Source organism: Pantherophis guttatus, chromosome 1 (assembly GCF_059756535.1).
Source record: "Pantherophis guttatus breed Tessera chromosome 1, ASM5975653v1, whole genome shotgun sequence".
NCBI lineage: Eukaryota > Metazoa > Chordata > Lepidosauria > Squamata > Colubridae > Pantherophis > Pantherophis guttatus.
Window position 1 is genome coordinate 254,587,932 of NC_142063.1, and position 72,089 is coordinate 254,660,020.

Sequence of the window (72,089 nt, forward strand, 5' to 3'; positions counted from 1 at the left end):
GTATCCAACTCACGGGTCCTTCTAAGGATGCCTGCAGAGACATTCGAGGTTAAAAAGTTATTACATCTCTCCTAGGCCAGGGATCTCCAACCTTGGCAACTTTAAGCCTGGCGGACTTCAACTCCCAGAATTCCCCAGCCAGCAAAGCTGGCTGGGGAATTCTGGGAGTTGAAGTCCGCCAGGCTTAAAGTTGCCAAGGTTGGAGATCCCTGGCCTAGGCTGTATTTAAGAAAAGAAGGCTTTCGGTTCCTTCCCTCCCCCACCCCCCACCCCATTCCTTGGGGTCGCATCGCATAATAAAGGCTTCCCGCAAGCACGAGCGTCAGCTTTCCCCAGGGAGGGAGGAAGAAAGCTCGCGCCAAAAACCCTCCGCCTTCCCCGTTCCAGCGTCGCTCCGAGCCACTTATACATAGATATATATATATATAATGAAAAAAGCCTCTTCCTGGCTCCGCCTCCAACGCCTTTCCCCTCCCCCCGCATCCCCCGCACTCTTCCGCCACCTTCTCCTCCCTTTGCGTCCTGACGTCAGCTCGGGTTCAAACGTTTGCTCGCGTCCTCACGCAAACGGGGGGGGGGTGTTGGGAGGGGAGAGCAGGGAGCACGCGCGCGCGCGCGCGCGGCGGCGCAGTTTAATCACCGAGCGAGTGGCAGCAGCAGCAGCAGCAGGTTCGGAGGTATTGGCCGGAGTCTTGACGGGTGGGGGGGGGAGAGGAGAGGAGACCGTTGGGGGTGGGAGGGGGGAAGGAGGAGAGATGAGTGCGGGACTGATTAGTTGATGGCCGCCTTATACGGGGGGGGGGCAAAATTTCCGGGGGGGGGGGTGGACTCCGGCGAAGGCAACTACCGCTGTGGGGCAGCCGAGGCCTCCTTGAAAGGAAAGCCGCTTCTCGCTTCTGCCTTGCCCCCCAACCCCCTTTCCTGGTCCTTCCGGGCAGCGGCAGACAAGACTCAAACAAAGGCCCCGGCGTCGTCGTCCCGCTCCGCGCCCTGAGCCGAAAGGACCAGGCCCGCGCGAGTCTGCCCCGAGTGCCCACCTCTCCCCCCCCCCGCACCATCAGTTTGTGGGTCGCTGATTGGGAATCCAACCTGCCCTTCTGCTTCTACTGCATCCTTCCCTCCGGCCAAGCGAACCTGGACGGAAGGGCGGGCTCTTCCTCCGCCTCCAAGCGCTCTTTTCTGGACAGCGGTTGTTTTTTTCTCTCTCCCCCCCCCCCCCCGTCACTCTGCGCCCGTCTTAATTTTTGACTTTGCAGGGGTGAATGTGCAACTCTCGCAAATGTTTTTTCTCTCGGTGTTTTTTGGGGTGGGGTGGGGTGGGGGGTGGAAAGAAGAGTCGGATGGTGGGTAAAAGCTTTTGTTGAAGGTTGTATATAGATGGAGATAGGATAGGATAGGATAGGATAAGAAGATAGATAGATAGATAGATAGATAGATAGATAGATAGATAGATAGATGATAGATAGATAGATAGATAGATAGATAGATAGATAGATAGATAGATAGATGAAAGAAAGAGAGAGAGGGAGAGGAAGGAAGGCAAGATTGGCAACTTGGTAGGATGATTGACGGTATGCAATTTCATTGGGGAAGCTTTTACCTCCCGACCTTTTTCTCATTGTTGGTACATTAAAAAGAGATAAGGGGTGGTTCACCTGAATAGTGTATAGATGGTAGTGGTGGGGAATATGTCCTGATTCTCCTGTTATCCCTGGCACCACCTTAGTGAAACAGGATAGAACAAAGAACTGCATTACCGAGAATATTTGATATTCCACTTTTAAGATTGTATGTTCCCTTTAGAAAATGGTTTTATGGATTTGCTACAGTTGCATTTTTCTTTTAAGGCTAGAAAATATTTGCAATATGAAATAAATGCCGTCATGTATGTATGTATGTATTTGGAAACATCCCAAATTGAGAGAAACTGGACTGCATCTGTTAGTATTTGTATGAAATAAGTTGAGCTACGATTGAAAAGCTGTTTGAAACTTGAAGCAGTAAATATTAGGTAAAAGTAACAAAATACTTAACAGCATACTATAAATGCATTTTCTCCTAAGTGTCTAGAAGTTAAATGAAAGCATCATAGGGAGGGATGACTTGAAATATATATATAATAAGAATTCCCTCCCCCTCCCTTGCCTCCCTCCATGCAACAACATATTTGATTTTATATTTACATATACATTCGTTGAAGAAATCAAGCTACTCCATGACATGTGGTATCCTCCATATAATTGTCAAATAACCTCCCAGATTTCCCAATGAGTATGCATCAAAGTCGGACACTTTTGATATTGTAGTTGAGTAACTACCGTGTTTTCCCAAAAATAAGACCCTGTCTTATATATTTTTTAACCCTGAAATAAGTGCTTGGCCTTATTGCCATGCGCTCAAAAGCCCGATTGGGCTTATTATCAGGGGATGTCTTATTTTGGGGGGAAACAGGGTATGAAGGCTGGGGAAGAGTGCTATAACTTTAAATATGCATGGGTACAATGGACATGTAGACAGGATCCACACCCTGCCTAAACCATGGTTGTCCAACCTTTTGCCTAGCTTGCCTTGAGTGAAGAGAAATGGTCTTGGCCGAATATAAAATATAATTAATATATATAAATCACATAATATTAAAAGTTTACGATGTTGTGGGGAAACATTATTAGCTGTCCAGGGCCACATGGAAACCATGGATTGTACATGCCTGACCTAAACATAATCTGCTCTGGATTTAGTTTGGGGTGTTATGAACCCAGCCTCTCTGGTTTATAAATATTGTTTTAGGTTTAGGTATACATAGCCATTGTGGTTTATTCAGTAATAAAGATTGATATAAGATGAATTGGCTTATACCGTTTGCAAACCCAACCATGCTCCCATTGGTAATGAAAATAAGTGCTTAAGTATCAAATTAATTAAATAATAAATGGGGAGAATGTTATCATGTAGTCTGGAAGCTATTAAAATGATTTATTATCCACTGTAAGTACTGGCTGAAGACAAAAAAAAAAAAAATGGAAGTGCCTGGATCCATAATCATAGATTTGACCTATATGATTGAAGAAGCCTCTATTATGAGAGGTTTGTCTGTTTGAAAGGAAGGAAATGACCTTCATCTGTGTGGTTCCTCAGCTATGTAATATACTCCTTTGAGAGTTTTATTTGGTCCTCATCTATTGTTCAGGAGATCTATAAAGCTGCATTTCTTTCAACAGACTCTATCTTTTTATAAATGGTTATATAAAGCTATATATTCTAAGGCACTTGAGTGCTTACCAGAATTAAAATGCAGATTATTATCAACTAGATCAATAAAAATAGAAAGCATCTGCATGCCTACTGCAGACCTTAGCTGTAGAAAATATAGTTCATTCTTAGTATTCCATTTTCCTAGTTTATGCAGTACAGATATGCTAATAGAAATTCCATATTATTCCTGGATTACGAAGTGTAAATTAGTTCCAGTCCTTGATGGCCATATCCTTACAGAACTATGAAAATAGAATTTACAAGAACTACTAAATTTCCCCTTTAGTTTAATATTTCCAACTTTGTAACTTGGCTGTTGGCCTTATATTCTCTTATCTTTTTAAAAATATAGATAGGGTAATACTGAGTTAGAGTTAGTTACTAGAACCATTTGTTAGTAAGCATTACAACATTAAAATATCTCTACAGTAGTGTGAGGGAATAGGCGAGCTGTTCCAGGAAGAAAGTAATCCCATTTAGTGCCAATCTTTACTTCTAATCCTGTGGGCCCATCCTAGGGGCCAGGTTATTGGACTGCTGGGGCAAGTGGCCTCAAGATGTTGATGGTGAATACCAGATGTGTCTATAAAGTCACAGTTTGGATGAACTGGCAAATCTGGCATGTATTATCAAAATCTGATTGGGTTGGGGAGCCATTACTTAGAAATTTACATCATCATGTTTTGGGCCCTCCACTCTCCATACTGTGGCAGGGTAGAATGATGACATTGATAATTAGGGACCCTTTTCTGGGATCAACAATGCTCCTGAGGTATTAAAGTGAGAATGGGTCATAGGAAGAAGGTAAGGATCTTGCTGTTTGGATCTGGTTAAGCTTAGGAGTTTATGGCATGTATCACAATTGTGGACTTACATGGCCCCCAAACATGTAAGTGATCATATATTAGATCTCATATTAGCCTTAAGAGATGTTAAAATTATTTGGATATTAAGAAAATGTCCTTTGCTTTTGTTGTGGTCATCTCACATACTGATTCAAGTTAGTTTGCCTCCCATGACTTATATGGGGCAGGAGTGATATAATGGTCTGTCTCAAGTGCCTTCTGATCTGAATCTCCAGCACAGAGATTTTAGAAAGAGAGCATCTGGTTTGCAGAGATTGCTGATCCTCAGATATTGAGCAGGCAGATTTGCCAAGTGTTTGGTGAGCCACAGACGCAGGAGGCAAGTCAAGAACTACATAAAATTTCTTGAAATCTTGGGATTTTATGGAACCTAGGAGACGCACCTTTTCTGTCATTGCCGTTGTTCTCCGGAACGATCTCTGATACATGAGAAGCCCCAATTTTGCTTGTTAGAAAAGCCATTAAGACCTGGTTCTTCCATGAGGAATTAGTGACCAGTTTAGTGACAGATTGCTCTGTTCTGTTGCTTAGTCAGCCTTATATTACTTACATGTTACAGATGTTTAATGTTAATGCATTTTTCTTTTTATGCTGTTTGCCATTTAGGATTATATTGTTTCAGTTGAGTGGCCTTATAAATCTTATTAATAAATAAATGAATTATTTCCAGTACCCTTCTTTCCTAAGCTGTTAACCTTAGGTTTGAAACGGGTGGGTTTCAAAACCTATTGCTACCAGCACACACGCGACTACCCGTTCGCCCGATCCAGGGTGAACGGGTAGCAACCCACCACTGGTTTGAAAGTATTACTTGAATATCTCATAATACAGCAATTTATAAAAGGATGAAAAACTAGGAATTGGCTAAACAAGTCATTATTGTGATTTGGTCAACTTCACAACTGTGATTGGTTTTTACTTTGAAATTCTATAATGTGTTTTTCTGATCTGAATCTCCAGCACAGAGATTTTAGAAAGAGAGCAATGTGAGACAGAAAAACAAAACAGCAACCGAGAGCTATAACTGTACTGGACAACAAATTATTGAGAAAGTGCTAAATATTAATGAGAAATACTGTACCTCCTGTCTATGTTGAAAATAATATAGAATTGAATTTAAAAAAAGAGAGTAATGTAAATTATATGATACATAAAGAACAAAGTGTTGCATTAAAAAAATAACATAATAGTAGGTCCTATTTAATTATATAAAAGTAGTACTGGATGATTTGAGTTAGGCTTTTTTTTTTTTTTAGAGAACAGAAATGCCTCAAGAAAAATATATATAACATTTGTTTGCTTCATACTAGTTATTTAAAACACATACACATACATGATTGTTAAGTAGTTCCATATAGTACACAAGAGACTTTAGCATGGAAAGCAATATTAAAGGGTGTTTTTAATTATATATATTTTATAATTAACCTTTCTGTAAGACTCGTCAGTTTCCTAACTTTATTTAGCTTCCTATATATGAGATAAGCCTAATTTATGCAGTAAAAATTCACTTAACAAATCTGACAAGGCAATTGAAAAACTTCATGAGAGAGAGAGAGGGAGGGAGAGAGAGAGATGCAAATGAAATGTACTATTTTTAGTTAGCTGTATTATTAAAAATAAGAACTACAAAAAACAGCAAATGTTTCAATTGGTAGCATAGGTTATCATGTTTTCCAAAAGAATATTGTGAAGGTAAAGCAGATGAAAGATAAGTAGTGATCAAATTAGAAAGGCATGAATATTGTACATTTCTGTTCTGTTCTGTTCTGTTCTGCAGGCACTGAGGTCTTTTGCTCTAGTATTACAGTAAAATATGTTAAAGAATGGAGCTTCTGTAGTGAACACGCAACCTAATTATAATTGAACAATATTGAAATTGCTGATACTTTTATTTTTTTCCTTATTCAATTTTTCTTTTGCCTAACTTTTTTGTTATAGCCATAAAGTATAAACCACTGAATACATGCATAGGAGATGAAATATAAATATATTTATAAGTAACTGACTACTTTGGTTTTAATAATACTTTATTTTGCTATTCTTTTTCAGTCGAACAGCAGCATGCAAGAATAAACTTATAATTGGAAAACAGAACATTCTGCTTTGATTAATGCATTTAAAGATGGCCTATTAATTTTACAACATGTTACAAGAATAGCTAATAATAGTAAGAAAAGGTAAGAATGTCAATATATTGTACCTACATTTTATTTCAAACATTTTTCCTGTTTTTGTTTTTTTGTTTTTTTTTTGTTAAAAAAGATTTTCATTGCTGTTTTCAAATATGAACCATTAAACATTGGCTTCAAGATTTCAATTTAAAAAATCCCACATAAACAAGATGCAAGGGAATATGATGAGAATAGAATATAGTAATGGATAGTTCAGTTTTCTGAATGAATAAAAAATGTTCTGTATGTGAATTGGAGAGTGTGTCAAAGCTCATAGCGACACCTGTCCTGTCTTGGTTGATTGTGAAAAATTACCATACTTTTCGGAGTATAAGACACACTTTTTTCCTCTCTAAAAGAGGGTGGAAATGTTGGTGTTTTTATACACCAAATACAGCCATTTTTGGCTTCCCGAAGCCCCACCCTGCATCTCTGTTTTCGTGCAAAAACAGAGCACGCAGAGGCTTTGGGAGGTCTGCAGAGTGCTCCTGTGGGCTGGTGAGGGCAAAAGCACCCCCATTTTTGTGAAAAACAGGCCCATTTTTTGAAAAAATGGGGTGCACAGAGGGTTTGTGAGGCCTGCAGAGTGCTCCAGGGGGATGGTGAGACAAAAACTTTTTTTTTCTTGCTTACTTCTTCGAAATCTTGGTGCGTCTTTTACACTGGGGCGTCTTATAGTCCGAAAAATATGGTAGTTAGTGTTGGCCTGATTAGTACTTGGTTGGCAAGTACCAAGAAAACTCATATAGGCAAGAAAGGCAAATTGAAAAATATGTCTCAAAAGACATATTTGAAGAATTTTAATTGCTTTACACAGCTCTAATATTTATGATATACTACAATATAGATATATATAGATGACAGACAGACAGACAGACAGACACAGACAGACAGACAGACAGACAGACAGACAGACAGATAGATAGATAGATAGATAGATAGATAGATAGATAGATAGATAGATTGATAGGAAGATAGATAGGAGAGAGAGAGCGCTGTTTGAACTCAAGTTTACACTGCATCTATAATCTGCCAGGGCTGTGACTGTTTTTGTTCAGATTTTTTTTTCACCCCAAAAGTGTTGTGACTTGAGGATTCATCTGTGACTTTTTATGATACTGTGAGTTAGTGGCTAATTATATTACTTCTCTCATTAAAGGTATATTGCTCAGCACTGGAACACACAGCCAAAATTAGATTTTTTCAGAAAATCAGGTTTTCATAGGAAAAAGATCATTGTTCAGCTACACTTACTCAGGTTTTAATCAATCTTGAAACAAAGGTCCAGATACAAAACAGTCCTTGAACTCAGAGCAAGGAGCAGACCTTAGTTGATCTGGATATTGACATCCATATATATTAGAACTTCAAGTTCACTACTTTTTCCAGAAAAAAAAATAGAGTCTGCCAATGGAAAATGATATTTTGTGTAGAACTGGATTAGGATTATTTGGAGACTAAATAGTTTTAGTATTTATCCTAGTTACAGCTGTACTTATTTTTAAATGTTCTTATCTTTAAGTGTTATTGAAAATCACCACCACAGACAATGATCTGTTGTCCTCTAATTACAAATGGAATTACAGTGTTTTTCTATATAGCTTTGATATAAAGAAAACTTTAGAATCCTCAACACAAAGACAAACGATGCATTCTTTTTTCCAACAACAGACAAGAAAAATGTTCAAGCTAGCTGTTTTCCAAATTGACAGCTAAACAATATGAACAGCTTGCTTAGCCATCTTATACATTTATTTCTCCATCTTTTATTGTTATGTGCTGTCATTCAGTATATAATCACACAGATAATTTGCAAAATAAATATAAATTGTTAAAATACAATAAACATGCAAAAATAAACCCCCATGACCTGAAAGGACTTTAAAGCGTTTGACAAGCCTTCCTGAGGAAACATGTCGATAAGTAGGATGCCCCAAGCAAGGGTAGAGAGCTTTTAACTAGTTTGCCATCTAAGAGAAGCATTACCTAAGAAAAGGACTTTTGAAGATTTTATTGCACTCATAAATGAACATGGAATGACATACTTTTTCATGTTCAACATTATGTAGGTCTCCAAAGATTAGTGTTGCAAATTGCATTTAAATGAACTGTTAATCAGCAGAAACCTTTTAGCAGAGGCAAGAATGTTTCTAATCTGTCCTAGTTTCTGCTGTATTTTTTATTAGTTGGAACTTTGAACAGTTTTTAAATAAATCCCCAAATGCATTATATCTATAATAATCTAACCTAAATATTGTCAACACATGGAAAATTGGGACTAGTTTATATCTGTTCAGCAGTTGCAGCAGATAATCTAGTCTTCTGTCAATAAAATGGGTTATACAAAGCCAATAAATTGCATACCTCTGACTTTAGGCAGAGAAATATTCAACTCCTCCACTCAGGACAGCACTACAGGGCACTACAGGTCAAAATAACTAGATGTAGGGACAGTTTTTTCCTTCATGTCATCACTCTGCTGAACTCCTAATTCTCACAGTGCTGTCTAATGTCTCTGTATATTTTGCCATATTGTATGGCTGTATTACAGGTAGTCCTCGACTTAAAATCACAACTGAGCCCAAAATTTTTGTTGCTGAGAGATTTGTTAAATGAATTTTGCCCCATTTTAAGACCTTTCTTGCTACACTTGTTAAGTTGTCACTGCAGTTGTTAAGTTAGTTACATGATTGTTAAGTGAATCGGGAATCGTCACCATTGACTTTGCTTGTCAGAAGGTTGCAAAAGGCGATTATGTGACCCTGGGACACTGTAACTGTCATAAATATTGAAGTGATGTCCCAGAGCCTGGAGGCCGTACGGATCTGGATGGGGAGGAACAGGCTCAGGCTCAACCCATCCAAGACCGAGTGGCTGTGGTTTCCAACGTCCCGATATAGTCAGCTGGTGCCATCGCTGACTATTGGGGGCGAACCATTGGCCCCCACGGATAGGGCTCGCAACTTGGGCATCCTCCTGGATTCACGGCTGTCTTTAGAAGAGCATTTGACGGCCGTGACTGGGAGGATTTTTCATCAGGTTCGCCTGATTCGCCAGTTGCGTTCCTTTCTAGATCGGGACTCCCTACGCACAGTCACTCATGCCCTCGTTACCTCTCGGCTGGACTATTGCAACGCTCTCTACATGGGGCTCCCCTTGAGGTGCACTTGGAGGCTCCAACTGACACAGAGTGCGACTGCGCGGGTGGTTATGGGAGCGACGTGGAGTTCCCATGTAACACCTCTCCTGCGCGAGCTGCACTGGCTCCCGGTGGTCTTCCGGGTGCGCTTCAAGGTTCTGGTTATCACCTTTAAAGCACTCCATGGCTTAGGACCTGGTTATTTACAGGACCGGCTGCTACCACCAATAGCCTCCCACCGGCCAGTACGCTCCCATAGAGAGGGGCTCCTCCAGGTGCCGTCGGCTGTCGGCCCCTAGGGGGAGAGCCTTCTCTGTGGGGGCACCTACGATCTGGAACGAGCTCCCCCCGGAGATACGGACGATCCCGGATCTGCGCACCTTCCTCCGCGCGCTTAAGACTCATCTATTTCCATCAAGCCGGCCTGGCCTAAATCTTCCCCCTTTTACATGTGGCAATTTTAAATTTGTTTTAATTATAGGGTTATGGGTAAGGCGTTTTAAATTGGGGAGCCATTTTGGATTTAATTTTCTTTTAACTGTATTTTAATGTTTATATTATATGTTTTTTTAATCTTGGCTGTTCACGAGTCCTTCGGGAGAGGGGGCAGTATAAAAATTTAATAAATAAATAATAAATAAATAAAATATGAACCAATTGCAAAGCATCTAAATTTTGATCACATGATCATGAGAATGCTGCAGCACTTGTAAGTATGCAAAAACAGTCATAAGTCACTTATTTTAGTGCTGCTGTAATTTTAAATGGTCACTAAATGAACTGTTGTAAATCAAAGACTACCTGTATTATTATTTATCTTTCTTATTATTTTCTTTATTCCCCTCTCTTATTGGTACGATTAGGATGATTATTATCATTACTTGGTTGCTTTACATGTACACTGAGAGCTTCTGCACCAGAGACAAATTTCCTTGTGTCTAAACTTACTTGGCCAAATAGAGTATTCAGTTCAATTCAATTCAGTACTACCTATGTGAACTATCCACTAACAACATTTATCTAGTCCATCCTTTATCTAAAGCATAAATTTAAAATGTGAAATTTCTACTTCATCTGAATCTAAATTTTTTTGTTGATTTAGGATTTATTAGATTTCTATACCGCCCTTCTCCCAAAGGACTCAGGGCAGTGTACAGCCATATTAAAACACATATAAATATACAAAATTTAAAACAATTTAAAATTGAATATATAAAAATTTGGCCCATAGATTAAAACACACATACACCCATTCTAAAATTCGTATTAGGCCAGGCCGGCTTGGTGGAACAAGAGGGTCTTCAAGGCGCGGCGAAAGGTACGCAGGTCGGGGATGAGACGAATCTCAAGGGGCAGCTCATTCCAGAGGGCTGGTGCCCCCACAGAGAAGGCTCTCCCCCTGGCGGTCGCCAGTCAGCATTGTCTGGCCGACGGCACCTGAGGACCCCTCTCTATGGGAGCGCATTGGCCGGTGGGAGGCTGTTGCTGGCAGGTTTTACCTTCAGGTTACATTTACCTGCTAAAAATAATGTGGAGGGTAATGAAATCCTTTTCAACCCATATAGTGTAACTCCCAAGAGCTGACTAGGCCTATTATTAGGCATACAAATACTGAAACCACTTAAAAATATGCATTGTTGCCACTTAAGTAATATATGCTGAAAGGTCCTGAGAAATCCCAAAATACCAGTCTAACTAGAATAAGGAAAAATAGGGCCAACCAGTTGTTAACTCAAGTAAAAATAGATAGATAATCACATCATCTAAAAGAATTTGATGATATAAAAGAAATGGTTAATTTTATTAACCATTTTTACACCAGTATATATATATTTAATAATGTTCAGGTAAATGTTCTCACTATTTTATAACAGTACATTTTGAGATTCCAAAAATTGAAGAAATGTTAGTGATACTCTTACTTGTCATGATTAAGAGTACCTTTAGCTCTTCGTTGCTCAAGAAAACATCTTGGTCTTACTGTTGTGCCAAATTAATTTAATACCAGCTTCGTTGATGGTATTAAATAATGAACATTAACAACGGGAATAGGGAGTTTCTAGGAAGAAAACTCAATGTCTTAAAAGTGTGAAAATAATCCAAGGTGTGCCAAAATTACCAAATGAGTGACATGATTTTCCAGATTTTGTTAGCTTATTTTCTTTTGGGGAGAGTTTTTAGAGCTAGCATTTGAAAGCTGTCTGCTTATTAGAAGTGTCCTGTGCCACGCTTACCTCCTCCCTACCCTGACAAAGCACGTAAAAAGATGTCCGTGCCATCTTTTGTATATCATTATCCCTACCCTTCTGTGTCCCACTGAAAGGTTTGGTAGCCATGTTGCAGCTTTTGAAATATTGTTGATTTCTGCTTTAAAAGCTTTTGCTTTTGCGGTTTAAGTGGATTTCTATTTACAGCAGATTAAATATTTGTTTTCTGGCTGCTTTTCTTTTCTGAATTCACCTATCATTGAAAACAGAAACTGAAGAGTTTTATTTCTTTTTAGCAGTTTCCTTCAATAGTCTGTGGTGAACACTATTTTTCCCCCTCATACTAAAATTAGTCTCTGTGTAAATGAATGATACTATCTCACAGAAGGAACGCTGCATCTTGTAGCTGAGCAATTTTTGCTGTCATAGAAAGAGATAAACAAGCGTTACTATGGCTGATTTTGATTTTGAGTATTTGGTGAATATGCAAGGAAGCAAATAGGGAAACGGTAAATGGAACTGGGTAATAACAATTAAATGTTCTGAGTTAAAACAGTTAACCAGCAAGAGGCATAAGCCAGCATTAAGTAATTTTTTCATTTGTCTTTTTATCTAAAGAAATGTATATGGCCCCTCCCATCTTTTGGACTACTGCCCACAATATACAAATACTGTTACGATGGCAATTATGGCTGGGATTTCCTTTGCTAAACAATGCTGTTGTAAACCACTTTGACATGTGACTGCATTGTATAGCAATGACAATTCTTTGCGGCCCCCATTGTTGTTGCTAAGTGACCACCTCCTTGCAACTAAAATTGCCACATGGGAGAGGGAGTGCCTGGTGGTACGGATGGCTAGGGAAGCATGATGTAAGCACAGTGATGGCTGCTGCCTATTGGGAGAGGGTGTGTGAATAGGTGGGGAATCGTGGCAACTTGCAACCTTCCCCTAATGACTTCCCTATTGACTTTGCTTATGGGAAGCTAGCAGGGCGGGTTGCAAATTGAAATCATGTTACTGCCAAACTCCGTAACTGTCGTAAGTGCAAACCAGTTGCCCACCTTGTGTGACAGTGGACACTGGAAGCTGGAACTTTGAGGAGCAGTCATAACCACCACTCACTTAGCGCTATTTTTGAATGATTGCTGACTGGTGGTTATTCAAGAACTATTTGTAACAACTTTCTCCTTGCCAGTAGATAGCATCACAGTCTAGAAAGTTCTGCTTCATTTTCAATCTTTTCAAACGATTCAGGTATTCTAAAACAGGATAAACAAGTGATGTTGTATCTCATCAAATTAATGTATTTTTGATTTTCTGTAGGATGGCTGGTTGTGGTGAACTTGATCACTCAATCAATATGCTTCCAACGAACAAAAAGACAAACGAATCATGTTCAAGTGCAACCCCATCTCTTATGGTTCCCGAATGTGCTATCTGCCTGCAAACATGTGTCCACCCTGTGAGTCTGCCCTGCAAACACGTCTTCTGCTATCTGTGTGTAAAAGGAGCTTCCTGGTTGGGAAAGCGGTGTGCACTCTGTCGGCAGGAGATTCCAGAGGACTTTCTTGATAAACCAACTTTGCTTTCGCCTGAGGAACTCAAAGCAGCCAGTAGAGGCAATGGGGAATATGCTTGGTATTATGAAGGCAGAAATGGCTGGTGGCAATATGACGAACGTACTAGTAGGGAGTTGGAAGATGCATTTTCTAAAGGTAAAAAGAGCACTGAAATGTTAATTGCTGGTTTCTTATATGTGGCAGATCTTGAGAACATGGTTCAGTATAGGAGAAATGAGCATGGACGTCGCAGGAAAATAAAACGGGACATAATAGATATTCCAAAGAAGGGAGTGGCTGGGCTTAGGTTGGACTGTGACTCTACTGCTATCAATCTAGCAAGAGAGAGCTCTGCAGATGGTGCAGACAGTATACCACCGCTAGGTGCTGCTGCTGCTGGGCAGCCTCCAGCAACCGTTATACCCCTTCCTACACTAGATGGTCAGCTGACGAGTCCTGCAACACCATCACCTGAGGACAGTACTCTAGAGAACTCTCTTGCCAACTTGCAAATCAATGGAGACAGTTTGGTTGAAAGGAGCCATAGGGGTGAGGGAGAGGAAGACCATGAATCACTATCTTCTGGTAGGATGCAAGTTATTGACACCTCCATAGAGGAAACAGAATCGGATGCTAGCAGTGATAGTGAGGATTTGTCTGCCCAATTTCAGCTGCCTGTACCCTCTGCTCAGCAGAGACACCTGAATGGAAATCAGCCAGCCTTGGATAGACCAGTGGCAGGCAGTGGGGTGGGAAATACCACTGTGAGATCGAGAAGGCCTGATGGACAGTGCACAATAACAGAAGTCTAATTCTAGAGCCATGGTTTTAAAATTCAGTCTTATACCTGTACATTTTGTCTGTATTGACATTGCGCTCCAGCCTAGCAGTCTTATTTTAAAGTGTTTCCGTATGAGAAGAAGGGGAAGAAAGGAAACCTGATCATCTAACATTAAAAGCTGTCTCTTAATTTGTCTGGAACACTGAACATTTAAAAATCTGGGCATGTGTTAATGGTTTGGAAGCTGTTTAGCAACACTCAGTTTTGTAAAATGTCTGCTTTTATTTTGTAGTATATGCCCTCTCCATATTAAAACCCATCCTCCTTTTTTGACAAATGTATATTCACTGTACAACTTGGAACTGTTATTATTTGTTGCATTAAGTATCTTAAGTAACTATCTGCATGGATTGATGTATGGAAGGAATATTAAAACTGGAAATGATCAAGAGTCTGGAAATGTGCAAGATGCTTAATTTTAACATAAAATAGTTGTGACTCCTGAAATTCAGATGTTTTACTGAAGCTGAGAGATAAATCATCCTGAAAATGAAATGTAAAATAATTTCTGTTGCAGAGTTTTGCTTGTAAAGAAGTCATGGTGTCTTCATTGGCTCTCTGTCTAGTCCCTGTAGCTTGTTTGCGTCTTTCTTGTGTCGTTTTTGTTACAAGATTTATAATTTAATAAACTACATTTTATCAACAATCTTAATTGAACCCATGTCACACTAAAGACATGTCTTGAAAGAGGTATATGCACTGCCTTTGTTTGGTTAATAGAATAACAAAATGCACTGCAGAACAAGATGACTAGAATAAATGTTGAGCAGAAAAATAAAGATGCACAATAAGCTCCTATGGAAAGATGATTACAATAGTTGAAGAGAATGATAGAAAAGGCACTGTAACATTTGCTTCTCCTAGTTTCTCTAAAACAGGATGCTAGAAAATTATTTTTACATTGAAATTATCAGAATTTTGTTTTCACTTAGCGTGTTATTTAAATTATGTTTTACCAGGAATTGTTTTACATGTATTTACAATAGAACCAGATTGGTCTAGTGGTTAAGACACCAGGCTAGAAACTAGAAGACACTGTGTTATACTCCTGCCTTACATATGGCTAGGTACCAGCTGGCTAGGTAACTTTGGGACACTCACACTGTCTCAGCCCAGCCCACCTCACTGGGTTGTTGATATTTTGAAGAAAAAAGGAGGAAATATTAGATATGTTCACTGCCTTGTATTAGTTGTAAAAATAATAAAGGCAAGCTAAAAAATAAATTAAAAACCCTCTAATAATTCAGCAGCATAATTAAATGATTTTTTTAAAGTAATATAGTTGAGAAGTCCTAGCATGCAATGGGCCACCTGATTATAGCTTAATCTCAAAGTACTGTAGTTGTAGTTGCTTTACCGAGATATATTGCAATACATATAAAAATATGTACTTTGTATTACGAGCCCATCAAACGTAGGTTGAACAAAACGATTCCTAATAACTGAAAGTAATAGTGTCTGAAGCTCCATAATTATTTTTTTGATGCACTATGTGTGCTACTTCTATCCTAAAATTTTGTTTAAGATGGCAATCTGGTAAATGTATTTAATTCAGGAATTAAATTTCCAATACATGTAGATGAAAACAGGAAAAATATAAAATTATTCAGACAATAGAATAAGTTCATATTAAAGTAGCAGTTCCTGAGTTCCACCCATTATTACCTTACAGCAATAGCAGTAAACCAGAATTTAATGATTAGTCTGCAGATTTCTAAACACTAATCACCTACCCCAAAATTTCCTTACCCAACTTGCCCAGTTATTACACCTAGAATAGTTGGCTAGTGCAAACATCATTTACTTTAACCTCTGCAGTAATAAGGAGAGATACTCCAGCCTTCTCAAAAAACATAATGTTTAGATTACAACATTTTAACCCTTAAGAGGTAAAAATATTGGCCTGGGATACACTAGTATCCCAAATCTGAATCTACACTTTCCTTATTTTGTATCTTCCTCCAGGATGATGCAAAATTATCCATGAAGATCAAGCAGGACAAAGATCTCCCCATAAAGATACAGTATGTTTTAACCCATATATTAAACAACATAGTCTCTCACACACATCTATAAAAGCTAGTCTGGATTTCAGGCACAGGAAAGCAATTGTCACATACCAAGGGACATGAACCATAGCTCTTAAAAAGTTTAGCCAAGTTGCTTCTAAACATCTTAAGAGTTTTGTAGATACAAGATTATATGCAATAGATCAAGATGCTCAATACTTTAAAAAACATTAAAACAGATACATAATTATTGTTTCTTTTATTAGCAAATTTGGCTCATCAAACTGCACCAGTTCCTACTCTACTTGCCAATAACCAGGAAACCTGAGCAATGGAGTTATTTAAATAATTTATTTCTGCCCATAGATCTCCTTTACAGAATTAACACAAAACATTTAAAGGTTCTGAACAATTACATAATTTGTATTCTTTTTTTGCTCACATTCACAAGAAACTTAAATTTTAATATTAAATATTTAATATTAATTATTAATGTTTACTTAACACATCATGTGAAATAGTTTTATGAGACTAGAGACATAATAGACTCCAATTAAAAGTAGACATCCCAATTATGTATTTTACCAAAGAAAATATCTGACTCGCGAACAACTGAATGTGCTTAACTGATTTTTAAAATTCTCCTTTCCATATCTCAATTTTTACTAGTGAATTAGTGAGTATGCAATCAAGAAATAGATGCTCAAATCTGCTTACGAGATAGTACCAGGCCTTAATTTCAACAGATTCATCAAGGCTACTGCAATAAACACAAGTCTGCAGAGATCAGTTCCCAGCTGTAGATGTTCCCAAATTGCTCTAATGTCCTTAACTATATGTTCAATTTTAATTAGAATAGTGAATGATGGAACATAGTCCTTCCCCCCCCCCACCCCCCGTCCAGAGGGAAGGTTAGATTTTTTTATTTTGGTATCACATCTTGTGAACTAAGAGAACAAAACCATCTCCTGCTTCGGAGGCCTTGCCACTTTCATGCTTCTGCCTGCAGCTGGGAAGAGCACCTACTCTGATCTCAAGAAAAGTATAGAAATTAGGTACTTAATAAAGGCACGTTCAGCAAAGAAGTCCTTTTCTTCAGCAAAAGCAGTTAACATAGTTTAACAGAGGTCTGTTAAGGCAATCTAGATTGATGAATTCACCCACTACTTCAAACTTTGATATCTAAGGACTAGAGCACAGCTGTAACCTTACATACAACCTTACATTTTAACTTTTAGGAGGAAGTTCAATGGAATATACTGATACATCAGGGTAGATATGTATGCGGCTGTGTTGTATGCTGTGTCAGCTAATAAGCAAAGACATTACTCCCTCAACAGGTGCCTAGATTGTTGAATGTACTATTCTAGTTTTAAGCTTATTCATCAAAATTAATTTTAAAGTTATGCAGTTGTTTGGATTTGATTTCCAAGTTTCCTGTTTTCTGAGTCCTTCGGAAAACAGGAACCCAACTGCTACACTATGCTGGGAAAATGAACTTCTGTTGGAAAAATTCATATTCAAGTGCTCTGTTTACTACGTGTACTCCAAAGCATTTTGGGAAGTGCATCAGAAATATTGCATAGCCTTGTTTACACTATTATGTCTGACCAGCTAACGTAAGTTGAACATGGTGTATGTAGAATGTGCTGAAAACTACAGCAGGTAACTTTACTTCTACCATGAGATATGTTGAGTAAATATGTGCATATGGACATCTGAAAAACACTGGTTCATCCAAGATGCTTCATACAAGCTAATTAGCAAGGTAAGGTCAATGGAATGTTATCTTTAGATTGTTGGTACTATCCATTGTGCTGCACAGACTTCAAGCCATTAAATAAATTTCATAGTTGTGGCAACTAGTAGTACGAATATAAAAAATGTCAAATTTTGCCATACATCTGAGTGAATATTTCCTCCTTACTTCAACTTTATAAATATATAAAGTGAAGGTAAGAAGTTCACAATGAAACGGAATGTCTCCAAGAGCTCTGTTCGTAGAACGAGAACCCAGTAATTAGATGTGAGGTTGAAGGCAGGAGCTTTGCTTAGAGATAAATATAGAAGGAACGATTTATAATACAACGAAAAAGCATTTGGCATTTTTCAGTTTCGATTTGAGGTTGTCAGTCAATTCACAGTGAGCTAGTTATTCAAAGGTATGACATGTACGAATCGTAAATTATTTGCGATCATCTGCAAGACTTTAAGAGTTGAGGTTACCAATGTCAACTAAGCCTGTCTAAAAAAAGGGGGCAGCTTCTCAACACAAAATCTATATATACAAACCACACATAATGCCAGCATTTAAAAATTCTGAGGAAAATTATTTTCTCAAGTCGTACGGTTCTTACACATGCCACTTTATGCACATTAATTTCCAAGCGGGTTCATATCAGGTGGTACCATCAGGGTGGGAGTCTTTGTAGAAAAAAAAAAAACAAGACCAGAAAATGAGAGTATTGTTTAAAAAAACCTGGGGTGGCACCTCTAGTTAATTGTCAGTGCAGTGCCAGTGGCATTCCAGGAGAGCTGTCCTAATAAGGCTAACACCTACTGAGTTCATAATGTTTGGAAGATTTCCCAGCAGTCGTTTTTGGCAGCAGCTGTTTTAGTTGAAGAAAGTAAGATGAAAATGGTCTCATTTATGTTTTGTTCTCTGAGCCAATGCCTGCAAATTAGCAGGACCACCCCAAACTCTTCCAAATATCTCTTTTTCTCTTCTCAAGGCAGCTTCTAATTGTAGCTCTCTTCCTGCTGAAACAACTTTCTTCACAGCCTGAATGACTTCAGCAGGGCCTGTGGTATATAGCTTAAGCCATGTGTGCATTTCTCTCAGAGACTCGTGTTCATCAGACGAGGACAAGATGGAATCTACCAAACCAATATGAAGGGCATTCTGTGGATCCAGTTTCACAGCACCACTCAGCAACTTGAGGGCAGGGCTGCTGCCAAGGATTTGGATAAGCCTGGCAGCTCCCCCCCAGCCTGGCACTAAGCCCATCTGCTTGTGGACAAATCTAATTTCACTCTCTGGAGTCATTAACCTGTCAATGAAAAAAAAAAAAGATTATGTTTGAAAGTGTTGCAATGATACCATCTTAGCTTCATTTCAATGCAAATCACAGTTCTGCATAAAAGTTGCTGACAATGAACACCTTTTAATACTAGACAATCAAGTATCAGAAAATTGATTTGCTGCAATTTTATCCTAAGTAATACAAAACAAAGAGATCATTTAAAGTGAATATCTAAATATTCTTTAGAACTAATGTTGACATTCTGGCTGAAAAAATTATAAAGATCTTAAAGTTCATGTTCATCATAGCATATCTTGCTCAAATATTTCCCTCCTGCTTTACTTTTACCTTTGCAAATATTTAAAAATTATAATTGCAGCGGACAAACACATATCACACTGTTAACAACAAAGGTGATAATTAGGTATTGGGGGAAATTACAATATTATCAAGCATCTCTTTTTCAAATGAAAATTAAAAGATATGCTGGAAATAACGGAATAAAGCATGCACAATACCCATCCAAAAGTTTTGGCTGATCTTACAGACAAGTCAGAAGTTGTGGTTGGCAGTGGAGCTGTGAAGACCTAAATGAAAACCTACTCAAGTACTCTTGCCAATCCACTACTGTTTTACTCCCAAAGTAAATGCATACAAACCGGTCATCATGAAGTGTCTTGAGAGGTCAGGTATAAACCCTTCCCTTCTAGATTTAAACTTAGAATATATGAAATCATAGATTGTATTTCAAACCACTGGTTGCTGGACTGCAGACAATTTTGTCAGAGAAAAATTTTATCAGATACCTCTTCCATGGAGCAACTTTTCATACGCATTTATAGAGTACTACCACATCTCTCCTTCTTTTCTCTTTTATGAATTAAGTAGCTTTTTCTGTTTCTGTACTGCTTGGTTTCCAGATCCTTTATCATTCTGATAGCTCTCCTTTGAATTTACTGTAACTTCTTTATGTCCACGTTAAAATTATTAAAGATCTGACTTCTCTCCTAGGCTTGGAAACTGGCTGAAGATTAAATCCCTGCTTTGTGGGTAGGAGTGGAGGAAATTGATTTTTATTTGCTATATTGAATTTGGGCTACTCATGGTCTTTAAAAAAATACTTTTTCAATTTTAAACTGCTTAGAGTTGTCAGGAATCAGGCAACATATAAATAAATAAATGTAGTCCAAGGGAGCTATTACCTCCAATGAACTGGATGCAATCCTGCTGATAAAACCCCAAAATAGACTTCTTACTCATATTCTGCTGCTGGCCCACTAGCACTTTTTGTTCCTGCTTTCACACGCACTCTCATTAAGCCAGATTTTCCCAATCCTATATCTATGCATTTAAAATTAAAGGGACCATACAACACATATCACAGCTGAACATCATCCTACCAGGTCAATTTGGCTCAGATCTGTCAAAATGATTTTGAATTGTGTTGTTGCCCTCTAATGCATTAATTCCCCCAAATGTCATCTGTAGATCTGATAAGCATCCCTTCGATTGTATCAGGTAGATCATTTTTAAATATGTTGAATGACATTGGGTAGAATACAAAGCTTTGGAAAACTCAAAAGAGTCCTTTCCTTCAGGTAAATGCAGATCCATTTATGAATCTTCTTTGGATGTGGTTGTTTAAACAGTTTCAAATCCACCAGATTTAGTACTATACTCCACATTTATCCAGTTACTCCACAAAAGCTTCTAATATTTGTTTTTCACCAAAACTCATGCACAGAGGCAGGCTATGCTTTTAAACAATGGATTGTTTAATACCATGATGGTGAACCTATGGCACGTGTGCCACAGGGGGCCCGCATAGCCATATCGAGCTCAGCTCCGGCACGCATGCACACTCCGGCCAACTGGTTTTCGGGGCTTCTGGGCCCACCAGAACTAGGGAAACAGGCTGTTTCCTGCCTCTGGAGGACCTCGGGGTGGTGGTGGTGGGGAAGGCCCGCTTTTCTCTCTCCCCAGCCTCCAGAACCTTTCTAGGAGTCTGGGGAGGGTGAAAACACCCCCTCCGGAGGCCCTCTGGAAGTCAGAAATGGCCTGTTTGCTAACTTCCAGACTGGAAGTTGACAAACGGGCCATTTTTGGTTTCTGGAGTGCCTCCAGGGGGGGGGGGACGGGGAAGGCTGTTTTCACCCTCCCCAGACTCCTAGAAAGGCTCTGGAGACGGGAAAGCAAAAAACGGTCCTATCGTGCCATAACGTGCCAGGAGCGGGGGGGTGGGATGTTATGCGTGCATGCGTGGGGGCAGGGCGCATAGAATCTATTATTTATTCATTGAGGTTTTTTTAAAAGGAAACCACATTAGACTTTAGGAAAACTTTCAATAGACAGATTGTTATTAATCTCTTTCTTCAAAAAGAAATTGGCATTCTAAAATATCAATCCAATTCATTGTTGGCTACACTCAATAAAGCAAGGACAACTCACTGTGTTCAGCAGCAAACTAAAAGCCATGTTCTACTGATGAAAGCTACAATTAGAAAATATTTACTTTCATAAACTTAAGAAAGTAAATAGTATTGAAAAATATATCCAGAAAAGTATAGGATCACTAGAGATCAAAATCTCTCCAGATATATAGCATCAGAAATCTAGCATAGATAGGGGAGATCCATAAAACCAAAGTCCTTAATATAGCATGTGACATGCGTAACACACACATACAAGAATTGTAATATCACAACAGCAAATGTAATTTCTTGGTCTTGAATTAATTTTAAACTGACCCAGATAGTGATGTACACTGAAAAGAAGGCTAATGTTTCATGTAGTTAATAGAAAAAAAAGTAGGCCATACAAAGCATTTAACTGAAACAAGTAAGTGATACTTGAGAGAGGAAACTGGATAGCCTGCAGTATTTGTAAGTAGGACAGGCCAGGCAAACTTTGATAAGAGTAATAATGGATGGTGATATTAATCTACACCTTGGAAAAGTAGTAGGAAATGGCTAATTGCAACTGTAGTCAAGATTGCTATTTATCACATCTTTGTGGAAATATACTGTCATTCTTTATTGTGCTTTTTAAAAAGGGGGCGGAATAATACAGCCTACCATACAATCCTGAAGCTAATATCACACTGCAGAAGAGAACTAGCACAGTTCCCAGGAAGCTAATGACACTGCTAAACAGTGTTGGAATAGAACTAAAGACCTGAATAGGCATGCCAGTGTAAATATCTACTTCTGACAGTAGCTACATGTCTCCACAGTTCGTATCTTCTCCAACATTTGCTTGTGTGGTGCTTGGGATTGTGGAGTGGTGCAGTTTTATGGTGAAAAGGGGAAATGAGAAGAGCATATGGGCCTGAAAAAAGTGAGGATACACATTAAGGGACGGGAGGAGGCTACACATGGGAGGCAAGTATAAAACTATGGGACCAATGTGAAATTCATCAGGGAAGAAGACAAGCCTGAGAATAGACAATTGTGGCATGATTTGACAAAAGAGTCAGGCAGGACAAACGCCTGCATCCTGTCACGTTTACTATTCAAAGGCCTCGCCACAGACTTCCTGTTTGGTTTGTTCAGACCCTTTCTTTCTTTTATGCAGGGGAGTTCAATGCATTTTATAATAATGATGACTTATTTTAAAATAGTAGACAAAATATCAATATATGGGACCCAGGTGACAAAAAACAGATTGTAGGCAGAAAAGTATGCTAACTGCTACATCAGGTAACAATGACTTGAATAAGGTAATCTCTCTACATTTTAAAGGCCTCTAGTGATGGATTTTACCTGGTCTTTAAAAAAAGGAGAGCCACAACTGAAAAGACTATCATCTGTCTGTCTGTCTGTCTGTCTGCCTGCCTGCCTGCCTGCCTGCCAGTCTGTCATCCATCTATCTATCTATCTATCTATCTATCTATCTATCTATCTATCTATCTATCTATCGCTACTTCTATAGTTGTCCATTACACTGACTCTGGGCAGTGTACATCATAGAACTATGCTTTGCACTTACAGACTGTTGTAAGACAAATGGTATCTCTATTAAATCAGTGAAAATCAGTCTCCTGCACCCCTTTCTCGGCCTCCTATAAAAAAACAGTTGGGCCAGAAGAGGACAAGAAACCACTGGTATGCTGAGCATCACTTCTACGGTTGGCATGGATACACAGAGCTATGCCTACATATGAATACACCTCTATTCAAATCTTCCTTTCCTACCATTCTTGCCAAGTACATTTGCCATAGACAGTATATATACACACACATATATAAATGCACATAAAATCCTCCTGGTCTTTTTCCAGTTGTGGGAAGATTAAGACACAATAAAAAAAAGAAAAAAAAATCAGGAGAAAGATAGCGAGAAGGGCACACAATTTAAGGGGATTAAGTATATGTAAATGTAGGGTTTGGGAATGGGAATTAGTAGAATGTGCCAAAAGTTTATACAAATCTCTACCCTATTTCAGTACACATCGATGATGTCATTTTAAATAGAGAGGTGCAATTTTCTGCACTATAAAAAGAGAAGAAGCATGAACTGTGATGGGTCCCTGCCACAGCCCATCCTATTTAAATTGTACTTCCAGCAACTTAGACCCAAATTGGTATATCTTACTACAGCAGCCAAGCCTTCAAACTTGGATTATAATGTAGGTTTTGGGGGGAGGTGGGGAAAACATATAGCTTGCCTGAACTTCTATATTAACTATCCCACACAAAGTATATGGATGTGCCCATGAAGATTAATTAATTAATTAATTAATTAATTAATTAATTAATTAATTTTGTCAAGCATGTATTAGATAACAGATATAAGTATAAACATGATTATGAATACATGAACTGGATACGAATAAAAGGGAACATTAGGACAGGGATGGTAGGCATGTTGGTCTGCTTGACTCAAGCTTGACTCAAAGGAGACTGTCTTAAAACACACACAAATATAGATAATTTGGCAATGGAACAAATTAGCTAGAGGAATAGTGTTTTCTTTTTGTTTTCCTAAACAGTAAACACTGTACAATCATCATCTAGAGTTTTCGGCTGGTATATACTTAGGAAATATGAAGGGAACCTTATGTAATGGAGAATATTAGTAGGTGCATTACTTTTAAACAACAAAGATAAGGCCTATAACCACAATGAATGAACCACTATCAAATAAAAATGGTAGGGGACATTGCTTAACATTTTTAAACAGTTATAACTGTTATAACTAAATGGAATATGAGTTCTGAATTATATGATAGCCCAATGAAATAATACACATTTTGTTAAAGTTAGAGTTCTCTTAGGTCAGTGTTTTACAAAATAAAATTAAATAATCAAACAGTTAAAAAGTAAAGTGCAAACATTAAAATATACCTTGCGACAGATAGATAGATAGATAGATAGATAGATAGATAGATAGATAGATGGATAGATGATGAGAGAGAGAGAGACAGAGAGAGTATAATAAAGCTAAAGAAAAATACTACAATATATCATAGCAGAACAGGATTAGACAGGAAGGAAATAAGAGTTAAGATAACACTGGATTTGCTACATTTCCTCTTGGGACAATTTGGGGAGGAAATAGCATCTGAATGGAGCCCCAGAATTATGAGTGATACTTTGAAGCTTACCTGAAATCACATGCAGTAGTTAGTTCTGCTCCTCCACCTAGAGCTTTCCCTTGAACTAATGCAGCTGTGATTAGAGGTAACCTACATAACAGGAGAAATAAAAAAGAAACAATTCAAACATTACAAACATGAAAACACACAACATTATATAAGCAGAAATCGGCCTATTCATCTCGAATAAATTATCAAGCAATTCAAGCAGAAGACTAGCAACTGCACAAGATCTGTGGAAATATATTTCAGTGAGGTTGAAACCCTACTAGAAATCCAGAATTAGTAGCAAAAGTCTGAATGGGGCTGTGCAATCCAAACCAACAAAATTAAGAATTTCTTGAGAATGTATTTGTTAAAGGAAAAAAACCTTCTCCGTGCTTCTGTGAGGTCAATTAGATATATTAATTTTATTCAGCGTGGGAAGACAAAGGCATCAATTGATTTGGGGTTAAATGATCCCAAGAAATAATATCCTTATAATATATACAAATCTTGCATTCACATTTTAGTAATATTTCCTATGAGAAAACCTGTTTATATATATTTTTAGATTAAAAATCCATTCAAAGTCCATTTCATCAAATACATTCTAAGTATTTTATTTATTAATTAATTTTATTTCTATACCGCCCTTCTCCCAAAGGACTCAGGGCAGTGTACAGCCTAATTAAAAACACAAAGACAGACAAAATTTAAAAATAATTAAAATTATTAAATAATAGACCCAATTTGTAAAACCCCAAATTTAAAATCCCATTTAAAACCAATTAAAATCTTTACATTGATAGCCCAGCCTGGCGGAACAACATGGTTTTGAGGGCACAGCAAAACTCACGGAGATCAGAGATTTTACGAATTTCTGGGGGCAGATCATTCTGAAGGGCAGGGGCTCCCACAGAGAAGGCCCTCCCCCTGGGTGTCGCCAGCCGACATAATTTGGCCGATGGCACCCTGAGGAGACCCTCTCTGTGGGAGCGAACTGGCCGGTGGGAGGCTACTGGTGGCAGAAGACGGTCTCGAAGGTATCCAGGTCCAATGCCATGGAGCAATAATGCAGCAATATATGCTGCAATAATGCATAATTTTTCTAAACATACTCATAATTCTGATGTATGCACTAATTAATCCAAGGAAGACTGGAAATGCGTCAGGAAGCACTTGAACCATCCAATCAAAGTTTTATATAAATAGAGTAAGTCTACTGAGGATCCCAGCCCGAGAGTTCTAAAGCAAAGTAAGCCAGTAGTAACCCAATAGTCACTCTTCACCACAGTCATCCCAAAACTCTAAAAATGTACTGTTATAAGAAAGCCATTCTTTATTATTGTTGTTTTAATGTGTGTTAGGGGTTTCTAAGGATCTCTAGTTGTGCTTCTCCGACTCCCTATTAATTTGAGCAGAATATAAATACTGTGGCACAATATTATAAATATGAGAAGATAACTTCCATTGTTGAAGCCTTTAGGGTACTGTTCCTCTAACCTAAATTATTTGTGAATATATCCAGAAATTAATACATTTTCCCCTGCCATTTTTAAATCACTGGAGTGCAAATGGACAAAAAAAATGTGACATAGCAACAGATACAAAATTCAATTTTAGGTTGTTTCTTTCAATGTGCTTATTAAACCTAGTCATAGAAAGAAATTAAGAATACACACTTCTCAGAAAGAAACTAGGTCAGTCCTAGACAGTGTTAAAATAACTTTCCAATGCCAATTCAGATAGCTTTTGTCCTTGGGAGATTGAGGGTCATCTTGTCCTTTGTATATCATTGTAGGTCTTGGCCCAGCCCTTCAGCACAGCACAAAATTAATTTACTAAGCATTTTCTCCTAATTCTCTTCACTGTGTGCTGTCTGTGTGTACTTCATTGCCCCATTGAATACTTTCTCATAATTCTTGTGTGACCTTGAACAGGAATTACTCAATACTTTTATTAAGTCCATGGAAGTGATAAACCTACAGCTTGTTAAAGAAATGTTCTAAATGATGGGAATGGGATTAAATATCAAAGACTATAATGTTATCCACAGCTCCAAGTGACCAGATCAAAACCTTCCCCAACAGCCTTTATAAAACTGAAGTCAGAAATATGATATAAAGTATAATTCAAGAGTAATAGGGATCCCTGATCACTACAATAGATAGTAAAAGATGCTGAAGAGTAGAATCTACTTGTGTGGGAGCCTGGAGATAACAGATGGTGGATTAAATTCATATTTTATTCTCTGCATGTGTTCCATTCATGATTTACGTAGGTTGCAAAAAGACGTCTTGCCAAATTTTCAAGATGACTGACTTCTATGACAGGGAAGATGGATTTGTAGAAGTTGGGTATGTATATATTACAAGACTTCGACATGTCTTAGTTTCTGGAATTTGATGTCTACAAAGGGCAAATTCCCAAGTAGTTATTAAAAAAAAAAAGACAAATCAACAAATTCTAAAAAAATTAGATATTTTTTATAAGAATCAATTATTCTGTTTCAAAATATTTCTGGAACTACCAAAGTGCACCATAATATTATTAGATGTTGCTGAAATTTCATATATACCTTCATATGTTTTGAGGGGGGGAAAATACACAAAACAAACACTGAACATAACTACCTCATGAGTCTGGTTAAGATGTTTTGCATGAACATGCACATGTTCATCCCATCCTAGAAAACAGAGAAACAAAATATCAAGAAATATTCTAATAATAAAAATGGAAGAAGCTGCTTGGTATATTTAGTGTTCCAAGTATCTTGATTCTCAGTGAATATGCAAAGAATACGTTTCTCAAACAATCTGCTCAATTTATTCATCCTTTCCAGAATAACTTTTCAAGGAGAACTGGGTTCTTGTTGAAAGAGAGGTATGGAGGGAGACTCCCCTTTTCTTCTCCCATTCCTATTGCGAACAATTTGAGAAAAATTAGGTCCATCGGTTATCAGAGATTCTCTATTCTTGCACAATTTTAGAAGTATGTACAGAAAGTGGCACAATATCATGAAGGTTTGCTAAGCCTCTGCTGTTTTTCTTTGAATTTTATTTCATAATATTAATCCTTTTTTCTTTTCTTTTTTTATGTTGGCTTTTTCCCTGATTTGGTTGCTATTTTGTAATTCTGCAATATTATGATCAGGATTTATTAACTTTTCCAAACTAATGTTTGATAATTTGCAGTGAAATCAAGATACGAATCTATACATTATGTAGTCTAAATTTACAAAATACAGTTTTCAAAGAATTTCAGAACATTTTCACATATACTATAGTGCTGTTCTCTCTCTCTCTCTCTCTTTTTTTAAAAGTAATCCTGTACAAATAGAAACTTGATCAGAGCGAAGTCCTACCTAGTCTGGCATTCTGTTTTCTGTATGCAAGGTGTTTCTACTCTTCATTGTAATATTTGATAATAGGTTTATCTCCACTCCCAGCCTGAACTCTAAGCAGCTTAGAATAGAAATCTTTATCCTAAATTAAGAACAGTCATATTATACATACCCTATCCAGCAGTCATCCTTCACCTTGTGCCAGTGGTGAAATCCAGCCGGATCTATCTAGCTCATACGAACCAGTAGCGCTGGTGGCAGGAGACTCCGCCCACCCACTGGGACGTCATTACGTCCCGTTTTTGACCCTCTGTGCATGAACAGAAGAGGCGCGTGCAAGCCCATTCCCGAACCAGTAGCGAAGGTAAGTGGATTTCACCGCTGCCTGGTGCCCTAAAGTTCTGTGCAATCAGAATGGGGACTGTAGCCTAATTTGGTTGGAAGGCAACCAAGTTGAGAAAGGCTGCAATATAGCTTCTTTGCAATAAGCCAAATTCCAAGCTGCAGAAAGAGTAATGAACCTATAAGCTCCCTCATCCTGAAAACAACACTCCTGTCAGTGATTTCCTGTACCGTTATTGCTTTATTGGCTAGCAAAGTAGTCAAACAGGCCAGTAGGTCAGCTGTCAGTGTATGATATGGGTGAGTTCTATGTAATATGCTTTTTTGCTCCTATATTTTCATGTAAACTATGATCTGATGTTAAATCCAAACTTAATATGTTATATTCTGCCCTTACCTCTGAAATGGGCAAACTATTCTGAGCATAATGGCCAAGCAGTCTACGAGTAGTTATTGGGAGCTCTGTCGTAAAGCAAAGTAGTCGATAAGTGGGAAATCATACAGTATGACTTCAACTATGCTTTCCATGCCCTCGCTCCTGCACCCTTTGGAAATCTCACATGGATGCTGGGATAATTAGCAAAAGGAAATTAATGTTTCTACAGGTAACTCCTCAACTAATAGCCACTTATTCTGCAATCATTTGAAAAAAAGGGCTTATGATTGGTCCCCAAAGTTACAAAACTGCAGCAGCCATGATCACCTAATCAAAATTAGGGTGCCTGCCACTCACTTAGGAATGCAGAATCCTTCAACTCCTGCCACTGCCTATCTCCCCTCTCTGCTATCTAAGCATTTTTGGTTCCCTGCGCTTTATGGCCCCTGCCGCCCTAGTTGACCTTCGCCATCTTCTTGCTCATCCTGCTAAGTATGTCCGGTCTGGTCCTTTCTGAGGTAAATGCAGGCCATGCCAGGCCTTCCACAGGCCATGTGCAGCCTTGTCCAAATCATGTGCAACTTTCTCACAAAGTTTTGTTATAGTAAATGTAGTAACAAAGTTCCAAATTTTCTTTCAAGCTCTTTACCCGTCAAACCTTAAAGGAACCTTAAAGGAATTTATTAATAAATTGAATGAAATGAATGAATGAATGAATCCTTCTTGCAAGGCTCTGAAGCCTTCCAAAGAGGCTGCACGTGATTTGGACAAGGCCATAAGCCATTTGAAGAATGGCATAAACAGCCTTGGAAATGAGGCTTGACATGCCAGCAGCTGCTTTGCAAAGGACCAGGCCAGGCAGGTCTTAGCCACAGTGGCAGAATGAAGAAGCTGGTATGGCAGAGAGCAGGCCGGCAGGGGTTTCAGAGTGCAGGGCAGTGTGTGCAGTGTGTGCAGCTGGGCCAGGGTGCCTGGGGCAGTTGGAGCTTCCTGGGGGGAGGAGGCTGCTTTGCACCATGCCATTGGAGCTTCCATGACATTTGGCAGTCACAGAGTATTATGTTGCACTACTGGGCTAGATTGGGCTAGCTGAAGCTTCCGGGGGCAGCTGCGGCTTTTTGCTGGCTACTGTTTAGAGAATTCTTACAGCCCCAGAATCACAGAAGACCAAAATGTCCTTGAGCTGCAATGTATTCTTTCCTTGGCCTCCCTTTGGTTACATCGCACTGCAGCACCGCAACTCATGCCAGGCCTGTTTCGGTCCTTCCAAGCCCTTCCCCACACTCCTGCATACCTCCCACCCTCTGTACTCCTCACTTGGCACTCCCTCTGCTTCCCATTTAACCATCTGTGTGTCTGGACATACGATTGCCATTGCTAGGTGAAACGGTCACATGTCTCATTTTTTTTTTTTTTTAAATTTGATTTATATGCCGCCCTTCTCCGGAGACTCAGGGCGGCTTACAATGCGTTAAGCAATAGCCTTCATTCTTTTGTATGTTTATACAAAGTCAGCTTATTGCCCCCACAAACTGGGTCCTCATTTCACCTACCTTAGAAAGGATGGAAGGCTGAGTCAACCTTGAGCCTTGGAGAGATTCGAACCAGCAGAAATTGCAGGCAGCTGTGTTAATTACAGGGTGCACTAAACCCCTGTGCTATCAAGGCTCTTACAACTACATTGCTTAGCAATGGAAATTCCAGTCCCAATTATGGTCATAGGTCAAGGACTACCTGCAGTTACATTCATTGGAAAGAGAGTGTGTGTGTATACATGTGTTTCAGTGAAACTTGGATGATGGTAACTTAATGAGTTAAGGGAGCATATTTATATTAACTCTCATATTTTGCAAACTGAGCCTAAAGCAGCAGAGATCAGAACAGACTGAAGCCAAGGCTCAGAGCCTCCCTAAACAAATAAACAGAACAGATTTCTTTTTGCTCAACCCAACATTACTGGCTTCAGGAAAAACAGCACTTTCCCACATAGCTTGCAATCCTTTGTTAATTGTCACATTACAGCAGAGGGTGGAGCATTCAACAGCAAGAGTATCTTTCAGCTGTCTACATCCAAGTCTCTCATTGCTCCTGCAATTATGTAAACAAAAGGCAGTGGCTGAATATAGTTGCAGAAAGAAAGAAGTGCTTGAAAAGAAAATTGATAAAATACCTGCTGGGTTCAAGGACAATTTCTCCTGGATTTATGATATTTGCGAAAAGGGAAAAAAAATCCCCAAGGTAGAACTTATTTCCAGGTATGCTTAGGGCTCTAATTTTAGAATTAACAAACCTTTACAAAACTCAGAAATCAGGTTCCATTCAGTTTAATGGAGCTGAAGTAAAAATCACAGGATTACACTCTAACAGGGTAACCATGTTGCCCCATGGAGTTCCAAAATATTAAACGCCCTACTGGCCTATCCCAGAGTTTATATTTGTTGTCAGATCCTGACTGATGTTTCTATCTTTCTTTTATCCTACTACTACAAGCAATGGGAGAAAAATAATGTATACCAATCCAAGACATAAATCTGAATGCTTTTGGGGAGGTTTAATAGTATTCTTGTTTGAAAAGCTACTCCATGCAATCTCAGAATGATGTTATCTAGGTAACATCATAAGGGCTAGTCTGATGATGTTACCTACCATGTTTCCCCGAAAATAAGACCCTGTCTTATATTTTTTGAACCCTGAAATAAGTGCTTAGCCTTATTGCCATGCACTCAAAAGCCCGATTGGGCTTATTATCAGGGGATGTCTTATTTTGGGGGAAACAGGGTAGATAGGGTAATGAAATGTCTGCAAGAAAACAAAACAAGCTCAGAGAGCACCAAAGACCCCTCATTTCAACCCTGAGCTACAAATATTCTCCTTTATTGGAATCTCAGAAACAGCCACCAAAATTGTCTATGTCATCTTTTTTCTCACTTCAGAACATCAAGGATTGACTGATACAGTAAAGTCTGTGGAGGTTCCCTCAATAGTGCGGAAGGTATTCCAAGATCCTTTTTGAGGAAAAATTATCTTTCTCTTCAGAGGGAGAGATCTCCCTTTCTCCAATATGCTTTCATTTCCATGAGCTGAATTGCAACTTAAGGAAAACAATCATCTTTGACAGCTTGGGAAATCAATCATTTGATATGCAGAGTTTTATATTTCTGAATGGTATGAGAGATTAAACCAAGTCTGTCTGTCTGTCTGTCTGTCTGTCTGTCTGTCTGTCTGTCTGTCTACCATCTATCTATCTATCTATCTATCTATCTATCTATCTATCTATCTATCTATCTATCTACCATCTACCTGTTTCTATCCAAATTAAACACACTGAAGAAAAGGGGCAATAACTCAAACATTTTTGCAGTTGGTATGCCAACTGCAAACTTAGCAAACCAAACACAAAATCAGGGCAATTTTTATGTTCTGTTCTGTTGTTATTACCTTTTGCAGAACTATGGGACCAACTTTCTTTAAAGGAAAAAAGTTTAAGGTCTGTATTGTAAATTAATTTCTTAAACTAATCCATCACTTGCCTGAGAGGTAGAAAGTGCTCTCACTGCGTTCAGATCAGATCCTGAGCAAAAAGTATTTTCTGCACCACGGATAATAAGTCCTTTCCCATCCTTCCAATCTTCTAGTTCAGTAATTCTCTCCTGTAATTCTATCATCATTGTTCCTGCCGTTAAGAGGGGAAAAAAAGCAGTCAAATAACATCTTTAGGGTACAGCTTTATAACAGCCATTGAATATAAATGTATAATTTATCCTTTTATAAATGCAATTATTATTCCTGGGAAGGAAAGTTGCAAGGCAAAGTTTAAATCAAAGGGACAGAGGAGAGCTTCTTCACCAAAGCAGTATAACTGTCGGCTACATCCACACATCAAACAACGTACTGCCAGCAGCAAGTGACACTGCTGAGATCTGAGTATGAAAAACAGATGCTCTTGCAAACTCCAGAAAGTTTGTGAGTGTGTGTGTAAGAGAGGGGGAGGGGGGATGGAGAGAAAGAGAGGGGGGGAGGGAGGGAGAGAGAGACAGAGAGAGAGACTTTATTCTGTCCTCGCTCAAGTCAGAATGCCACCACACAACTGAATGATTAAATTCCACCCCCCCCCCCATAATTTATAGGTGTCACTTTTCACAAAGTTTGCCTGCTGTCAGATTTTGTTATTACCTGTAAATGCATTCATAAACCTTGGATTGTTCAGCGTAAGTACTCCAATCCCATCATCTTCTTTGGACAGGTTGACAGAGCCACCCATAAACTGCTGAAGCTTTTTCTTTATTTCATCTTCTTCAAAACCATGACTATTATTATACAGACACAGCATTCTTTGCTGGAACAATCTGCTCTTAGGAACCCCGTGGAAATTCTTCCATAATAAAATATTCATATCTGAAAAGGAATACATAGGCAGGCAGTGGCAATCTCGTGTATCTCAAATGTATCTCCAAATCAAGCAACTTGATCTGCTGAAGAAAATCAACATCTCCTTCAACTTAATAACAAGGTCTCAAAACAGTCCTAGATACAGTGAACAAAGAAGAAACAGAAACTGGTACAAACTAATAGGGAGAACTGATCAGGGGAGAAACAAGGACTATCTTCTACATAGGCAAATGGCTAAGGATAAACATGCTAGGAATAGGCAGGTTTCTGAGTTCTTGGTCACCGAGAACAGTCCAGCTTTTACACTGTTGCTGCCCTTGTTGTTATCAGTTGAAACAAATTCAGCCATCAATGGAAAGGACTAAGGGAAAGCAAAGCCCTTTATAATCCACACAATGAAGAAAAATCTATATAGGAACCCTCAGTCTATTGAGTGCATGGAAGGATGCGATCAGCTTTAATAACTCCATACTTGACCTCTCTGTGAATTCTTTTTACAGAAAGCTGTATGCAATGATAATTTTATATGCAAACACCTGTTTTTGTTTAATGTTTAAAATTCAGGTGTAAATTCCCCTTACAGTAATGGCCAAAACTGTGGAAACCTTTTGGGAGAAGTGTATTTTTGAGGTTTGATGGCTAATAACGCCATTTTTTTTTATTATTTTTTTTGGAGTTTCAAGATAATCATATTCCACTGCTGGAATGGCCTGCGAATAGCCCAGACCGTAACCCAATTGAAAATCTATGGAGCTGACTAAAGAAACTTGTTAGTCAGAAGCAACCCAGCAATAAAATCCAGTTAATAGAAGCAATTGTTCAATCTTGGTTTCACATTATAACAGCTGCAGAACTAAAAGACTTGGTTCACTCCATGGGAAGATGTTGTAAGGCTGTGATTCATGCTAAAGGTTACTCAACTAAGTATTAACTGACATGGTGATAATTTTTGTATATCTTATTTTTTCTATGGTGATAATTTTTGTATATCTCATTTTTTCTACCTGTTTCACTTTTCTTCTTTATAGTGTAACTGCTATTCTAATAGCAAATCCTTCATAAAAGTTATTGCATTACGTTCTTGATTAAATTATCTTTCCATTGATATATAATTTTATGCTACTACTCTGAAAAAAAGTGGTGTTATTAGCTAGTTTTAGAAAATACACTTTTCCCAAAAGTTTTCCACAATTTTGGTCACTACTGTAGGTGGCTCAAACCCACCCAATCCCAACCCATGCAGTTTTGTCACCATGGCTGGAACAAAGCTGGCTAAAATCCCACTTTTACAGTAGATGAAACTGTTGTGACTACTTTCACTGTTTTGCTTCCTGTTCCTGTTACTTTCCAGGAGGTCCTGAGTTTTATGTGGACTGCTTTGACCTGTAGAACTGGCTGCTCGGATATGTCTTCCCTGCTGTCAAATACTTTCTATTATCGTTCCAGCACAAGCCTGGGTCAGAGAGGCTGCACTGGCTGTGACATGGACAGATCAGACCCCTGTCTGAACTCAGCAGAAGCTACCCAGATTCATTATTTTCATTGGTTTTTATTTATTTAAACCAGTGGTGAAATCCAATGTTTTTTACTACCGGGTCTGTGGGTGTGGCTTGGTGGGCGTGGTGTGGCTTGGTTGGTGTGGCAGGGGAAGGATACTGCAAAATCTCCATTCCCACCCCACTCCAGGGGAAGGATACTGCAAAATCCTCATTCCCACCCCACTCTGGGGCCAGCCTGAGGTGGTATTTGCCGGTTCTCTGAACTGCTCAAAATTTCTGCTCCTGGTTCTCCAGAACCTGTCAGAACCTGCTGGATTTCACCCCTGATTTAAACTATTTCTATGGCTCTCCATCTCAGTACTGTAATTCTGCGGGTTAACAAATATATCATTCCATCTTACAATTAATGAGAAACTACAGAAAACAGCATTCCTTGCCCCTTTGGCATATAGCCATGCTGCCCATGTGATCCCAGAAATCGTCTTTAGAAAATGCTGGCTCCCTTGACTAAGAAACTGAGATGAGCACCGTGCCTTAGAGTCAGACACAATTGACAGGGTAACCTTTATCTTCACCTTTACAGCAAATCAATCAAGGGTGTTTACCATCCTGGCCCAAATACCTGAGGAACAACCAAAGCTTTAGCAATGTCACAGACATCACAATCTTTAGAAGTATGTTGTTCCACAGACAAGCACCATGGCAAGGAAGATACATCTCCCAAATCCCACAAAATGATATGGAACGACTAAAAACTTTACTAGGCTGAAGACACTTACACATTACTTGCCCTCTGTCAACATGGAGATCCTTCTTATACCTATAGCACTCGGACCTAGGCTACTTCTGACTCCTATCATAACCATAATTTCTACCATGAAAAACTCTAACTTGCAACATTAATTCTACACATCATACTTATAAAGGAGTCTAGGTTGAACAGACAAATCCAGGAACATGTTATTCATGTAGATAGAATCCAATCCAAAGGAGTACCTGAAAAACGGTAGGCTAAATCTAGTCAGAAGCCTTCTTGATTTAGGACGGGTTCACAATTATCTGAATCAAGAGTTCAGAAATCAGAATTCTGAATGTGTCCCTATGTCTTCCTCTGGCTGAAGTTTTCCCCAATATTTAAATAACATGAGAATATTTTTCAGTAACAAGTCAACTGGAACTGCAGGCCAGATGTCACTGTCATAGGGTATTCACAATGTGTGGTAATAACTTAAAAATCACAATTTATGTGCATATGGATGAACACAATGCATATAAAAATTGTAGAAATATTAAAGAGAGACTACAGTAGAATCAAAAGTCCTGCAGCAATGTTAGAAAATTGGTGTAATAAGAACCTGATAGTAGAACACAATTTTATTGAAAACTAGAGACAGAGAGTAAAAAATGTAGTCCACAGACTTCCCATAACAGCCACTGAGAAACATAAAGATTCAAATTTCCAACTCTTGTTTTAGATTCAATCCCATATTGAATAGGCTGATCTCTGGATCTATAGGGGTCGGTAGGTTTAATTGCCAATAATTTGCATCAATTTCTTGTGAAATGTCAGAAGTCTGTCAGTTACCAAGGTATAATAAAAGTTCCCCAATTCTCTGGTGTTGGAGAAGTAAAAAGGGGCTATAGGAAGAATTAAATCCAAGAATACTCATTCTATGTTTGGAATGAAACTCAATTTCTATGAAGAATTCACTCAACTGCACAAGGCCAGACTACTGCAGCCTGCAACAGAGAAGAGCTCTTCAAAATGCATATAGAGTTACAGTGATTCACAGGCTTTTTAGCAACATCACTATGGTAATCACTATGGGAATTGAAAAGGCAGATGATAAATTGGGCTTTACACCAACTGATACTATGAATCACAATGAAATACTTTAGACCAGATTCTACTGCTGAATTGCCTTTTCCCATTATTCTATTATGCTAGTCGCTGCACGGCATTATCTAAGTTAAGACCCTACAAAGAGAGAGCAAAGCAAGCATAATGTTGAATCTTATTCCTTTTCAGTTTAAAATAAAGCATTTTTACAATCACATTACCTTTGAGGGATATTAAGATTAGGAAAAGTAAGTATAATCACCCTCTCTAGCTCATTGTAAAGTGAATAGTGGAAATAGACACAAAACCAATTTGTCGGTTATTCAGAAGGGCAGGGGGAGAGATCCTGCTAACGCATTTCTGCAAATTCCTGCTAAGCGCACCAGCGTGCCTACCGTCCCTGTCCTAATGTTCCCTTTTATTCATATCCATTTCATGTATTCATAATTATGTTTATACTTATATCTGTTATCTAACACATGCTTGACGAAATAAATAAATAAAAAAAAATAAAAATACTGCTTCCCATTTCAGGAAGCCAATTCCACAGGAAGATCAGAACTACATTTTATTAAGATAAGATACAGTACAGATAGTCTTCAAGTTACGACCACAATCGAAACCAGAATTTTGTTTGCTAAGCAAGGCAGTTGTTAAATGAGTTAAATTTTATGGCCTTTTTTGCCAGGGTTGTTAAGCGAATCACTGCAGTTAAGTGAAACATGAATGGTGTGAATGAGTTTTTTATGTTTTTAATGTTTTTAATTTTTCAATGTCTTTTTATAATGTTTTTTTAAATGTATTCTGAGCCGCCCTGAGTCTTCGGAGAGGGGCGGCATATAAATTTAATTTAATTTAATTTTTAATTTTTTTTTACATTTTTATTTATTTTTATATGCCGTCCTTCTCTGGAGACTCAGGGTGGCTTACAATACGTTAAGCAATAGCCTTCATACTTTTGTATATTTTATACAAAGTCATCTTATTGCCCCCACAAACCGGGTCCTCATTTTACCCACCTTAGAAAGGATGGAAGGCTGAGTCGACCTTGAGCCTGGTGAGAATTGAACTCGCAGTAATTGCAGGCAGCTGGATGTTAAATGCTGCCTTAGTAGGAGGCATTAGCCTCTTACGCCACTCAGGCTCCTATTAAATTAAACATGTGGCCATTAATTAAATCTTACTTCCTCCTTTGATTTTGCTTGTTGGAAGCTGGCTGGGAAGGTTGCAAATGGTGATCATGTGATTCCAGGATGCTGCCACCATCGTAAATACATGCTGGTTGCCAAGTGCCCAAATTCTGATCACATGATCGTGGGGATTCTGTGGCAGTCAGTTGTAAGTCATTTTTTGGACAAGCCATTCGAACAGTCACTAAACGAATGGTTGTAAATCAAGGACTACCTGCAATAGAATCCTGCAGGCCTTATTGTGCTTTACCTCCCCTCCCACTTACACTCTACGCCGTGATGGCGAACCTATGGCACATGTGCTATAGGTGGCATATAGCGCCCTCTGTGGGCACGCGAGCCATCACCCCAGTTCAGCTCTGCTGTGCTCTGCCGCGCATGCACACGCTCTGCCGTGCATGCTCTGCCGTGCATGCACATGCCTCCCACCGGCCAGCTGGTCTCTGCCACGCATGCACGGTGGGCTGGGGCGCATGCAGGGGGGCCACACAGACATGCATGGGGTGCATGCGCATGCACGGGGTCCTGGGCACCTGTGCGGGGCAACGTACACATTTCATTTGGGGGGTTCGGGCGTATGCGCATGCTTGGACACTCGGTCCAGAAAAGGTTAGCCATCCCTGCCCTAACGAATCAAAGGAGCTTGACTGAGCCATTTTTGAATACTGGCTCAGTATTGGAAAGAAAGCTTTCATCATTAGACTATTTGAAGAGGTCAGATGGCTACTTATCAAAAAAATTGTAACACTGGATTTCCTGTATAGGCAGGAAGTTGGACTAGATTATCTTGGAAGACTTTTCAACAATATGGTTACTTTAAAAACTATAATCTTTCAGTTGTTTTCCTTATGATTTGTTGCTATCATTTTTAATTGCTTTTATTGATTCAAAGCTGTGCTGTTTTTTTTTTTTTAATTTCCAATAATGGAGGAGAGAACTGCCTTTTTGGTAGCCATATAGTTATTTAATAATTTTGTGGATGAGAAGCTTTTTATTTGAAAAATGTTAAATCACTTTTACTACTCATATGAGTTTCCTTCTATTTCCCATCTCATGATATGGAAACATGTTACCAGGGGTTTTTTTGCAAATATGGTTAGAAGGTATACCCTCTAACCATAAATAAGTGTTAAGGGGCAACATACAGCTCTGGTTGCCCAGTCTCATATTAAGAAATAAAGAATGGGAATGTTATAATCAGTTGAAGAAAGAAAAACATATTGATGAAGTTTGAACTTATATAGAGCAACCCTGGTCTAACTTGTTTCTTCATATAAAAGAATATGTTCTATCAAATGAGAAACTAGTTGCTTTCAATTGTTACTGGATTCTAATTCCAGCAGCTCCTAGACTTATGGGCAGCGGTGATGGACAACAGAACCTTGAGATATAACTATTGTGGTCCGCCAGCAGCCTGTGGAGTCGGCAGTGGAGTCAGACAGCGATGAGGCTGAGGAAGAACACGGGCCAGTCCTGGAGGCTGGGGAAGGCCCGGATGAGGGCTCTGCATCGGAGGCAGAGATGGGACTAGGGCCATCGGGGAGTAATGTGCCGACTTCGGAGCCTCCAGAGGCTGACAGTAGAGAGGCAGAGGAACAGGAGGAGCCTGTTCCTAGTACACGTATGAGAGGAGCTTCAAGAAGGCAGGAGCAGCTAAAGCAGAGAGGACGACTCGGGAGTAGGGCCAAGAGATGATTGGCCCCTCCCATAAGGCTTAAAAGACCAGCAACTGGAAAACAACCGTTGAGAGAATTGCTTCTTGTTTGGCTGTAGTTATTTCTTCTGCTCCTGAACTGTTGCCAAGAAAAGCCTTTGGCAGTTTGCCTAATTATCCCAAGGTCAGAGATAAACTAAAGACTTGTGTTTTAAGGACTTTGTTTTCATTTCATTTAGAATACGCTGAGAATGAGTTAATTCTCAGATGTTTTAATAAAATCTGTTTGTTTTTTGGAACTGTTTTGCATTTAGTATCAACTACGTGGGCCTGGGTCACAACAATAACAATATCTAATGGGCTGCAAGTGGTCACCTTATTTCATACCGCCATGCCTTCTCAGTTTCATACCTATCTACAAGCAATATGAGTGGAATAAAAATAATCAGGAAGAAGGAAAAAAAAACAAAACACAGAGATATTTTAGAGAACAGGAAGGTTAAGTGTATGCTCAAAGCCACCTCCACCTTAATTAACATTATCTCAAATTATAACTGAACAATTAGTTACTAATGAAGAGCATAATTCTGTTCCAGCCTTATGCTATGAAATACCTTAAACTCTCAAACCAGTAAATACTTTTTTCTAAAGCACTATATTACTGTTTTTAATAGAAATTACATTAGAAGGCAGCAAAACTCTATCTTTCAACTCCCATAATAAAATATTTAAGCTCTTAAACAAATAAGAACTGAAATGTGCAGAAGTATATATTTTTTTACAAATTCAACCTTTCTTTTGAAGTAAGGGACAGGGATACTAAAATAGCAGTAATCATAACCAGAATGAAATTTTCTTTCCTTCAAAACTTATCATGTAAATTCATTTCTCTAGCTTCATATGATTTTTGTTCTTCAAACATTACTTTGGAAAGCTCAATGTTTTGGTTGGCTAATCAAGTGTTTTCCAATTTACACTAAATTAATTGCTTATCATATTGCTTATGATGGAGAATATGTATATGGTCATTGAGTTGACAATTATGATGCCATATAATCAATCAATCAATCAATGCTTATAATAGACCAGCTTTTTTCAAGACGGTATACTTTAGTTATATTGGACTACAATCTTCATGGATAATGGAAGTTATAGTCCTTAACGTCTTAACTACCTTGATAAAAATTAATATATACTGTAGCAGAGCTTCTTAAACTTCACTATGCCATAATTCCTTAAAATGATAAATGAATCTGAATGATTTTATTAGTGCTAGGGATGGACAAGAAATAAATATACTACTTAATTTTATATTTAATGTTTAATCAATATATATATTAAAACAAAATGAGGCATTCTACTTTAAAAGATGCAACTTTTCCATTGAAAATAATCAATTCAATCAAATTTAAAATCATTATTGCTAATAGGAAGGAAGGTCTTGATTAATTTTACATAATTTCTGAAATATCTCTTCTAAAGTCATTCCAGTTTCTCATTCTACATTTATCCTAGATTGATATTTACTCTCTAAAGTAGAAATTATATACAATTTTGACTTTATTATCAACTTCTGCAGAAAAAGCAGGACTGAGTTCAAACAGCAATACAGCTTTGAGAGCATATACTGTTTGTGTACCCAAAGCGGAGACCCTCTTACTATACATTCCAAATTTTGTGCCAGATAAAACAGGAACAAATTCTTACAGGAATCCTGCTTTGTGAGTGCAAGCCCCCAAATTTTGCAATCCCCTTCAAATTCATTTGGGGCTTGAACTCATCATCATCATCCACTTCTGGATGATGCCGATGTTAGCCAACAGAAATAGTTTACACACATGGCCTACTTTTGGGAATGTTATGCGCATAATATTCCTTATGAGAATGCTATCTTAAATATGTATTTTTAGAAAACAGTTCCAGAGTTCAACTAGGATTGATTCTTGTTAAGCCTCTAAAATCAACTTAGATATTCTTTATATGATGAAACTGTATCACTTATTAAACAAAAACAGCAGCCAAGTCATTAATCTCCCTCTAAAATCTACTTATTAGAATTCCCAAGAAAATCAATATATATACTATGCCAATGATTTCAGTATTGTCAGCTTTTTTCTTTCTATTAAAATTGTCATGTTTATAAATCTCTACTTTCAAAAACATCCAAGGTAAAATGCAATTTATGTTTTAATAAGTAAACATCAAAAATGTTAATAGAAAATGTTAGTTATTATCTACCCTTCTTTTCTCTTTTGTAAATTTCAGCAACACAACCCTTCAGAAATTCTCATTTTTATAAATATAAAAATATATTCATACACTCAGTAAATGATGAACAATCTTATTTTACTAGGAAACAGATGTATTATTTTTGTGTATATCCTATTATATTTTGAACAAAATATTTTCCTAGATACCGGTATATTATTTTCAACATCATCTCCCTGCCCCTGATATTTATAAACATACGGTAGTTTTATGATGAGACTCAAAAGCACGGTCAATTCAGAAATAATCAGTGCTTTATATGGATTAGACTGACAGTAAGTTGGATAATAAAATTCAACATTAGAATTTCTTGCCAACAGTGATTACAATTCTATGCACACCCTATGCAGACATTTAACTGTCAAATCCTCCCACATTAAACTCCAAGGGAAAAGATTTTTGTTAACAGCCTCAGGATATGCTTGAAGAAACCAATTTTTGCACCATCAACTCTAATTATCTTTAAACTAATAAAAAGACAAAAGAAGTATAAAGAATTCCTGAGCAAATGACAAGACAAACTTCAAATTATAAAGTTATCCCATCTGCATTTATTTTTAAGTAAGTTCCACTGTGTCACTGAAGCTTCCTAAGTACCCTAAGTATATAGATCCTTATAAATGTCATGCCTTATTACTGCATCTTGATAAAACATCCTATTACAGTACATCACAACCTGATAACATGTCATCAAATGGGTTCCAAGCTGCTATATACCTCATTCAGTCATTAGGTTCATCAGATTCAGAACATCAGGTCTTCACAGACCGTTCCATGCAATCTATTCTGTAAAAGTCTCCCGATGATCTGCAGGCAAATTTACCTAGTACAGACATACTTCTGAGTTAGATTTAATTTGGGACTGTACCTTCCAAAGCAAAAAAGACTTTATGTTCTCATGCAAACTACTTCAGAGCTCCATGCATCTATCATCTCTCGATCATTAAGCTGCATAATCACATTTTTGTAACCAGAAGCTTAAAGAATAAAAAGCACAACAATAATATAGGGAAATAAACACACCCACGCACGCACACAGCCCAACAGAGAAAAATACTCAATTCTTTCTCTTCCTTCATGAATACAAAACTTAATTTGAGGACACATATTGTACAGCGGTTAATTTTCAACTATTTCCCCGAGTTTATGCGGAGTATGACTTTGCCAATCTGGTCTCCTTTATTAGACTAGGAGTCACACAGACACACACACGATTTTACTACAGGAAACAAACTCAAAACGAAAGATAATAAACTTTGTTCCCCTCCGGGTCTAGTCGATCAAGTTCTTTTTTCAACCTCCCACCAGAAATGTTACATGCATTAAATCAGAGGTCTTCAAACTTGGCAGCTTTAAGACTTGTGGACTTCAACTCCCAGAATTCTCTAACCAGCGATTGAGCTATGCTGGCTCAATATTGAACTACGCTGACTGGAGAATTCTGGGAGTTGAAGTCCACAAGTCTTAAAGCTGCCAAGTTTGAAGACCTCTGCATTAAATGAACTACTGAACGATCCTGCAAAACTACTACTACAGACAAACAGAGAATACAAGTAAGAAAAGGCAGCTGAGACTCCATCTCCAATAATGCCCAAAAGAGAAAATAAAATCTAAGCTGCCCAGTGTCTAGCAACAAGGTGCTAGCAACACGGGAGAGCAGAGAGGAATCCACCACGGGTGGGGGTCGGGAGTGGGGTGAGGGGAAAGAGCCCAGATCGCTAACCTTCTCTAATATACGCCGCCGCTTCCCAGAAAGCAAAACTCTGGTGTTACAGGGAATAAGCTCCGGAGGGAAACGCCACTCCGGAAAAATAAAAGATTCTCAGCCCAAGAGACCGGGAGGGGGGGGGTATCCATATAGTGGATCGGTACGGTGAGAAGAAAATAATTATTTTGATTAGAAATGAGACATCTGAAGTTATATCCATGAATTCTTTATCCCCGTAGCCCTAGCCAGTATTGCCTAGGGCTAGGCTGATGGATGCTGGGAATTCTTAATTCAGCAATACCTAGTAGAGCTCCATGAGTTTGTTCAAAATTCCTGTCCATCAATGTCAGCGGGGCAACTTTATAGGCATCCTTTCAGTAGATCGTGGAATTTTGCCCCTTACATTAATTAAATCGCAGCACCAAAAGGGAACGTAAACAATTGTGGGAAGGTTCCCTTGAGCTCTGTGATTTGGCATTTGGTAATAGCATGCTATGTACAGCCTTTAAAAACAAAAATAATTGTGTATCACAGTGCTTTTCCAAAAACACGAACCGATTTCCTCATAATGGGAAAATTACAGATAATTTGATAAGCATTGTTAGTGTTTTCCGTTTAATTTCTGTTCCGTTAAAACAGTTTTAGTAAAAACTAATGGATTTAAGCAACTTGTCTATAAAATTCGCACATACTTTCTCCATAGAGGAAAAAGAAATATATATACTTATTATATGCAGGCAGGTTTTTACAGTGTGAACTAAATTAAAAATAATGTCACTGGATGTATAAAAGTAATTCTGTCTGCATGAGATGCACATAAATAATCTTAAATAATCATTTCTGGAGAGGCTTTTAAGATATAGATTTCACATGGAAATCCATACCATAGTCGCTCAGAATTTCCAACATTATTACAGAAATTCCTACAAATGTCAAAACTCAATTTGTTGATTAATGGTGTTAGTTGCTTAGTTCATATTATTTCTTCAGGATTATATGCGGTTTGGGTGGTTTTATAGATCTTTCCCCCCACCCCTTTTGGTGCTATCAATGGGGTTAGTGTCCATGGGGACTCATTGGAGAAGACCCTAATATTGGGAAAGATTGAGGGCAAAAGAACAGGATGACAGAGAATGAGGTGGCTGGATGGAGTCACTGAAGCAGTAGGTGTGAGCTTAATTCCAGAGGATGGTAGAGGACAGGAAGGCCTGGAGGAACATTGTCCATGGGGTTGCGCTCGGTTGGACACGATTTTGCAACTAACAACAACATAGACCTTATGTCTCAGACAAGAATGCCATTGATTTCAGTGGTATTTACTCCATTCTAAGACTATTTTAGATTACAGTCTTAGGATTGAGTTCTGAAATAGATCCTAGTGACACAATTAAAAGGATCATTACAAGGGACATTAGTGAGAAGGAAGAAGCAAGAACTATAGCATTAAAGGTAAAAGGTAAAGGTTCCCCTCGCACATATATCCTAGTCGTTCCTGACTCTAGGGGGCTGTGCTTATCTCTGTTTCAAAGCCAAAACAGCCAGCACTGTCCAAAGACGTTACCATGGTCATGTGGCCAGCATGACTAAACGCCAAAGGCACACGGAATGCTGTTATCTTCCCACCAAAGTGGTCCCTATTTTTCTACTGGCATTTTTTACATGCTTTTGAACTGCTAGGTTGGCAGAAGCAGGGACAAGTAACGGGAGCTCACCCCATTACGCGGCACTAGGGATTTGAATTGCCGAATTGCCGACCTTTCGATTGACAAGCTCAGCATCTTAGCCATTGAGCCACCACGTCTATATATTTCTATAGCATTAGAAATTTACAAAAAGAGAATTTTGTAATCTTTACATTACAAGAAGGGAGAAACAAATGTTGTTCCATAAGAAACATTATCCTGCCCCTCTTCTGAGAAGAACAGTTCAGATTCACAGATCTTTTCATGCACAGATAATTGAAAGATGTTTGCTTTTACCCTGTTTCCCCCAAAATAAGACATCCCCTGATAATAAGCTCAATCGGGCTTTTGAGCGCATAGCAATAAGGCCAAGCGCTTATTTCAGGGTTCAAAAAAATATAAGACAGGGTCAATAGAAGTGGGGAAAAAGGAGTTGAAAAATATGGAGGTGAGTTCCAGCAATACCTTTAAACAAGTTGGAAAACAGAAAACTTTCAACTGAACTGAAAAGACAAGAGTCACAAAGAATTAACATATTTAAATAATGGATCTTATTCTCCAGCTGTTCTCACAACCAAGTTGTCAGGCCTGTGGTGGAATGTTACCTCGATTCCCAAGAGGAGGGATAGCATTTGAGCCCAAAGATGACACACTGACATCCAAATGGGTCCAGTTCTTCATTGAGTCCAGTTCTTCATCATCTAATAGAAAGAATCTTGCCAGAGTAAAGCTATAACCTAATACATGTGATTAGAAGATTCTAATGTGCAGGTACTCTGAAACGTTTCTTCCCACCCTCACCCATCCAGCTGGAGACTGCACAGTCTCTTATTTGGGGACTTTTTGGGAATGTGCTGTTTCCCTTGGGAAGCCAGGTGATTGCCGAGATTTTACACACACACACACATACACACACATGCATTCCTACTCCAACTGTACATTCCATCAATATTGTTTATTTTCAATATAGCTCTGTCCATGAGGAAGACAAGAAGTTGATTTAAGAAGTTTTGATGTATAGATATGGGATAGTGTATGTAGATTTTGCCATCTATTAGCCATTGATAAATAATAGTCTTGTGGTGTTTCATTTTAGTATTCTTAAACTAATAAGAATTCCACATACAGTCATTTCCTGTCCCACCTGAGTAATAAAAGAGACAAGGCTATAACTTGCAAACTTCCAGGGAAAAGGGAAGAAGAATGGCGCAACTTGGGTGTCCTGGATTCACGGCTGGGTTTGGAGGAGCATATAACAGCCGTGACCAGGGGGGCGTTTGCCCAGGTTCGCCTGGTGTGCCAGTTGCACCCATATTTGGACCGTGATGCCCTATGCACAGTCACTCATGCGTTAGTCACCTCCCGGATTGACTACTGTAATGCTCTCTACCTGGGGCTGCCCTTGAAGACCACTCGGACTTCAGCTGGTGCAGCATGCGGCCACGTGGGTTGTAATGGGAGGATCCCGATACTCCCATGTTACACCTCTCCTGCGCGACTTGCATTGGTTGCCGGTTGCCCTCCAGGTGAGATTCAAGGTGCTGGTGTTAACCTATAAAGCCCTTCATGGCTTAGGCCCAGGATATCTGTTGGACCACCTGCAACCAGCATCGATTTCCCATCGCCCGGTGCGTTCCCACAGAGAGGGCCTACTCAGGGTGCCGTCGGTTAGACAATGTCGGCTGGTGACCCGCAGGGGTATAGCCTTCTCTGTGGCCGTGCCCACCCTTTGGAATCAACTTCCTGTGGGTCTTCGGCTGGCCCCCGACCTTCGTATCTTCCGCCGTGAGCTTAAGACCTGGCTGTTTAAACGCCCCAGCCAGGACTGGTGGGGTCTACTGTTTTAAATTGGTTTTTAGTCTGTTTTAGTCTGCTTTAATTTGTATTTATTGGGATTGTTTCTTTTGAAGTAAGCCACCCTGAGTCCTTCGGAGAGAGGGCGGCATATAAATCCTAATAATAATAATAATAATAATAATAATAATAATAATAATAATAATAATAATAATAATTTGAGAGAACCTCATCTTACAAATACATATGCACATTTTGAGCAACCAATTATTATCAGTGATTCTATTAATAGTGTTACAAATATATTTATCTAGACTAACAAGTATAATAACAGTTGAGATTGGATTTAGAGAACACTGGATTTAAATTCTTTTGATTGCATTTTGATCGTTTTTATCTTGTATGTCAGCTATGAGTGGTGCAGCTATACATTTGTTAAATAAATAAATGATTTCTATGGCAAAAATGAACCATTCTTAGCTTCAAGATATCAGCAAGAGGCTACTTCTATTATTACACATCATGCAGAAATCAGTCAGCTTTGTAGAGTTCATTTCATAAAGTAATTCCTATAATCAACCACCTTATAAGAGTGTGGTGGCTTACATAGTTAGGATGCTAGGTTGACAATCAGCAAGCCACATTCGAAACTAGAGTGCTGCTGCGTGATGGGGTGAGCTCTCGTTATTCACTCCAGCTCCTGTCAACCTACCAGTTCGAAAGCGAGTAATTGCGAGTAGATAGATAGGTACCACTTTGATCAGCACATTAACGGGGATGTGAAAGGAGCCCCCAACTGGGCATCCCCTGGGCAACAGTGATGTCACCGGCTAATCCTTTCAACCCAGATATGCCTCAGTACTTCCAACACAAACAGGAAGGGATCAAATACCTTTTCCTGCACAAATACTAGCTATCCAGCTATCCAGAACTCAGAGCTTCATTAACTTAGTACAATTTATAAGGAGATATACAAACCTTAAGGGTGTTTTGAATATGCCTACAATAATAACTTAGTATTTATTAAAGCTCTTTCACAGTCATATTTCTAGAATGTTTGAACAATGCCTCACCACTTGGTGGCATATGTACATTTCTCTACAACTTTATAAGTGCAATAGTTTGCTAGCCCACAGCCAGCTATGATCTTTGCTAAAATGAACACTGTTGCTCTTGTTAAGCAACCAAAGTGTATTCTTACAGAGTATTAGAAAACAGATCTTTGACCCCGCAAGGGCCTTTTGGTCTGTAATTCTATAGGAGAGAAAACAGGAGGAAGGGAAGAAAGTGAGGCAAAGATGAAAGAGGAATGAGAGTTTATAGTGTGCATGTATTTAGGTTTAGTTCCAATAAAGCAGAATAGAGAAAATAATGGGTAGCGCCACGAAAGAGCTGGGGTTTAGGAAACAATTTGGAGGTTGTATGAGAAAGCATTAGAAAAATATGCAGGGAGGTGAGCACTACCAACAGTGAAAAGAAAAGAACAATAGAGAAGACAAACTCCTTTGACAGCTGGAAGTTCCAGAGGAGGGGTGAGGATGGAGGGATAAGAGGTTATCTTGGATCTAGAAAGTCAGTGAAAGAATTCTACACTGGGTGGGTAAGGAAAGTTAAGCCATAAAAGATGCCACATGTCTGCCAAGGCAATACCAATACAACAGTCAAAACATATCAAGAACTATGTTCCTGTTTAATTAGGCACACATCCTGAATATTCTCTAAAAATACACATTTCACACTGCTCCTCACGAAACATAACAATTAATTATAAATAGGTCAGCAGATAATCAAGCACTTCTACATTCTATTTTTACACCAGGAAATAGACCTAATCCTTGGTAATTTCTTGGTATTTCTGTTTTAATTGGCCACACACATTCTTTCAAAGAAAAACACTGAAGAATTCTAGAGATACTGCTTTCTTAATTCCATCTGCATAATTTCCAGTTAGGAAACGCTTGATTCTAGAAGGTACAAAAGAGATATTTGATATAGCTTCTTACAGGAGAGTCGATAAATAGATTATTGTATTATTATAACTTGACTCAGCAAACAGCCACTTCCTGGTCATTCATTAGATTTAGTCTATATGTTACCCAGTCTTGTAAGAATACAGGGAAGGCAGATTTTTTTTTTTTGCTTCGGATTGCAGGTGTTATTTTGCTTTGGTGGTGTTTTTTTTTTTTACTAGAATTGTGAATCAATGGCATCTAATTACAAAAGGCAAATCTGGATAATGAAATCATATACAAATTGAGGAAAAATCAAAGTCTTTTCTAATATAATCTGCTCCTACTGGTCTGTAAGTTTTACTGTGACCTTTTCCACTTTGAAAGAATATATTGAAAAAAAACTCAAAAAACTATTGATTTTGGTGTTAAACTGACCCAGGATTTTGCCACACGTTCTTCTAAAATAATTGAGCCACACATGGCAGTAGTGAAGGATTGCAGGAACTCTTGGGAAAAGGCCTACATTGCTTCCTATGACACATTCTTGTAATGATATGGAAATCTACATCAGTCTAAAATTATTACAAACCCAATAGAGTCCATGAATGTTTCATATTTTTTCTCCCTTTGCTCAGACTGAAGGATTATAAAAATTGTGGTCTAATACATCTGAAGAGTATCAAGTAGGGTAAAACCGGTGGGTGTGCTTGGAAAGGGTGGGATTTAATATCCTTTCATGCAAAAATAATTTCTGCTGTAAGGATTTAGTCAGTAGGCTTTTGTCAAAGTCTCTATGGTAGCAGGAACACTTTGAGATAAATGCAGACTGAAAACATCTCATTTCAGTGAATTGTTATAGCAGAAGTAATTTATTAGGGTGCCTTCAAGACAAAATATCCTAGTGTTACCAGGCAAACAGCATCATGGAATGATTCCAGTTGTGTCTACTTTTTGGATGGCTCCTGGTGAAAAACAAGAAAACAGAGGAAGGTTTAAAAAATGGAAATTAGAAGCTATTTAGCTATGAAAGTCAACTGGGTGATTTTGGACCAGTCACTCAACTCTCAGCCCAACTACCTGACAGAATTGTTGTGGGAAAAATGGGAGAAGGAAAATGTGGTTGCTGCCTTGAGTTATTTGTAAAAATAATAAAGGACAAAAATAAATGAATGAATGAATGAATCCCTCTGTATAACTGAGATGGGCTGATGGCAGTGTAAAAGCTTCATTTTGATTTAAAAGGTACTTCAGGTGCAAAATACTATGCTGATGCACTTAAAAGCAAAAATCCAAAATCATGATGGTTCCCCTGGTTGGGGATCAGGAGCATTCACAGAAGGGAGGGAGGTTCGAGAAAAAAAATCAAGATTTGGGGATTGGGAGGGTTGAGCACATGGTCCTGCCTATCATCTTGGATTTTTCTTAACCTCTCCGATAATGAGATTTCCAATCCAACACATCTGGAAGTGCCAAAATATGAGAGGAATATTAGTCCTCCTGGAATTTCATTTTCTCTCTGTCCCCAAAAGTATGCTTGCTCATGTGTTTAAAATGTATTTCTCACACCAGGAGGACTTAAATCATTAGAAATAGATAATAGCCTGGTTGATATATAACACTATGCCATAATGTGTGCATTATCTGTGGTTTCACAGATAATGCTAAAATAAAAACAAATTGCCTTCTGGCTAAGGAATTCATCTATAGAACAATACAGAAGAATGCTAATTTTCATTAACAGTGCTCCAATAATTTAGTACTACAGGATGAATCCCAAGCTTCGTGTCTATCTTTAAAGTTTCCATGAGATTGGAAAACATTTATTTTTTGCTGCAATTATTACTTTGACTGAACTGGAACAGTGTGGGACTAATTTTCAGAATAGTTAATTAAACAATTGGGGATCGATCTCCCCAATAAATCTAAGCCACGATCGATCTCCCCAATGAAAACTAATAATGGGTCTTTGTTTCGAACAGAGCAAGCTATTGGTAGTTTACAGCATAATGGTTTAATAAGCATAATAATTACAGGAAAACATATTCCAGTAAAAACAGATGACCAGTGACACAGATCACCAAGAGGAGTAGTGAGTTCCCTCTGCTGGTTATGTTTAAGGAAATGCCAGACAGCCATCAGTCAGGAAAGTTTTATCTGGATACGTTCATCAAACAGGGAGTTGAATCCAGTGCCACAAATTGTTACATGATGGTCCAGTTTAAAAGGTGGCAAATGTAAGAAAGGATGAAGAAAATCAGGCATATAACTTTTTTTCAGACAGTATACTCATTGTTTATTAAATAGGGATTGTTATGTCTGAAATTACTATGTTCTCTTTGCTGATGACGTAAAACTATTTAACACCACCGACAATACTGCTGCCCTACAAAGAGACCTTGACTATGTGTCAGAATGGTCGCGCAATTGGCAATTCCAAATCTCAACTAACAAATGCTCTGTCTTACCTATTGGCAACAAAAATCAGAACACCAAATAAAAGCTGGGTGGATACAATCTCGTAGATGACCCTCAGTCTGTCAAGGACCTAGGAGTACTCATCTCAAATGATCTAAGCCCCAGAGCCCACTGTAACAGCATTGCCAAAAAAGCATTAAGAGTTGTTAACCTAATTTTGTGAAGCTTCTTTTCCAGTAACATTGTACTGCTAACTAGGGCATATAAAACCTTTACCAGACCAATTCTCGAATACAGCTCATCTGCCTGGAATCCACAGTGTATATCTGACATTAATACAATTGAGCGGATCCAGACGTATTTCACAAAAAGAATACTCCACTCCTCTGCTCACAATAGAATCCCTTATGCCACCAGGCTCGAAATTTTGGGGCTGGACAACCTCGAACTTCGCCACCTACGATCTGACCTAAGCATAGTACACAAAATTGTCTGCTACAACATCTTACCTGTCAACGACTTCTTCAGCTTCAACCTCAATAATACATGGGCAAACAATCAATACAAACTCAAGGTATTGGCCTATTGGCCTTCTGGAAAGCGGTGAAGACCTGGCTTTTCCGGCAGGCCTGGGGCCGTTGATCTCGCTGTTGCAATCTTGCGAGATCCAGCCATGAATGGTGTGCATGGGCTTTTAATGTTTTTAAAATGTTTTTATAATGTTTTTAAATAATTTTTCTATGTTCATTGTTCGCATTATTTTTGCTGTAAGCCACCCAGAGTCCCTCGGGAATTGGGCAGCATAGAAATGTGATAAATTAAATTAAATTAAAATTAAGGTAAACCGCTCCAAACTCGATCGCAGAAAATATGACTTCAGCAACAGAGTGGTCAATGCCTGGAATGCTCTACCCAACTCCGTTATTACATCCTCAAACCCCCACAGCTTCAACCTTAAGTTGTCTACCATGGACTTCACCCCATTCCTAAGAGGTCCGTAAAGGGGGCGTGCATAAGTGCACCAGCATGCCTATCGTCCCTGTCCTACTGTCTCCATTTATTTGTACTCATTTCCTATGTTCATGTCCATGTTTATACTTATACCTGTTATCTTGCACGTTTGACAAAATAGATAGATAGATAGATAGATAGATAGATAGATAGATAGATAGATAGACAGAACAGACAGACAGAACAGAGTGTAAGTAGATATCTTCTCAGTTCAGCAGCCACTTTAGATGAAATGGCTGTTTCCAATTCAATATCCACATGTTAAAAGGAGTGCTACATGTGCTAAGAAACAACAGGATGCATTCATCCTTTTATGCATTAAACAATGCTTAAGCATATCTGATCAGCTCCTAGTTTCCAGGTTCCCCACATATTTGCTAAGGAGTTTTGCTATTGCAGAATTAGGCACCTGTCCAACAAGAAGCAGAAACATGCCTGTTAATATTTTAGCCAGTTTTTTTTTTCTTCTTCAAAAATAGCTCAACTGCCTGCCTGCTGTGGATTTCCCAACTCCGACCCTGGTCTGTGACCAGATGGCTGTTCAGTCCGTACAGCTGTACTCTGCACATGGAAACATGGCAGCACTGAGCTTTCTTTCCCTGGACAGTATTATTAACATTTCTTTCATCTCACAAAGAAGGCTGCTGCTGTGTTCTTTCCATATATAGTAAGGTCAAGAAAGCACAGGAGCAACCGAAGCATTAATTATAGGTGACAGGTTTGCTGAGTGAAAGCAGAAGGTAAGCTGTAGACAGGAGAAGCAAAGCAGGGAAATTGCTTTAGCATTTCAAAGATTTGTCTGAAGCTGGCAAAAAAAATATCACTGCAGCATTCACTCTTGTTTTTCCTAAGCTACCACCACCACCAAGTTCACACATCATACTAAACCATAAGGTAGTTCAGTTGCTTGTTGGCGAAGTGTGATGTGTCAAGCCACACACTATGGTTAGTTATAAGTTATAGTATGTTATCAGTTTCTTGACAGTATTCTGCCATATTCCAATGAGGTCTTTTTCATTATTATTTCTTACATTTATTATCCATTTATTGTTCAGTGTCTTTGGGGCAGCTATAATGAATTAATCATTTAATACATTGATTTTTCAGCCCATGAGTTAAATCAGGAGTGTCAAACTTGATTTCACAAACACATCAGGGTTGTGTTTGACCCTTGAGGGCATGGTGGGCGTGGCCAGGGTGGGTGTGCCAAGCTCAACATCACTTGTGTCAGATGGTACCTGTGGGAGCCAAGTGCTAAAGCAGGACTTCCCTCAGACCTTCCCTCCCTCTCATTATAATCTTCCTTCCTTCCTTCCTTCCTTCCTTCCTTCCTTCCTTCCTTCCTTCCTTCCTTCCTTCCTTCCTTCCTTTTCTTGTTTTTCCTTCCCTCTTCATTCTCCTTTCTTCTTCCTTCCCCTCTTTGCTTCTTTTTCCTTCCTTGCTCTCTTCCCATCTTTCCTTCTTTTTCTTTGTCTTTCCTCTTTCCCTTTCTCCTTTCCTGTCCCTTCTTGGATTCTCAAATGCAAACGGGGAAACATTTCTCCTTTTGTTTTGTTTTGTTTTTAGTTTATTTTGCTAGCCCTCTGCCAGCAAAAACGGAGCTTGTTTTTGCTGGCAGAGGGCTGCAGGAGGCTGTCATGACCAAAAACAGGGCCCAGGGAGGCTGTACGTGGTCCTCCGAAGCTCCATTTTTGCTGACAGAGGCACCGCAGGCCGATCTTTGCTGTTTCCAGGGTGGCCAGATCTAAGCACCCCAAATGTGGCCAGCAGGCCTTGAGTTTGACACCCCTGAGTTAGATAGGCTTAAATTATCTTTAGCAGTTCTGTTTTCTCTAAAACAACAGTTACCCAACATATTTTTGACTGTATGTATAATCTGATGCACTTTCTCAGATTTTCTATTGGGGAGGCAGTCAGTTGACTCATAGAGGATGGGAAAAAACTGGACGCTAGTTATCTCTTAAAGTTGGCCCCTCTATTTAATGTGCCATTTGTCACCCTATCCGCCATCTGGTGAGCTTTTTTGTTTCTTTGTATTAGGTTTAATGCTTCTTCTGTTTTATTGGGCAGTCCTTCATCTCCCAGAACAGCAGTTCAGCAGGCATGGATAGATACTGGGTTTTGACAGATTTCTACCCAAGTGGCAAGGCCATCTGCCAATCACCATGGTTTTGTATTGGGCAGGTGGTTTCTCATGGACCAGTGACATTTGGAAAGGGGAATGGCAACAAATCTAGAAGGTTTCACAAATGGCTTTGCTTAACACGCTTTGCACATCTGAAATCAAGAGAACTTTCATCTGATGACAAACCATAACTGGTGTTATAAGGCAGGATAGGAATCAGTAGTAAGGACAGTAAAGTTTAGCTAGTATAGTTTTATGCCAGATCAAGGACAATTAAATAGTCATGGGGGGGAGTGCTAACTTCGTTGGGATTTCACTGATACTGCACCAAACCTAGCAATGCATTCACTCCAGTGGTGAAATCCATTTTTTTTTAATACCGGTTCAGTGGGCATGGCTTGGTGGGCGTGGTGTGGCTTGGTTGGTGTGGCAGGGGAAGGATACTGCAAAATTTCCATTCCCACCCCACTCCAGGTGAAAGATACTGCAAAATCTCCATTTCCACCCCACTCTGGGACCAACCAGAGGTGGCATTTGCCAATTCTCCAAACTACTCAAAATGTCCGCTAACACTATGAAATCAGATTAGATGTAGTGCTGATCCTAAACTCTTAATCATAGAAAAATGCTCACAGGCCTTTTAATAGATTAAAAAATAAAAATCAACTAGGTAGTGTTATAGGAACAAAATTGAAGCTAAGATAAAATACTAAGAAGAAAGAATTGAAGTGTTATTCTTCAGAAAATATAGATACAATATTGATAAAATAAAACTTTCTACTTCCACTCAGTGTCAGAATGTTCCTTATAAGGCCAGGGGGGCTTTTTATCAGGTTCGCCTGATATGCCAGTTGCGCCCCTTTCTGGATCGGGACTCCTTATGCACAGTCACCCATGACCTCGTCACATCTCGCCTGGACTACTGCAACGCTCTCTACATGGGGCTCCCCTTGAGGAGCACCCGGAGGCTCCAACTGGTCCAGAATGCGGCTGTGTGGGTGATTATGGGAGCGACGTGGCACTCCCATGTAACACCTTTCCTGCGCGAGCTGCACTGGCTCCCGATGGTCTTCCGGATGCGCTTTAAGGTGTTGGTTCTCATCTTTAAAGCGCTCCATGGCTTAGGGCCAGGGTACTTACAAGACCGCCTGCTGCTACCAATAACCTCCCACCGGCCAATACGCTCTCACAGAGAGGGCCTCCTCAGGGTGCCGTCGGTCAAGCAATGTCGGCTGGTGGCCCCCAGGGGGAGAGCCTTCTCTGTGGGGGCACCCGCCCTGTGGAATGAGCTACCTCCTGGAATATGACTGATCCCGGACCTCCGGACCTTCCGTAAGGCCCTGAAGACTTATTTATTCCAGCAAGCCGGCCTAGCCTAAAGGGTTTTTAATGGGATTTTTAAATTTTATAGACTTGGGGTTTTAAAATGGGAGGCCGATTGATTTAATTTTTTTTAATTATCTTAACTTTTGTATTGTATGTATTTTAATTTTGGCTGTTCACCGCCCTGAGTCCCCTTGGGAGAAGGGCGGTATACAAATTAAAATAATAATAATAATAATAATAATAATAATAATAATAATAATAATAATAATAATAAGCCATTATATTGTAAATGGTCACTGTATATATTGTGATCACCATGCGTGCATTTTTTGCATTTTTTTTGTCCAGTCAGCATTGGGCAGATAGTGTTACTTGATCACTTTCAGTAATTCCATCCCATGTCCATCTGTGCAGCTCTGAAGAATACTTCAGCACCTATGCTTGTTTGTGAGGAAACTATTTTTATTGCAATGCTATTGCTATTTGGCATTTAGTTTCAGATTACAGATAGGACAATAGGGAAGTTACCCTGAAATATGCCCTGATTATTTTATGGTATATGTTTAAACTATTCTGGAAAGTCAAATGGGATTTAGGAAATATGTTTGGGAAAATAAAGCAACAAATACTGAAGAAATCAGGTTGATTAAACAATATTTTGCCATTCTTCTTTTTTTTCTCATGTAAGCCTCAAGCCTGTTATCTGGCTAATCTTTTAGCAGAGGTGTCAATGGACATTACTAAAGATCCAGACATAGAAAGTGCAAACACCAATAGGCCAAGGGCCTGAAAGAAATGGGAGGCAATACACTAAGTTTTATCAGCCAGTTTATTTATACTCTATGAGTAAACACTACTTTGATATCATTGAAGCTGACCAGTAGTGGGTTTCAATTTAGTTTGCTACCGGTTCACTTGTGCATGCATGAGCGCACGCGCAGAAGTGTCTGGAGGGTGGGCGGAGCCTCCCGTCGCCACCGCTACCAGTTCGTCCAATCTGGGGCGAAACGGTAGCAACCAACCACTGACGTTGACCCTATGCTTTAGTAGTAACTGTTATTATTCATTAGATTTATATCCCTCTTTATTTCTAGCAGTGAAGAAATAAGGCTCTCTCTTCATTTTACCACCAAAAGAAGTTCCTGGTGTGGTAGAAACTGGACTGAGAGAAATGGCTGACTTAGTCATGGCCCAGCCCTCATTACACTGGCACAGAGATCTTTTGTGTGCGTTTGCTTACAATAATTTCACAGTCTGTAGCACTTTTATTTTTAAATACAGGACTGTAACCTAGAGTGCTGTCTAAAATTACTAACATAATTAAAGAAAGGCCTACATGGTTGGTAAAGTTTGAGCTAAAGTTAAGGTCAAATAATTATGGAGGCATAGCTGTGCAGTAAACAAGGTTATTTCTGATCAAGTAAATGTTTTACTCCAAGACCAACAGAGGACACACATGGATAAACTACTGTCCTGGTGGTGACAGTGGCTGCTATGGAAGCTCTAGTCTCAATGTATTTAAAAGATAAGGAGTGAGAGAAGGTTATACACCAATGTTTGGTTCTTGTTCCTAATAGTTCCTCAAGTCTTTTGCTTGGCTGCTTCTTCCTGAATGTACATTGAGAGGAGAAATTGGATGACACAGAAAGGGAGAAGGAAAAACGAAGCAAAATCAAGATAGAGAGCCAGTATACCGCCCCCATAAACTTGTTTTATTCTTCTAAGGGCTGAGTGGCAGTGGTGGGTTCCTCTCGGTTTGGCCCGGTCCAGCCGAGCCGGTAGTGGTGACGATATGATGTCACTGAACCAGTTCTGCCCCCCCGCCCCTCCGCATTATTCTTACCTTTTATTTGGCCCCACTCCCAATCTATTGCTGCTTCCTGAGTCCCAGCTGATGGCTAGAGGGAAAAAAAACTGTTTAAACTCTTGCTGTGGGGCTTCAAAGGGCCGCCCTACAGCTGATCAGTGTTAAAAGAAAACAAATGAGTAGACCAGTGCCTGCAAAAATAAATGGGTAGACCCAGTGGTGGGATTCTACTTTGGAGAACCGGTTGTTAAGTAGTTAAGTAGTTAAGCCAGTGGTTGCCAAAGTGGGCGGTACAGCCCCCTGAGGGGCAGTGGGATGCCTTGGGGGGTGGGCGGTAAGAGGCAAAGGGGGTGGCAGGGAGGTGCTAGAGGCAAAAGGGGGCGACGGGGGACTAAGTGGCAAGGAAGGTGGCCCCCACCTTTTCGCCTGTGCCTTGCAGCAGTTAACTCCTTGCAAGCAAAGAGCAAGAAAAAACAACTCCTTTCAGCTTCAGCATAGGCTAATTAGCTCCTTGATTAGATTTGCCTCCGGACTCTCAGCTGATTTGCTCTCAGCTGTTTTGCGCAGGGCTCGGCTGCTTGCTGCAAAGAGCTAAATTGCTGCAGCAGATTTTTTTTTCTCCTTATGCAAATCAAGCTGAAAACGAAACTGAAAGTAAAGCAGGCTGTTGGCTGTTATGTTGGAAAATTAGGCAGAGGCAGATTTCTTTTCTTTTTCCTCACCAAAAAAGGTAGGTGCAAACAATGGGAAATTTAGGGCAAAAGAGGAGAGTTCAAGATTTTAAAACACAAAAGAAAATAAGCTCTATTTAACTAGGGAATTGTAATAATTGATTTACTATTAATTGTATATTGTGTTGAAAGCAGAAATGGTTAAGTTGTGGTTTGGAGGAATATATGGGGGAAATTATTTGGTTTGTTATTATTGGTAAATATAATTAATTGATTTGTAAGAAATTGGATTACATGGAAATAATTGGAATATTCATGTTCATATTGATTAATATACAAAAAGATAGTTATATAACTAATATAACTAATTTATATTAAAATGTTGAATTTGTATTAAACAACTGTAATATTACATAATTAACCAATGTGAGGATGGATATAAAAATAGATGACAATGGGAAGGGGTATAATATAGAATAGAAGGGAAAAAATGAATTTGATTAAGATTAGATATGAGGATGAAGGGTAATATTGGTTTTTTTAAAAAATAGATGAGGAATAAATATGGCAAAAAGGAAATATAGAAATTGTAAATTTAATTGAAATGACTAAACACTGTTTAAATTTGTGAACCGGCCAAATACTCTGTTCAAATAAAATACATTGTATATTTGTATGTGTGTTTCTAATTATTGCTATTTATTTATATTTGTTCTCTTTCATTCTTTAAAGTTTAACAATTCATTCTTTATCTTAATATCTTTATATTTGTTTGGGGTTGCCTTTCTTCCCTTTCATCTTTTTTATTGTACAGCAATCTTTCTCCTCAAACCTACCACCTCTCTCTTTCCTTTCCTTCTTACTTTCTCTTCCCCCATCTTCTTCTCCTCCCTATTTCCTCTTCCTTTCTCCTTCTCCTCCTCTCTTCCTCCCTCTCTTACCTTCACTCCGACTCTAATTTCCCTTCCCTTCCTTCCTCCCTTCTCTTCCTTCCCTCTCTCTCCTTCCTTCTTCCATCTCTCTTCTCCTTCCTTCATTCCTCTCTATTGCTGTATCCTTTTGTGCATATGGACTACTCAGAGGGCTGAAAAAGTTATTTTTGACTGGTCCTTGCACTTTTGACCAGTCCTCGAAATTACGACTGTCCTCACATTTTACGTTTTTTGCCCTATCTTGTCACCATGGTGAAGAGAAGCAGTTGTGAAATGAGTGACATGGTTGTTAAGAATGCTTCATGGACATAAATGTGAGGATGGTCATAAGTGTGAGGACCAGTCAAAAGTGCGAGGACCTGTCAGAAATGACTTTTTTTCAGCCCTCTGAGTAGTCCCTATACACATAGCCATGGCCATCCAGCCATGACCGGATGACCAGCTAGCCACGCCAACTCAGTCACATGATCTCCAAGCCACGCCTACAAAAGAAGCCATGCCCACAGAACCGGTAGTAAAAAATTTTAGAACCCACCCCTGCTGAGTGGAATGACAATTCAAAAAAGATTGTGCAAAGAAAGATTAACGTGATGCAAATCTTTTGAAAGACATGCTTTCTGTATCAACACAGATACAAAAGAGTGGGGTTTTGCTCATGCTGTCACAACTGCTGTCTGGTATAGTTTCACCTCATCATCATTGGGGAGACTAACTCTTGTTTATATTATGATAGTCATTAGAACTCTTTCACTTCAAGCTGAAAATCCTAATTTACCAGCTGTTATGTGCATCCTGAGGAACCAAAGTAACATGTAATAGAATATCAAATTAAAAGTAACTTTTGGACAAAGAACAACTGGTTGATTAATTAGCTACGTCTGTTCAATTCCATGTTTGATAAATTGTTTATATTATTTTGATTTAATTGAAGGCATTTTTAAAATGGGAAGGTTTCAAGTTTCCCTGCAACCTTTCTCTTAATGTTGGTTCTCTTAATGTTCCCTGCAACCTTTCTCTTAATGTTGGTTCTCTTAAACCAACATTAAGCAGAAGTTACACCAGAACAGATGAGCTGATCCATTATCACCATCATATGAGGACATTTTTAATAGATTAGACTTCCATAGCAGGAACAGAAGCAGCAGCAAAACTTCAGTTACTGCACATCGTCTGTGGTTGATACGTGACTGTGACTCAGTACAAAGTCAGTGTTTCTAAACATTTATTCTATTAACTTCTGCAAGCCATTTTCTATAGCTCTGAAGAAAAAGTGCTTTCCAGTGATGTGTGTTTGTTTTCTTGCCATCATCTATCTTCTATCTTTCATGGCATGTGGGTCTCCTGCTCTACTTCAGATACTAATAAAAAGAGAAATACTATTCAGCAATTGTGGAAATCCACCAATATTAAACACACTTTTACACTACATTGTTATCCGTGAAATAAATCATGAAACCAATAGCTTTTAAATATGATTGATTTTGTCAAGATTATCCTTTGGTTTAAGTTAGGTAGCATATGCACAGCCAAAAAATTAGCTTCAATACTAACTTTAGATTCATTACATGGACTTGTGCTTGCTTATAGCATGCAGACTTAGAATGCAATCCACCAAGGAAAAAATAATTTACAATGTTTATATCATGAAGGTCTACTCTAAATCAAAATACAGTTTATCTGTAAATTTCAGAATAGCTTTGATTTCCCTGTCTGCACACCTTAGCCTGATCTGTCACCAAATGGATGTTTAGTTTTATGGAAATTCGTTTGTTTATAATGAAAACGGCAGTATCAGCTAATTTCCAAAAACGTATTTCTTCCAAAAGCCATATCAGGTTTAATCTCCAGAAGAAAACAGTTTTCATATTGTCTTAGAAAGCTCAAGTGTGATGCAGTTCTAAAGCTCAAGTATGGTGCAGTTCTATGTATGTTTATTTTAAAGTAAACTTCACGTTGTTCAATTGGACTTTCAAGTAAGCACATATATGAGTCTAATGTAGATAGACTGTTTTCCTAATTTAGTGATCCAACTTGAGCCACAGCCAGAAGCAATTCAGGCTACTTTTAGCCAGCATTCTGTAGCAAGTTTGTTTATCCTAAACTTTCTGAGTCTTTGGAATACTAGCTTTACTCAAATAGTCAGATTTTTCCAAACTGATCATCCTTCAAATAGAAGATTTGGGACTTTTAAAAATATCCAGTGCTGAATGGAGCGAAGAAAAGAGAAATCCTGCCACTAATATATAACGTTGAAGCTGCTTCCTAGAAGGAATGTGTATGTTGAAGCATTTCTGCTGTGGAATAGGTTCAGCTAAAAGTCCTTGAGGAAATGCCCATTGAGGAAAGCTAGGACCAGTATGCACCCTGACCTAAGGAAAAGCTTTGCTGCCTTTATTGATTTTATCCTATAAGGAACCCAAGTTCACCCTCTGCAGATCATAAGAAACACAGCTTGAAAACCCCAATATGATTCCTTGTATTTCTGCCACTGGCACAAAATAGTAAGCAATTCCATGCCATCTCAGATTGCTAGCTCATTTGAATCAGTAGCCATCAACTTGCACGAAAAGCATGACTTTACAGAAATGAACTCATGGCTGCTCTGAAAGAAATTTCCACAAGCAGAGTTTCCTGCTACTTTAGTAGGAAACGATGCACGTTATGTAAAAGTCAGCAACAGATTTTGTGTTCTGTGCAAATACGGGTACGGGCCATGATGGCGCAGTGGCTAGAATGCAGTATTGACTGGTTGGTAAAATGAGGACTCAGATTGTTGGAGGCAAGATGCTGACTCTGTAAATTGCTTAGAGAGGATAGTGAAGTGCTATGAAACAGTATATATGTCTAAGTATTATTGTTATTGCTAGCTATATACACATAATTGAAATACTTTTAAAAACATATGCAATGATTGGAAGTTGTAAAAGGTTTGCAATATCAAGATGAGCATTTGCTACACATTTAAATGACTGAAGAACATATCCTTCCTAATAATGCAGAATTGAAGGCTTCTACTATTAGGTATATAAGGAGGCTTCTACCATTAGGTTTTTGGAGGTACAGGAAGACCACTGTCTCATTGATTATTAAGAATTCTGGTTTTCTCCCTCCCAATTCAATAAATGTATTTTTGGAAAGAGGCTATGACTTCCTGTCCATATAGTGTGGCATAAACCTAATCAGAAATGTGATTAAACTGCTAAACATTCCCCTTCTGTACATATTTATCACTCATCAAAAACACTACATATACCAATAAAATATTGTTTTGGTCGCTAATTCTGAAGATGTGTTGATTTATTTTCCTTTTATTTTATTTGTATTTTTTTAAAAAGCATTGCCAAATCATCCTCTCATGATGGTCTGGATAAGATACATATATTTAATCTATAGTGTTAAAAAGAATATTTCATACAAATATGTATATAGTGGAATTTGATACCTTCCAGGATTTGGATTTAACTTTACTGATGACAATGGATAGAGAACTTTGGGAATTATCCATAATATTTAAAGGATACCTCATTGCCTGTCTCAGTCATTCCTGGGAAAGAGAATAAACTCTTGGCTTTTCATGTGCTTTGAGCATGGAATGTCTGAAAGACCATAAGTTGGAGCAAATAATTCAGCTGTAGTTTGTATCTTGCAAAATTATGTCAAAGGGCACAACTGCATCCTTTCCATCTGGGAATATATCTGATCTCTTATTTAGGTTGGCTTGCTGGTTAATGGGAAGTATACAAGGAAGACATCTGGAAACTCTGTGGGTTTTCTTTCCTAAGGGCTCCACTGAAACAGAATTTATTAGACAAACCAATCTACGCTTCTCGTTTTTATCCTAATTTGGCATTGCCTCATCTGTTGCTGCCACTATTGAATTTTCCTTCCATGGATCCAGCACTGGGACCACCCTTTAACTCCATATGGGATATGTCTGACATCTGCAGGAAACCAAATGCCAACTGCAATATGCTTTTGGCAGCAGCTGAAATTTTGTCTCTTTTCTTGGCAGTCTTCCTGTATGATCTTTCCTTTCTTCAACTGCTCAGTGCTGCCATGCCTGCGACTTTGCTTTAGAGTTAATCAACATGGTCACATAGCAGAGAAGCTCTAGTCACTTGGCTTCATAAAAGCTAACAACTCACATCATTTTTGGCTGCTAGGCAAAAGATCAATTGCACTGGCATATAAAACAAGGGTCGTTTTCTAGGATTCTTCTGCCCTATGGCAGCAAGCCAGAAGCCGTATAGATAAATGTTCTCTTGCTGTTACATATCTATTTCCCCCCCCTTTAAGTTAAAAAGATGTGGTTTCAATTAGCAAATGTGGTTCTTATATGTAGGGGAATATCTTAAGCAGACTCAAGCAGCAGGAATGCAGTATGGTGTTCCCATGTTTTCTTCTGTATCCTCACAAGTCAGAGCTTGATGCTATATTTTTAACTAGGTGATTTCAAAGTCTATTCAGCCTATGTTTTCTTTTCTTAGAATACTTCTCTAGCAGCAGTTTAAGGCCATTCAGAAGTAATTATTTTGATTTTGTGTTAAACATTATAAATAGGAATTCACACCTTTGTTTTATTTATTTAAAATATATATTACCATCCATGAATGTGGATTTCATAATTATTTACCATACCAAAACATATGCTTTAAATAACCAAACCATCCAGGGGTGGGTTCTAAAATTTTTTACTACTGGTTCTGTGGGCATAGCTTATTTTGTGGGTGCGGCTTGATGGTCATGTGACAATTCTTTAGGATTTAACAGAGGTACCAGGCTTTTAACTGCTTGTAGAGCTGTACCGGTCTACCCATTTGTACTTGGAGTATCCTGGTCTACCCATTTGTTTTTCGAGCATCCTGATCTACCCATTTGTTTTTTGAGTGTCCTGGTCTACCCATTTGTTCTTGGAGCATCCTGGTCTACCCATTTGTTTTTCGAGCATCCTGGTCTACCTATTTGTTCTTGGAGCATCCTGGTCTACCCATTTGTTCTTGGAGCATCCTGGTCTACCCATTTGTTTTTCGAGCATCCTGGTCTACCTATTTGTTCTTGGAGCATCCTAGTCTACCCATTTGTTTTTCGAGCACACTGGTCTACCACCACACTGCCTTTTAACACTGATCAGCTGTAGGGTGGCCCTTTGAAGCTCTGCAGCAAGAGTTTAAACAGGTTTTTTCCTTCCAGCCGATCAGCTGGGACTCGGGAGGTAGCGAAAAATTGGGGGCGAGGCCAAATAAAAGGTAAGAATAACATGGGGGGGCATGAGGGCCCAGCTCACGAACAAAGAGAACCAGTTCGGTGATGTCATATCCTCACCGCTACTGGCTCGGCTGAACCGGGCTGAACCGGGAGGTACCCACCACTGAAACCATCCCCTTCCATCCCACCATATTGATAGATAAAAGATAACAGTATTATAAAATAAAAGAGGATATTTTTAGCTCAGGGTTGAAATGAAGGGTTGTTGCTGTCTGAGCTTGGTTGTTTTCTTGCAGATGTTTTATTACTCAAACTAGGTAACATCATCAGTGCTAATACAACCAAGCTCAGAAAGCAAGAAAACAATCAAACTCAGAGAACACCAAGGACCTTTCAAAATGATTAAACACCTGAAAAAGCAAAATGTGTTCAGCTGGAATCTGAAAACTTACAGTGTTGATGGCTGGTATGTTTTCTTAGTGAGGTGTTTCATAACTGATGCACACTTTTAAAAAGCTTGGAATTGAAAATGGACTTTCCAACATTTTCATTTGCCTATTGGCAAATGAAACCTATTCACTATCAGGTCAAACCCTGACTTCGTAAAGTGATTTTAATCCCCATCTCCACAGTCATGTGAAATATTCTAGATGATTTGCATTTTTTAAAATGAGTTGTAATGATCTAGCACCTATCTAATATCTACAATATAAGATGATAGTAAAATCCAGTTCTCATAAAGAACTGGATACGTTATGTTATGCACTAGATAAATATTTTACTTCAAAATTGGCAAATCTGTATTGAATTTAAAAGCTATACATTAAAAAAAAAATCATGCTGAGAAACTTTTCAACACATGTTAATTGGAAACATATGACAATAATTTCTCAATCAGAACATTGTCCTTTAAGGGCACGCCATGCTCTGAATATGAAGAATGACTGATGACTAGTGGATGGGGAGGGAAGTGAAAGCAAAAAGATTGCCAAGGAAATAAAGCTGGGGGAAGTTACCAATACATTTGTAATGGTCAATAATTGCTAGCCTTTATTTGTTAGAAATTTGTCACGTCCTATTCTTACATGAATCACACTCAAATTGGCTCACAACAAAGACAAAAAGCACCGAAGCTATTAATATATTTTTAAAAAGACAAAAAGATAAAATTCAAAATTAGAAAATGATAAATTCTTTCTCAAAAGTAAGCAGGTAAAATGCTAGTAGGATTGTAACAATAGTGTGAGCCAAACAGACATACAGTTCAAAAGCTGGTAAAAGTCTGTTCCCAAGTAAGGAGTTTTCCACTTGGCACCAAGCACTGCCAGAGAAAAACATGAGCTATTCTAGCGTTCTACATTCTGGCAGAAGGCAGGGAAAAGTCCCGTTCACTTGTTTTTACCAAATGTCTTAGAAATTAACAAGAACGCCCCTGCCAAAAATCAAAGATGATGTGTTGGTAAATATCTTATTTGATTAGCTATTAATATAACAATATAATTGGTTAAAATCTCTTATGGTGACCTGCGAGGAACAAAATTGATCACTCTCTTAGCATAGATTTCAATTTCTTTTTAATATGGACAACCTTAATCTTTTATTAAATCACTTTGAATATGTAAATTGAGAACGTGGTCTCAATTCATGGTCATGAGATAAAATAGTCATGAAATAATGCCATGAGATAAAAGATCAGATAATGTCTTAGCGGCATAGAAAACCTTGGAAAATACAGGTGACCTTCACTCAAATATTCTGTACTACTAGTTTAGTAAATTGTAAGGGGAAAACATTGAACTGACAGAGCAAGGAATCATTGCAAGGAAAATAAAAGTGGCATATCAGTTGGGTTGGTGAGAAACATTGCGCTAGTTCATGGTTTATGTAAATGTGGTTTATTAAATAAATCACAATGACATGGATACTACAACATGCCAGCCAAAAAAGAAGCAAATATGCAAGTTATTTATGGTGTTTGACAAACATTTTGCCACAAACTGTTTGGTTTCTGTTAGCAATTAACATTTTTAGAGCAAGGGTGCAGAGAACGTTCATAGTCATCTGTTATCATCAAGTGAATGTGAGAAACAGTCAATTTTCACTAAAATTCCACCTTGCCTTCAAATCTAGCCTTCTGTTTTGGAAAATGATTTTTTTGTTTTCCACACAGAGTTACATCTGGCAGTCGCCTGTTCATATACTCTACATTCTTGTTCTGGAAATTCATTGCTACTAACAAAACGTCAACAGAAATAAGCCTATGATGGTCTCAAAGATCATCATCTCCTAGGATCAAAAAAAGAGACTCAGAATATATTAGGACACATACGCTTTCCTAAATAATACTTTGTTTTAAACAGTTTATTTAAGCCTAAATTGTCTGGATTCGTACAACACCAAAATAAAACAAACCATATTAGCGTTTAGCCTAATTGGCATAATTTTTCCACTGAAAAATTATAAACTCAGGGGATACTGTCTTTTTTCTGTCATTATATATCTTTTTTTCACGCTTGGTGCTCTCCAAATATAATAACAGAACACAATAACGGAGTTGGTAGGGCCTTGGAGGTCTTCTAGTCCAGGGGTCAGCAACCCACGGCTCTGGAGCCACATGTGGCTCTTTCATCCCTCTGCTGCGGCTCCCTGTCGTTGGTCGGCTCCACAATTGATAGGGCTTTCGGTTAGGACAGGTAGAGGAAAAAGGATGCTGCACTAGGAGGAGACTCTATGGTGGGGGAACTGGACTTCCGGTCAGCTCCAGAATTGAATGGGGGGCTTCCGGTTAGGACCTTTGTGGCTCCTTGAGTGTTTAAGGTTGCCGACCCCTGTTCTAGTCCAACGCTCTGCTCAAGCAGGAGATTCTATGCCATTTCAGACAAATTGTATTTCAATCTCTCCTTAAAAACCTCCAGTGATGGAGCACCCACAGTTTCTGAAGGCAAGCTGTTCCACTGATTGTTTGTTTGTTTAGTTATTTGATTGATTGATTGATTGATTGATTGATCATTCAGCTTATTTCAAATTACCTTGATTAATTGTTTTGTCAGGAAATTTCTTCGTATTTCCAGGTTGGTTCTCTCCTTCATTTGTTTTCATCTACTGCTTCTTGTTCAGCCTTCAAGTGGAGACTTGGTTGACCCACTATTCAATGGATTACAATTCCTATAGTATACCAATTACCACAATGACAATTGAACTGTCCAATTTGGCAATAATGGAAATATTAAGTGTAAGGTAATAATCAAGTTCAGCTGTAAGATAAAATGATTGGAAAGGTAGTTATTCAGAATTAAGAATGCGTTTCATAGCGCAACTGGAGGTCTGTAGAGATTCTCAATCATTCAGTTCATGGTTGTCCCAAAGGTGCTTTTTCAGGAGGCAACTGGACTTTTTTGTTTTTTCTTTGAAGACATTTCGCTTCTCATCCAAGAAGCTTCTTCAACTCTGACAGAATAGTGAGGAATGGAAGGATTTATATTCCTCGCAGACAGCTGGTCATTTGCATCCTTTTAGAGAATCGTTGAAGCACTTGGAGGTTTATCTGACAGGATAGTGGGGAAAGGAAGGATTTACATTCCTTCCAGACAGCTCGGCTGAAGAGCTGAAGAAGCTTCTTGGACGAGAAATGAAACATCTTCAAAGAAAAAAACAAGAAAGTCCAGTTGCCTACTGAAAAAGCACCTTTGGAGTACAACAATGAGTTGAAAATGCAGCATAAGGCAAAAAAGAAATAAGGCCAGTAAAACTATGGCATCACTGAAGCGATGTTTGTCATCATTAGAGCAATAATGTTCTTTTTGCTCTTAGAAAATAATATGTAAAACATTTTCTGCACAATCTGTGCCTGAAATCGAAACATATTTCTGATGTTTTGATGGTTTATGCCATAATGAGACAAGGCAAGCAGATGAAGAGAAGGAAGAAAGAGCACTAGAAGAGCAGACAAAGTAATTCCGAAGGCTGCTAAGGGGAGACAGTTATGATACGCACTAGACTTGTCCTCTTGTTGATCTGGATTTCATTTCTTCCAAATCCTGGAACAACCCAAAAGTTCTAAGTTTATTTCTGCCAAATTGCAGTTGATCCAAAACAGTTTGGCAGAACTGCTAAAATGAGTTGTAGTGTTTCAAGTTCAAAATAAAACGCTGTTTCCATTTTATGGACACTGCTTAGAAAATAGAAGCAACATTTTGGCATAACTACAGAGTTCTCAGCCTGCCATTAGTTAACATTAAGGAAAAGGAGAAGGCCAAAAATGAAAAGTTTGAGGAAAATCACCCTCATCCGTGCTGGTAGAAAGTTTTGGACAATTAATAGTAATAGGGTATTATAGTATGGATACTATCCATACATTGTTTTCTTGGTTATCAACCTAGTACTGCATTTTAATTAACATAGTGGTAATATTGACTATGTGGATTTAGGTTAACATCTGAATGACTTTTTGTTCTTTTCAGAGAATATTGGGAAGATATGGCAAACCAGTAAACAATATGCCATTTTTATGTTTATAAATTGCTTGAGGTGGCTAGCGCTGTGGGGAGAAATACCTCTCTAAAGTTAAGCTACCTAGGCTTTTAGAGGCCGGATTAGCCAAACTGAGACCTTAGGGTCTTCTGCAATCTTACATTAGCCAAATAATAATAATAAAAAAGACATTAACCCCCCCCCCAAAATAAATAAAAAGCCTAACTCTGGTTTGTTAGAAGAGAAATGTCTTTGTAAGATGGCAGAAAATCAGCAGAGACAAAGCCTCTTTCCCAATTGTTTTCCTATCCTCTCATCCAATTTGTCAGAAATAGTTATTGGAAAATTGCTTCCGATAAAAACAAACTCCTTTTTGTAGTTTAATTAGACTATGATATATAGTACTTTTGCAGATCTTGAAGCTCCCAGCTTTTTTTAAAAAAAGTCTGCACAGCTTGATTCAAATCCCATGAAAGGCCATTAATATGATTGCAATTGTTATCTTACAATTGCTACTGTTGCTACTTACAATTGCTACTTACAATTGCAAACAGTTGCTACTGTTGTCAAAGTTCTTTATTCCATTGTTCTTTCAGTGAAAGGTTGGTTTCCTTAATCAAATGTGCATTTATAAAGTTACATCACTGGAAAGGAAAAGGTATAATACAAGGGTGTCAAACTCGCGGAGTCACATCGTCACGTGATATATCATGACTTCTCCCCTTGGCTAAAATGGGAGTGGGCGTGGCCAGCGCATGGTGCATCCAGCCCGGGGGCTGCGAGTTTGACACCCCTGCTATAATACATGCCGTAAATAGTCTTATATTAAAAAGGAAGCTTGCTAATTGAATGACTTCTGATCAGTCCCATCAGTCTGACTCTCAAGCCATTCCATGATATCAGACAAATCCAGTTTGGTTTGAAAATGGTTAAATGGTAAAATAGTATCAGGGTCCCTATTTGTTTTCAGCTGAATTTCATGGAAGTTAGGTCTGTCTTCACTCAACGCAATTTACTAGATCAAATGAACATTCCGCAGAAGCATTCAGACATCACTCTGAAATCAGTTAAGGTTAACCATACAGCAGTGAACTTTGTTGGCATTTTGTGTGGTTTACCAGGTTGTGTGGGCCCAGTTTGTTTGGATTGTACGAAGCTCAATATATCCTGACAAGAGATAAACTCTGTAGGCAACCTAAGCATGATGCATGAATGCAGCCTTGTTCTGAGTCACGGTGGCATAAGGGAGGCAATCCAGCTCATTGATTTAGGTGTGCTGGCTGAGAATCAGTCATCTAGTTTTAAAGCTCAGATGAAATATTACAAATCCATTCTGAATCTTGCTCCCAAACACTGTCTACCTCTTTTCTTTTTTATTGTCAGTAAGTCAATCTTATCTGAGGAGCCTATACTAATCTCAAAGCTTCAGAACACCAACTCTTTCATAGAAGATTTCTCTTCCTTTGCATATGAACCACAGGTTCAATATTGGAACCCTGTAGGTCCAATATTCACTCTGTCAAGGACCTAGGAGTACTCATCTTAAATGATCTAAGCCCCAGAGCCCACCGTAACAGCATTGCCAAAAAGGCATTAAGAGTTGTTAACCTAATTTTGCAAAGCTTCTTCTCCAGTAACATTGTACTGCTAACTAAGGCATACAAAACCTTTGCCAGACCAATTCTCGAATACAGCTCGCCTGCCTGGAATCCATACTGTATATCAGACATTAATACGATTGAGCGGATCCAGAAGTATTTCACGAGAAGAGTACTTCACTCCTCTATTCACAATAAAATTCCCTATGCCACCAGGCTTGAAATTTGGGCTTGGACAATCTGGAACTGCGCCGCCTGCGGTGTGATCTAAGCACAGCACACAAAATTGTCTGCTACAACGTCTTACCTGTCAACGACTTCTTCAGCTTCAACCTCAATAATACACGGGCAAGCGATCGATACAAACTCAAAGTAAACCGTTCCAAACTCGATTGCAGAAAATACGACTTCAGCAACAGAGTGGTCAACGCCTGGAATGCCCTACCCGACTCCGTTGTTACATCCTCTAACCCTCACAGCTTCAACCTTAAACTGTCTACCATGAACCTCAACCCATTCCTAAGAGGTCTGTAAAGGGGGCGTGCATAAGCGCACCAGTGTGCCTACCATCCCTGTCCTGCGGTCACCATTTATATGTATTCATTTCTTTCATTCATGTCCATGTTTATATTTACACCTGCTACCTGTACGTGTTTGACAAACTAATAAATAAAATATGCATACTTAGCATTATCAGTTCTGTCCTGGCTTGCTCCCTCTTTTGCTCTACCAAAAGGCCTACAAGCACAAAATATTCCTTGTGTGAAGAGAAGAACTTGACTCAACATGTATTCAGATTCAACCATACCCAAATACAAATCTTTGCTGGGGAAGGCTGGTCACTTTACTGACTGCTTTGTATGCAAAGGCCCTAACTTTAATGATTCCACTAAGCCTGGGGAAATCCTATGTTTGTTAGAATTTAGAATTAGAATAGAGCTGGAAGGGACCTTGGAGGTCTTCTAGTCCAGCCCTCGCTCAAGCAAGAGAACCTATACTATTTCAGATAAGTGGCTGTCTAGTCTCTTCTTAAAAACCTCCAGCGATGGAGCACCCACGATTTCTGAAGGCAAGCTGTTCCACTTGTTAACTGTCCTCATTGTTAGGAAGTTTTTCCTTAATTCCAGGTTGCTTCTCCCTTTGGTTAGTTTCCAAGTCCAACTATTGTTTCTTGTCCTGCCCTCTGGTGCTTTGTAGAATAATTTGACCCCTTCTTCTTTGTGGCAGCCCCTCAAATACTGGAATACTGCTATCATGTCGCTCCTAATTCTTTTCTTTAGACTAGCCAAATCCAAATCCTGCAGCCATTCTTCATATGTTTTAGTCTCCAGGATGTTGATCAACTTAGTTGCTCTTCTCTGAGCTTTTTCCAAGGTCTCAACCTCTTTTTTTTTTTTTTTTTTTTGTAGTATGGTGACCAAAATTGGTTGCAGTATTCCAGGTGTGGTGTTACCAAGGTTTTGTAAAGCGGTACTAATATGTCACGTGTTACTCTGGATCTAGAGCTAGTCAATAAATCAGAGAGGTGAATCAACAGTCTGACTCACAAAACCATTACCTATTTTGCTGCAAGTCCCAACAGCAGTACCTCTAGATCTTTTAATACATCAGGGGTGCCTTGCAATTGCATCCTTTAAAAAAAAAAAAAAAGCTTCTATTAATCTGAACTGGCATGAGGTTATTTAGAGAAGAAAGTCCACTTTGATTCTTTACTGGTTTCCTGTGTTTTCTTCTAGATTTCTTCTCATTTACTTTCTCCATTGTCCCTGCTGGATCTGTACCAGCAGATGCTTCCTGGAAATGTATGGGAATGACTTCTTTCAGACCATTTCATTCACATG

At 38.7% G+C, this 72,089-nt stretch overlaps 2 protein-coding genes across 6 annotated transcripts; one reads left to right on the forward strand and one right to left on the reverse strand.

Annotated features, from left to right (window-relative positions):
* The first annotated feature begins 517 nt into the window (after positions 1–517).
* RNF146 (ring finger protein 146) lies at positions 518–14,687 on the forward strand. 3 transcript variants are annotated; one of them, XM_060692211.2, is made up of 3 exons: positions 518–677; positions 6,171–6,298; positions 12,965–14,687. In XM_060692211.2, the coding sequence occupies exon 3, from the start codon at positions 12,966–12,968 to the stop codon at positions 14,010–14,012; it is 1,047 nt and encodes a 348-aa protein (XP_060548194.2). In that variant the 5' UTR covers positions 518–677; positions 6,171–6,298; position 12,965; the 3' UTR covers positions 14,013–14,687. The 3 variants fall into 3 exon arrangements, with proteins under 3 accessions (XP_060548194.2, XP_087738904.1, XP_087738905.1); XM_087882778.1 differs by having other exon boundaries at positions 570–669; XM_087882779.1 differs by lacking the exon at positions 518–677 and adding an exon at positions 708–1,189.
* Positions 14,688–18,108: 3,421 nt separating this feature from the next.
* On the reverse strand, positions 18,109–43,319 carry ECHDC1 (ethylmalonyl-CoA decarboxylase 1). Of its 3 annotated transcripts, none has more exons than XM_034418757.2 (6): positions 43,276–43,319; positions 32,886–33,107; positions 32,243–32,385; positions 27,285–27,337; positions 24,679–24,759; positions 18,109–19,100 (listed from the first exon to the last, which is right to left on the reverse strand). In XM_034418757.2, the coding sequence occupies exons 2-6, from the start codon at positions 33,103–33,105 to the stop codon at positions 18,695–18,697; spliced, it is 903 nt and encodes a 300-aa protein (XP_034274648.2). In that variant the 5' UTR covers positions 33,106–33,107; positions 43,276–43,319; the 3' UTR covers positions 18,109–18,694. The 3 variants fall into 3 exon arrangements, with proteins under 3 accessions (XP_034274648.2, XP_060548195.2, XP_087738907.1); XM_060692212.2 differs by lacking the exon at positions 43,276–43,319 and adding an exon at positions 42,270–42,928; XM_087882781.1 differs by lacking the exon at positions 43,276–43,319 and having other exon boundaries at positions 32,886–34,254.
* Positions 43,320–72,089: the final 28,770 nt, after the last annotated feature.

Excerpts from the sequence above, each read along its gene's own strand:
- ECHDC1 (XM_087882781.1), bottom strand. The coding sequence starts at position 33,123 with ATGTATTCCTTTTCAGATATGAATATTTTATTATGGAAGAATTTCCAC. Across the intron at positions 32,386-32,885 it reads GTTTATGAATGCATTTACAG|GAACAATGATGATAGAATTA; the intron begins GTAATAACAAAA and ends TCTTAACGGCAG. Across the intron at positions 24,760-27,284 it reads ATCTTAACCAGACTCATGAG|GTTACCTCTAATCACAGCTG; the intron begins GTAGTTATGTTC and ends CCTGTTATGTAG.
- RNF146 (XM_060692211.2), top strand. The coding sequence starts at position 12,966 with ATGGCTGGTTGTGGTGAACTTGATCACTCAATCAATATGCTTCCAACG.